This window comes from Brachypodium distachyon, chromosome 5 (genome assembly GCF_000005505.3).
Source record: "Brachypodium distachyon strain Bd21 chromosome 5, Brachypodium_distachyon_v3.0, whole genome shotgun sequence".
In the NCBI taxonomy this organism is placed as follows: Eukaryota; Viridiplantae; Streptophyta; class Magnoliopsida; order Poales; family Poaceae; genus Brachypodium; species Brachypodium distachyon.
Window position 1 is genome coordinate 10,935,879 of NC_016135.3, and position 58,942 is coordinate 10,994,820.

Below are 58,942 nucleotides of genomic sequence, written 5' to 3' on the forward strand. Positions count from 1 at the left end.
TTTTCACCGTCTCGTAGAAGATCCACAAGTCCCGAGTGCAGGCACGATTCACGACGCTTTTGTTAGTCCAGTTCTGTCCCGTTCGTCCGCAACCATACGTGGATTCAGGCTCTACGTGGCTGGCCGAATGGTAGACACGCTCGTGTCAACAAAGATTTTACCAGGTGCACTCCCATTGCATCTCATTTTAAACTGTATCCTTTTGGATTTAGTGCTAAGAATTGTATTTAAATTAAGATATCATATTTCTTTCTTCATTAAATATGATGTCACGAAAGATTTTACTCTCCATGTCACTAGTAGAGCATGAGAGGAGGTCTCCAAACGTCCAGCGCTCCGACGTGTGGGCTCTTTAAATTTGAAGAGATACGTTGCTGTTTAGAAGCATCTATGTCTGGATCTCTTTGCGTGGTGCCTAAATTGTTGGAGTTCGATTAGATGGTTGCCAAACTTTTGTCATGCTTATGTGTCTTTTGGCACTCTGTAGTTATTTTTCTTTCTAATGTCTGGCTAACTTGCTGGCAAACGAAACGTAGGTCAAAACTGAACACACACTGCGAGCTTAACTAATCAAGATCGGTTGCGCTGTGCGCTAAGGACATGTACACTAGCGTTGGTTCAGTTGTCTGTAATGAGATGTTATAGGTAGTTTTGATGTTTTGATGACGTGGAGCAAAAAAAAATTAGGAGAAAGAAAGATTGTCCGTAAAATTGTAGATTGTCCGTAGAATTCTTACAGACTACTTAATTACATGTGGTAATTTTGCTGTTGTATGGATGGCGTCTGTAATCTATACTCAGATATAATTATTGCTACAAATAGACATGTTACAGACATTGTTATATAGGTTGTCTAAAGTATTGTTTTGTATGACATGAATTGATGTTATAGACACCATCTGTCTAAACTAATGTAGATGCCCTAAAAGAGAAGAATACAGACTGACAAGCAGGTTGTTGTTACCAAAGTCCTGATCCATAGGATTTTGGTGATATGGGTGGGTAAGAGAGAAATCAAGAAATACACATGTGGATCTGACTGGAAACAAATATTTTTTTTAAAAATCACGCAATTCGACTCTTCTATCTACAAGTAAGCTTGCATGCAAAATTGAAATAATTTGAGTTAGACTGTGTAAATAAGACAGGTTTCATGCTAATAACTTTGCTTTTAGAAACCGTTAAAAAATTCATCACACAAAAACACTTATTTAGAAGGGAAATTTACAAACATGTAAAAGGTTTAATTATGTACTCCCCCAATCCATAATAAACGTCGATGATTTAGTACAAAATTGTAATAAATCAGGGTTACTTGTTATGGATCAGAGCTGGCATTTCATAAAAATCTGAATCTTTTTTTACGATCAAATGTAAATTTTCATGCAAAATGGAACAGTTTTGGAACCTAAGGTAAAAAAAAAATATGGCCGCCTATGGAATAGCGGCATATCCAATGAAAACTATCTTAACGGCGCAAGCTCCATTGAAAAAGGTTAAGAAAAATCTCAAAAAAATCATATTAGAAAAGTGATGTTTTATATATGTGTAAATTTTCAAGTGCGAACTCAATTGTGATTAGTAGGAGCGAAAAAACAAAACAATTCAGCATGAATAGTGGTCTTCACTATGTGGCACTATTGATTATTTTTGACTTAAAATTTTGCACGTTTGTAGATCATCACACCTTCAACGTATGACATTTTTATAAATTTGTTTGAAATTTGTAAATATAGTTTTTATGCAGTTTTTCATCGTAAATGGATTTTCTAGGATACGCCTACTCCTAGAATTTGAATTTACTACAGTTTCATGGTTGTGCGCAGACTACTGCTCCCTCCCCAGTCCCTAAGATTTACCATCAGGCGTAATCGGTTTTGCAGGAGAACAATTGCATCTAAAATTACGCATGTTCTTTGATAAGGGTGAACCGAATAAACAAATCTAGATCTCCCTGCAATAAGAGGTATGCATCCGAGGGCCGACGCGTCTACAGAGCATTTCAAAAGAGTAATTTGGGCCTGGGCCTGGGCCGGGGCCCGCGCGTAATAATAAGTTAACCAAAGACACCGCTCGTCCCTGCTAATTTCCAAAATTTACGTGCTTAAATACCCAGCTCTCCCCGCCTGTTATGTTCAGTCGATCACTAGTCACCTGATCACCTCGCCCTTGCCTTATTAGCTATCTCTCCTACTCTTTAGTCTTTACACACGAGACCAGAACCCGAATCCTGCCAATCCGATCCTTCGCATTGCTTGAAGCTAGCGTCCGCGGAGATATGGGATCGGAGGCAGACGCCGCGGAGATGGCCGCCCCCCTCCTCGCCGGCGCCCCGGCGGCGGTGGCGGCGGAGGCTGTGCCGCCGTGGCGGGACCAGCTGACGGTGCGGGGCATAGTAGTGAGCGCTGTCCTAGGGGTGCTCTTCTGCCTCATCACGCACAAGCTCAGCCTCACGGCAGGGATCGTCCCCTCACTCAATGTCGCCGCCGGGCTGCTCGGTTACTTCCTCGTGCGGACCTGGACGGCGGCGCTCGAGGGGTTCGGCATCGTCTCCAAGCCCTTCACCAAGCAGGAGAACACCGTCATCCAGACCTGCGTCGTCGCTTGCTATGGCCTCGCCGTCAGTGGTATGTGCCTATTTGGGGGAAGTTGAGTTGAGGTCGCTTGTTTAGGTGAAGATGCGATTCCGGCGTGCAATTCCGGGTTGCATTTGAGTATTTACCAGTAAAATACATACCGCTGTGTGGAATTATGATGCTCTTGTGTGCTTAATTCATTTCGTGTGTTGGATTTAGGTGGAACTGTGTGCTAGGGATTTGAGAAAGGCTTGATTCTATTTCCTGATTTTGGGGTATTATGGAAGTTGTTAGTAGGCTGAAATTATGATTACCCTGTGGGGGATATAGATGTGAACCTTGCAGCATATGTATCTGATTTTAGTGTTGCATTGGGATATACGTGTGAACCTTACACCTCTCTCACTGAACTCACATTATCAACTAATATTTCTGTTGACGCAGGGGGCTTTGGAACGTACATGCTTGCAATGGATCAGAAAACATACGAGCTTATCGGGATCGATTATCCTGGTAACAGATCGGTGGATGTTAAGAATCCTTCATTGGGTTGGATCGTCGGCTTCATGTTTGTAGCTAGCTTCCTCGGTCTATTTAGTCTTGTTGCACTGCGCAAGGTACTCATCCACATCTTGGAAGTGTGCATCTCTCATGTTTATCTCATTATATCCTTGTTTCTGGACATAGTGTCATAACTTGGAGCCTTGGATAATTCGCTGTCTAATAAGTGCCTATTTAGTAAACCAGTTAATGTCTGTTTTGTTGTTTGACAGGTGATGGTAATTGATTACAAGCTGACCTATCCCAGCGGAACTGCCACAGCTATGTTGATAAATAGCTTCCACACTACTAGCGGTGCTGAACTTGCCGAGTAAGAAACGGGTCATTGTTGCATTTTTAGTTTTGTGAAAACTGAATTAATCTGTTGCAGGGACACCCTTTTTTTCACGAACCTTAGGGATACTCATTATTCAATCCACACTGTATTTTTTTTGTTAAATACTTTTTTCATTAAAGTTCTTTTCTTATCTTCTCACAATCTACGGCATGATAACTTTTTGATGAAATGTAATTTGATGATGGCATACATAATTCGCAATTTGATGACTGGTGGACGTATGGTCCTTTTACTTTTTACATCAGATCATCCAAGATTATCTATGGCTTAACATTTTTTTGTAACATCTTCCATCCATCTAGTTTTAGTTATGTAAAGGTCTCCTAATTGATCTTCTTCTATGTATAAGACATCAAAAGTTGCAGAACAGTTTGTTGAAGTTAATTATTATTTTCTGAATAAAACAATCAAGTGAAGTTACAAATGAGTGAGGACATTCCTTTGTATTGGGGGTTTGGTAGCCTAAGTAAACAAAGTTCAGTGTCATGCATGTGTGTCAGGCCATTCCTTTGTATTTTATCCTTGCGTCATGCAATTTCAGTTATAAGGTTTATTTATCTACTTATCTCGCGATTAGTTTCTATTAAATTGAGCCTAGGAGTTCTGTTATCTTCTCTAATTAACTAGATGCCTTTTATTCTTGCGGAAGGAATGTGCAATGGAACAGGTAAAAACCATGTACAAAGAATGTACCTTCAGATAATTTTTAAAATACTACTTTACCTGCTGGCTGTTTTCAAAAGCTAATATGCAGTACATACAAATTTCCTTCGTTGACAACATATTTGAGTTACTACCATTGTTGAGTTGTGACGCCACTAACTTTTTTTTATGGTTGCAGAAAACAAGTTAGCTGTCTTGGAAAGTATTTGAGCATTAGTTTTGTCTGGAACTGCTTTAAGTGGTTCTTCAGTGGTGTCGGTGATTCTTGTGGCTTTGACCATTTCCCTTCTCTGGGACTTGCAGCATTTAAGAACACGTAAGTTCGCTGCTAACGTGTTTTTGTTATTACTAAGTTCACAAGTTACGCCTAAAAGTAGATTCATTTTAGTTTTGAAGGCGGGCCAAACTTGCCTTTCTTAACCTCTTTAGTAAGGGTGCAAAAAGATTACCCTCTTAGTTCAAACAAATGAACTAGTTTTCCAAAAAACGATGGGATTTTGAATTTTAGCTCATTTGGTTGAACTAAGTCAGGTCGAAGGGTACCCGTTTGCACCTCTACTCTTTAGGCTTATTTGGATAGGCAGGATTTAGATCCAATCTCTTCTGCTGGTTGAGTTATTTTAGTTCAGTTTCTGCCAGTCAGACATGATTGCACCTAATCCTCATCTGCACAAGCCCTTTAGGCTCCATCCTGGGCTTAGACCATGTATCCTGAGTGATCTTTTTGTCATCCTTGAAGCTGGAAAGTCCTATGCATGCCCACCCCAAAACTTACTTGTTCAATCTTTTGTAGGTTTTATTTTGATTTCAGTCCAACCTATATTGGATGCGGTCTTATATGTCCGCATATTGTTAACTGCTCTACACTTCTTGGAGCCATCATATCTTGGGGTTTTCTTTGGCCATATATTTCCACAAAAGCTGGGGACTGGTATCCAGCAGATCTTGGAAGCAACGACTTCAAAGGACTATATGGGTACAAGGTATGGTGATAGAGGATTCTATTTTCTCATGTCAGGAATTATTAGTCAATTTCATATTGCATCTTGTCTATTTCTTATCAATTCACATCATATTCAGATATTCTTTGTCCCAATAGATCAAAGATGTGGATTATTGAATTAACAGTTCACATGGCTAGGCAAAAGGAAACCGCCTTTTCCTCTCCAGACTAAATAAACCGAGTAAATTAGTAGCTGTTAATGTAAACATTGGAGTAACACTGAATAATCTCTTACTGTTATGCATTTCTTCAGTGAACATTGTGATGGTGAGAACCATGATATTGAGTTAAAAGACTGGAGTTGTTAGAAATTGCCTTGCGTCCTTAGCGAGGAACACACAGAAAGCACATCTTGCTCACTTATTTTCTAAGTTATTCTTTGTTCACAAACTGATCGGTCTTTGCATCCGTATGCCTTGATGTAGTTATGTTTAGCAAAACTAAGCTGTGTCTGTACTCTCCCTTCCAGGTTTTTATATCAGTGTCTGTGATACTGGGGGATGGTATTTATAACCTCATCAAGATTATTTATGCTACTATCAAGGAAATCATGAATGCACGATCAAAGCAAGGAAAACTTCCTCTTGTCTGTGTTCTTTATGGTAATGCCATGGTCTGTATACTATTCACCTACCAGGAAATCATATATGGAGTAACATGCATCTGATATTTTTAACCCCTTTTATTATTGCAGATGATGAAGGTTCTAAAGTATCTGCCGAGGAGAAGCTTCTGAATGAGGTATTTGTAAAAGACAGTATCCCTCCCTGGTTGGCAGGATCTGGTTATGTGGGCCTTGCAGCAATATCAACTGCAACTGTGCCAATGATGTTCCCACAGCTGAAGTGGTATCTCGTCCTCTCTGCCTATGTTGTTGCTCCTCTTCTCGCCTTCTGCAACTCGTATGGCACTGGCCTAACAGATTTTAACCTTGCATCCACATATGGAAAGATTGGCATTTTCATTTTTGCCTCATGGGTTGGCCAGAATGGTGGCGTGATCGCCGGCTTGGCAGCTTGTGGTGTTATGATGTCCGTCGTATCCACTGCTGCTGATCTCATGCAAGACTTCAAGACTGGTTACCTGACCCTCTCTTCACCAAGGTCCATGTTTGTGTCACAGCTGATTGGGACCGCCCTTGGCTGCGTCATTGCACCTCTCACCTTTTGGCTTTACTGGACGGCCTTTGATATTGGCAATCCTGATGGCATGTTCAAAGCTCCAACTGCTGTAATTTACCGTGAGATGTCAATCCTGGGTGTCGAAGGATTCTCAGCGCTGCCCCATCACTGCCTAGGAATCTGCTCTTTCTTCTTCGCTGCAGCTATAGCGATCAACCTCACGCGGGATGTCACTCCAAAAGGCGTGTCCAAATTTATTCCTCTGCCAATGGCCATGGCTGTTCCATTCTACATTGGGGCATACTTTGCAATCGACATGTTCGTCGGGACTGTCATCTTGTTCGTCTGGGAGATGGTGAATGGCAAGGAGTCTGAGGACTTTGCAGGCGCCGTCGCTTCTGGTTTGATCTGCGGTGATGGGATCTGGAGCGTCCCTTCCGCAATACTGTCCATTATGAGGATCAACCCACCGATGTGCATGTACTTCAAGCCATCCCTTAACTAAGTCTGAAAGATAGAACTACAATTGTTCAGTTTTATCAATACCACGATAGAACAGAATCACGCTTTGTACATATTTTACACTGGTGAAAATTAAACTGCTGCAGAACGGCAGCAGTTCTGTTCATCTTGTTGATCTCTTGTCTCTGTTGGTGCTGTGTTGCTGATCCTGCAGTGTTTTTCTATTTGATCTATTTTTTGCTCCCTTGAACTTCACACGGCGTGGCTGAATGGAAATGTGTGCTAAAAATAACCTGCAGTTGAACTTGGAGTCAACTGCTTGATGACCTTCAGGAGTATCCTTGAAGAAGTTGCTTAGACATGTAGAGTCAAGTTGGTGATCTGGATTACTAAATACTACTGATTTACTACCCTTCAGATTTACCAAACATTTAGGCTCTAGCATCTCTATCGAAAATGAGAACAAAACAAGCCAAGCAGCAGCACAACTACCCTAATCCGGACAGGGCAGTTCTGCCACGCGGTCATGGCGTGCAGTGGTTCTACGGTTCTGCCACCTAAGAGAGTGCCGTTGGTCTCAGTGCGTGTTTCTTCTACCTTCAAATAGCTCAACCTGGTGGCAGAAATGACCTCTGTCCCTGCTCTCTTCCGTTTCAGGCTCTCAGCTTCATCAGGTGAGGAGATTTTCTAGACTTGAGCTAGGTCCAGCAGGATGCTGCGTTCAGACACCATTGCTTCTTCTTTTAAAGATGTGCTTATCAGCGATCAGCTCTAATTTAATAAACCGACTCCGTCCTTCGATTGAGACTATTTCTAGTGAGGGGTCTAGAGTTTCTTACGGGAGAATGTTAGTCCGTGTACATAGTTCAAAAGGGAAAGAATATTTAAATTTCAAGTTAATGCATATGCTGATGTTTACAAAGATAACTGATAGTAGTTCAAAAGAGCAACACTTCCATGTACCTATTCACTTATTCAGCAAACTGTCAGGAGGCGCCACGGTCATCGTTCGATGTCACGACAAAAGCAACTAAAGATGCAAAGACCGAATACCAATTGCAGAGAACAAATTTTCTTTGGATTAGGCCTGCGCGTACAGTACGGTAAACATTTTATGCTTGCAAGGCAGTGAGCAAGTTTTTAGCAATACTGAAGCTCTACGCGTGCAGCCGGTCCAAAGTACGTCCAAACTCGTCCGGCCGGGTGTGCCGTGTGCACACATCAAACACAGGTGAAGCAACGAATTATCCAAGCAAACAAGCACATGATTTTAATTTTAGTTTTGAACGAGAACAAGCTCATGACCACATGAACGTACGTCCTCAGGTTTTCCCTCGTCATCAGTTGAACAAAGACACAGGTCAGACACGGAGGGCTCCTTTATATATTTAGTCATGTTACCGTTCCTGCTCGATCGGATGCTCGGACGATTCACATTAGCAACAAACCAAATCACATTCGTGGCTGTTATTAGATCCAGCCCCACGAGATATAATACACGCCTCCTAATGATGATCCAAGCTAGAGACGGTCAAACATGTGGTTACATTTACAGCCGTCCCCACAAGATACAATTAACGTCCCCGGTTGGTTGGATGCTTACCTCCGTTCCTATTGAAATGTATGGTATGGTATACAACGCTTAAAATAATGTACTCCCTCCGTTCCTAAATACTTGTCTCGCGGTATGGTATACAACACTTAAAATAATGTACTCCCTCCGTTTCTAAATATTTGTCGTGGTTTTAGTGCAAATTTGCAAATTTACAAAAACACGAGGTAAATAAGTGATATTCACATTTGTTTATTTCAATCTCAATACCTATCAGCGTATTTCTTAACAAATTACCATGCATTCTGGTAAATACGGTAGCACCACGGTTATAGCTGCCATCGGGTACTTTGGTAAAGTATATCAGTATCATGAGCTGCACTGATCTAGCGCATTCCTATAACTTATAATCAAGTGTTAAAAGCTCTAGATTGGCACATGTAGACCAAAACGCACACACTAGTCTCTTAAACTAACCATTCAAAGCCACACATGGTAACTTTTATACAGTACCAATATTGTGGTGACTTCATAAGTTTTTGGATGAAAATTTGTGAAAAAAAGTTGTCACAACATACTCATACGAGATCTAGTTTTAAGCCTCTCATCCAAACCAGGGGTGGAGCTAGAAAGACAAATCATACATTGAGTATGCAGTTTAAGGGATCAATTTTCGCATTATCCAAAGTCATGGGACCATCATTTAGCATGATATTGTACATAATGCATTCGAGAGTGGCTAATATGTGACCGTGGCACGTTCCGTCAGCCCACAGTTTTAGCAATTTAACAAGGTCTATGTATATCTAAGTTGACAAATCAGAACTCTTAAGCCTAAGTTAACGAATCAGAACCGTCGAATTAGTATGTAGATCTTATTTATCTTTCTTTTTTCATTATCCATTTTGAATTTTAATGCACAAATCATATCTCTAACTAAAAGTCAGACAACTTAGATATAGGTACAGTCAAAACCTGTAACAATACTCCAATGTGAGTGATTGCGTCTATATGTACTGTGTTTCTTTAAAAAAAAACCTGTAAACGAACTCGGGCATGCATCCGGTCAAAAGTCGTCTGGGCCGGTCCGCCGGTGTGCACACATCAAACGCGTCAAGCAACGAATTAGCCAAGCAAACAAGCACATGATTTTCATTTTCATTTTGAAAGAGAAGAAGCTAGCAGCACAGGACCAAATGGACGTACGTACTCAGCATTTCCCGGCCGGTACGTCGTCATCAACTGAACAAGAACACATGTCAAGCGCTTGGCGCTCACTTAGTCATTTTATCATTCATGCTTGGATACGCATGCAGAGCGGCTTGCTCGGGCGATTCACATTAGCAACAAACCAAATCACATTCGTGGCTGCCATTAGACCCGGCCCCACGATATATTATAGGGAGTACGCCTACTGATGGTTCAAGGGACTGTCAATATGTGGTTACACTTACAGCCGTCCCCACCAACCAGATACAATTAACGCCCACGGTTGGTTGATTACTTGATTAGCATTGCTGCAAGCTCGCAACAGACGCAAGCGGTAGAAATGTGTGGCCGGCATTAGCCAGAGGGATGGCCCCACGGGACAGGGAGAGGCCGGCTAGCTCCATCCGCATGTTACGGGGACGGAAGTGAAAGCGTACGCCGGCGGTGCGTCCTGGATCGTGACGCAGACCGTAGCAGATCCTCACCCATGAAGCCCGAACACCAGACACGAAGAGCTTGGACGCCCGCTCTATCTCTGCGCCAGGGTCCCAAGGATTCACCAATGCACTCGCCCCGCAGAAGATCCCGGCTCTCCCGAGTCGGAGCATGATTCACGTCGCTTCGCCCTGTCCCGGTCCTTGTAAAGCTCATACAGGTGGGCCCTTTATCCTTTACTGCGGTGGGGTTCAACCGGTGTGTTTAGGCCCCACGTGGCTCCCCTTCCCTGCACGTCTCTCTCGGGTTTTAAACACTTTTTTACTCAGATCGGGATTACAGGCCAATCCAACTCTGCAGAAAATGGAAGAATCCAAATCTGAACTGACTAGTGGGGTCGGATTCGCATTGACCCTGCTGCTTGGGCTCCGCACATGGGTTCTCTCCGGTTACGTCCACCCAAGAACCAGCCCGAGACAGAACCTACTGCCACTATGACCCACATGTCATGGACTGTTCTTATCCAGAAGCACCGCGCCTCTCGGTGTCCGTATCTGAAACCACTTGGTAGTTCAGCTGCAAATACGATTGGCTTTACGAGCTTAAATACACCCCTCTCCCCGCCTCCTCTCTCAGTCCTCACCTCGTCGGCGTCCTCCAACCTCTCACCACACCACACGGAACCAACCAAATCCACAGATCCGAAGAGCGGGAGGCGCCCCCTTGATCACTAGCGGCCGGGGACAAGATGGGGTCAGAGGCGGACGTGGCGGAGATGACCGGGCCCCTCCTCGCCGGCGGCGCCAGCGACGGGGCGCCGGCGGCGGAGGCGGTGCCTCCGTGGCGGGAGCAGCTCACGGTGAGGGGGATCGTGGTGAGCGCTATCCTCGGGGTGCTCTTCTGCCTCATCACGCACAAGCTCAACCTCACCGTCGGGATCATCCCCTCGCTCAACGTCGCCGCGGGGCTGCTCGGCTACTTCCTCGTGCGGACCTGGACGGCGGCGCTCGCCAGGTTCGGCATCGTCTCCAAGCCCTTCACCAAGCAGGAGAACACCGTCATCCAGACCTGCGTCGTCGCCTGCTACGGCCTCGCCTTCAGCGGTAGGTGCCTATGCGTGGGGGGAACCCGGGCTTGCTTGTTCAGGTGGACATGAGATTCTGGCGTGTGAGTTTGGGTTACGATTGGTTTGACCCGTCACTAAAAGCCGTTCTGCTTTGTCAAATTCAAAGGCTCTTTTATGCTAAGTACGTTTCATGTGTTAGGTTTAGGTACAACACCAAAATTGATATGGATTTGCGGAATATCGGATTGTGCCTTAAATAAATTTTATATTTTTAGGAAGTATTTAGTAGGCTGAATTTATGATTAACTTGTGGGTACATAGTTCAGCTCAAATATCTCTTATTTTGATGTTGCATTGGGATTAGGAGAGTTGGTGATGATAGTCTACCCCCCTTTCATCGATTTCACAATATCAATTATTGTTTCTGTTCATGCAGGGGGCTTCGGATCGTATATGCTTGCAATGGATCAGAATACTTATGAGCTAATCGGGGCTGATTATCCTGGTAACAGGGCGGTGGATGTTAAAAATCCCTCACTGAGTTGGATGATCGGGTTCATGTTTGTTGTTAGCTTCCTTGGACTATTTAGTCTTGTTGCACTGCGCAAGGTACCCATCCATATCTTGAAAGCATGTATCTGTTATGTTTATGTGATCATGTTACATTTTTCTTTCTGGTTTCAAATGGAGCAACCTGGCAGCTCTTTGTCTAGTATAAATTCGACGAACTAAGTTATTTTTCGGTGTTTTCTAGGTGATGGTTATTGATTACAAGCTAACCTATCCCAGTGGAACTGCCACAGCCATGTTGATAAATAGTTTCCACACTACTACTGGAGCTGAGCTTGCAGAGTAAGAAGCAGATCAGCATTGCCCCTTACTTTTGTGCAAATTAAATTAGCTATGCATTCCACGGGCAATCATCTTTTCAATCTGGATTGTTTCTTCTGAACGAATACTTTATCCTTCAAATTCCTTTCTTACCTTTTCACAATTATATTATAACATACATTGGACGAATGCAGTCTGATGTTGTCACAAATTTGGCTTTTTCATTATAAAATGCTGCAGAAATGGTCACAATTAGTGACCTGAAAATAAGAGAAAGAATGCTTGCTGTAGACCTATGGTCATTTTACTGTTCATATATGGTCATCTAAGTTTGCCATAGATTTCTTATGGCTATGCCTATTTTTAGTATCTATTAATGAGTAGCATCTGTAACCATTAACGAGTCCTCCTTAACTTATGTAAAGGTCTTAGCTGACCTCTTCTCTAGTAAATACCATTGATAGTTGCCAGATGCCTTGGGTAGTCTAGTGAAGTTGCAAATGAGTTTCCTGCCCATTAGATACCTTTTTATTTTACGGATTATTTTTTAGAAAAGGTTTATTAACCAATGAAGGCATATGGTAGCATTTTATTCTATGCAAAAATAGGAAAAACAAGTCATAAGGTTCTTACTAATCTATTTATCTCGCAATTTTCTATTGAATTGAGATTAGCAATTCTGTTATCTTCTTTAAATATTTAATAGCTTAAAATTCTTGGGAAGGAAGTATGCAATGACACATTTCAGATGATTAGAAAATACACTTTATCTGGTTTTTACTGCTAATCATGCAGGATATACTTGCTAAATCGCAATGAACTTTGCTACCCTTGTACTCATTTTTCAGTTGAGTATTGGTACTAACTTAGTGTTTATGGTTGCAGAAAACAAGTTAACTGTCTTGGAAAGTATTTAAGCATCAGTTTTGTTTGGAACTGCTTTAAGTGGTTCTTCAGTGGTGTTGGGGATTCTTGTGGCTTTGACAATTTCCCTTCTCTGGGACTTGCAGCATTTAAGAACACGTAAGTTGTGCTAGTGTGTGTTTGCTATTACTTCCAAGTAGACAAGTCACAACTAAAGAACGTTACTCCCTCTGATCCTAAATTCTTGACTCAAATATGGATGTATCTATTCATAAAAAGCGTCTAGATACATGTAATATTTCGACAACAATTTAGGATCGGAGGGAGTATTAATTTCCTTATCCTCTTTAGGGTTTATTTGGATAAGCAGGGATTAGACCCACTCCCTTCTGATGGATGGGTGATTAGTTAAGTTTCCCTCCCAATCAGAAGGGATTGGGCCTCTTCATCTTACTCCTTAGAGGGCCCCAACTTGGGCTTTGAAACTTATTGGAGCTACTGATCTTTTAAGCTGGAACATCCTATGCATCATCTCCCAAAACTTACCTGTTTTATCTTCTGTAGGTTTTATTTTGACTTTAGTCCAACTTATATTGGTTGTGGTCTGATATGTCCACATATTGTTAACTGCTCCACACTTCTTGGAGCCATCATATCTTGGGGTTTCCTTTGGCCATATATATCCACAAAAGCTGGGGACTGGTATCCTGCTGATCTTGGAAGCAATGACTTCAAAGGACTCTATGGGTACAAGGTATGCTGATGAAAGATTCTACTCCGTATTTGTTTATGACATGCATTTGTAGTCAATTTCATACTGTATCTTGACTACTTATTTTCAAGAGGTAAATGCACCCGTGGTCCTACTATTATTGAGCTGGTGTCACTTTAGTCCTAAAATTATGAAATTGCACACTTAGGTCCTAATTTTATTTTAAGTGACTCACGCGAGGTCCTAAGCTGGTTTTGGCGCGTCTGACCCGCCTATGTGGCACATTGACCCGGTACACGTCAGCAAGGGGGGCCACAGACCATAACCAATGGCAATGTAATTTACCATAAACCCCCTCACAGAAGTCTCTTATTTCTCCCCTCGTTCTTCTTCGCGAATGGGTTTCTGCTAAATTACTTTGCCATTGGTTAGGGTCTGTGGGCCCCCCGCTGACGTGTATCGGCGTCAACGTGCCACTAGGCGGGTCAAATGCACCAGAATCAGCTTCGGACCTCGCGTGAGCCACGTAAAACAAAATTAGGACCTAAGTGTGCAATTTCATAATTTAAGGACTAAAGTGACACCAGCTCAATAATAGTAGGACCGCGGGTGCATTTATCTCTATTTTCAACCCTCCTATAATGCTTGCCGTCCAATAGATACAAAACCAGATTATGAATCAAAGTCACAAGGCTTGACAAACTAAAGTTGCTTGTTTCCTCTTTTTACTAAATAAACATAATCAATATGTAAGTTTTTGCTGTGAACATGGGAGTGATACTGATAACTCTGTTACTTTACGCATCGCATCAGTGGTCGTTGTGATAGCGAATTTTGAGAACCATGAATAGTTCAAGATTGGAATGTAAATTCTGTTACTTCCTTAACACAGAATATAAAGATGGCCCATCTAGCTCTTCAAATTTCTGAATTATTCTTTGTTCACAGATTGAGCAGTTGCAGCCTTCTGTTTAGCAAAAACTAAGTTCTACTCTGTGCCCCACCTTGCAGGTTTTTATATCTGTATCTGTGATACTGGGGGATGGTATTTATAATCTCATCAAGATCATTTATGCTACTATCAAGGAAATTGTGAATGCACGATCAAAGCAAGGAAGGCTTCCCCTTGTCCAGGTTCAGGATGGTAATGCCATGTTCTTATTGTACTCTGTTCACTTACCAGGAAATCATTTAACATGCATCTGATCTTGTTTCCCTTTTATTCTTGCAGATGATGAAGGTTCTAAGTTATCAGCTGAGGAGAAGTTTCTGAATGAGGTATTTGTGAAAGACAGTATCCCTCCCTGGTTGGCAGGATCTGGTTATGTGGGGCTTGCAGCCATATCAACTGCAACTGTACCAATGATCTTCCCACAGCTGAAGTGGTACCTCGTCCTCTCTGCATACGTAGTGGCTCCTCTACTCGCCTTCTGCAACTCATACGGCACTGGCCTAACAGATTGGAACCTTGCATCGACATACGGAAAGATTGGCCTTTTCATCTTTGCCTCATGGGTTGGTCAGAATGGTGGCGTGCTTGCTGGCCTAGCGGCTTGTGGTGTTATGATGTCCATTGTGTCCACTGCAGCTGATCTGATGCAGGACTTCAAAACCGGTTACCTGACCCTCTCTTCACCAAGGTCCATGTTTGTGTCACAGCTGATTGGGACCGCCCTTGGCTGTGTCATTGCTCCTCTCACGTTTTGGCTTTACTGGACGGCATTTGATATTGGCAATCCTGATGGCATGTTCAAAGCTCCATATGCTGTCATCTTCCGAGAGATGTCAATCCTGGGTGTTGAAGGATTCTCAGCGCTGCCCCAGCACTGCCTAGCAATCTGCTCTTTCTTCTTCTTTGCAGCCATAGCAATTAACCTTCTGCGGGACGTCACTCCAAACAACGTGTCCAAGTTCATCCCTCTGCCGATGGCCATGGCTGTTCCATTCTACATTGGGGCGTACTTTGCGATCGACATGTTTGTTGGGACAGTCATCCTGTTTGTCTGGGAGAGGGTGAACCACAAGGAGTCTGAGGACTTTGCAGGCGCGGTTGCCTCTGGTTTGATCTGCGGCGACGGGATCTGGAGCGTCCCTTCTGCGATATTGTCTATTATGAGGATCGATCCACCGATATGCATGTACTTCAAGCCATCCCTTGCGGGCTGAAAACGGCATGTATATACTGTTCATTTGAATCACCTCGTGTACATATTTTACGCTCGTGTAAATTACACCGCAGCAAAAAAAGCAGCAGCTATGTTAATTCTGTTGATGTCTGAAAGCTGCTGATGCTGCAGTTTTTCCCTTGATCCATGTGCTGCTTGTTTGAACTTTGTCATTGGACGCCACGGCCCGTTGGGAATGACAGTCCTAATTTTCTGACTTGACCTGCTTGTGGCTAGACCTGCTGGCACGGGCTAGAATGGTTGGCTCCATTCGACAACACACTGGCCACTCCTTTTTATCAGTTCGCAGCTCATAACTCTGTAGGTGTTCCCCCCTGTGATTGTTGGCACGCCTAAATTGTCGCATGATGGAAATAGTTACATATAAATTGTCGGAGTACTAAAGTTTTCCCGTTTATGCATACAGGTGAGCATTCAGGATTAGAGATTTGTTAGGCAGAGTAGCTTACAAGTTCGAGATGTCGGCTTCGTAAGAGTTGTGTGCCAAGCTTGCTCCGGTGCACCTTGTGGACCAACACCATGGGGTTGTCCACGTCTAGGTTTTTTCTATGAATTTTTTTATGAATTTTTTTATATTACCAATTCTGACTTTAAGTGTCACCATGAGATTCTTTGCAATTTTAAACTACCTTTCAAAATGGACGCGTCTAGGGAGTGCGTGCGCACTCCATAGTCCTCCACAGTGCTCCTCTGACAACCCATAAAAGGGATTCCTGACGTCACTTCGTATCCTCTATATCTAAGTAGAGACAACCCACTAGCTTATTTCTCTCAACATGCAGCTTATCCACATCAGCCACCAATCATGTCAATGATTTGTGCCACGTCAGCAGCCCCATCATTCCCACGAGGCGCCTCAACTTGCTTGTGTTTCCGATAAAAAAAAAACTTGGGTCCATTCATCCGTTAAACCATCCCAAGAAACAAATGTCATGCGTTCTCTTTCCTCCTCCCCCCCCCCCCCCCCCCTCTCTCTCTTGTTATCCATTAGCACGATCTTGGGTAGTTACTCCGTATTAGAATAAAAATTAACAGAAGCACTAATTAAGGAACAAATGGCCCTCTCTCTTCTGGTAGTAACAATTACCGAGTACTCCGTAGTAGAATAGAAACAGTCGCACTAATCAAGGAACAAATGTCCTGTCGTTTCTATTCCTCCTCCCATTTGCCCTTCTCAATTTCCACTCAATAATAATTGTCCATGATGCTATATACTCCTCATGAGATAGCACGCTGCAGGCCGGTGGAGCACTGGCATGCACAGGCGTCTTCGCCGAGCTTCACGCATGGCGGCCCGTGCTGCAAGGTGCACGGAGGAGGAACTTCAAGCTCCGCGGCTCGCCGTCACGTCCTGGACCTCTTCCTTGCACACCGCCGCGGTGTTCCGACCGCAGGTGCCGTGATGCCCCAGCCGCAGCCCGGCATCGCCTCGCCACACCCGCAGCAAGCGCCGAATGGCGTGCTGCTGCCGTGAGGCCCCTTCCCGCCGCCCATGCCGCCGTTGTAGCGCTACGCGCCACCTCCGCCCCAACAGGCCGCCGCGTACGGGCAGGCGTCCGCTTCCCTAGGCCGCCTACAGGCTACAACATCCAACAGCTAAATGGTGTTACTGAGTCAGCACGTCTGGAAAGCCTCGTGGAAGGGAGAACGTCGTGGAGAGCGCCATTGTTTCTTCTCCTCCTCCCACTCAAGATTACAACAGCCAACAGGCAACAGCTAAGCTCTTCTATTCCTAGAACCGTGGGAATGCAAATGGTGAATGGTGATGCAAGAATTATGAAGGCTTAGCAGATTGGAAGAATGCTTCCCACTGCTAGCTGTGTTACTACTTCTCTGTGGCGAGTTTTGTAAGTTTGCTGAGCTGCCATTGGTGTTTATGTATTCGGAATCAAGCACTGTTCGATCCTCTTTCTGACATACCGTAAGCAAATATTGAAGCCAATGCTTAATTGTTTATTGAAATATTCTTTTGTATACTGCATCTTCATATTGACATCATTTTCTTATCCAGTTAATTTATTCCTATTTAGAATACAAATACACATTGATAGGATATGAATGCTATCTTAATACTGATTCTTTGTAAGTTGAAGTGTATTTGTTTCACATTTCAAAATGTATTTGTTCAGGCATTTGCATACGAGTACAGATAAATTTGATGGTCTTTCTTTTTGCATATGAGTACAGATATTTTGTGCACCTTTTTTCAAGCTAGTAATTAATAGAAAACAATAGTCCCGCATCAACGCACTGGGTATTATGTAGTTTCCAAAACAGCCATACACATCTGCGCGGCCGCGTTGCTGGGCCGTTCACACGTTCGGTAATATGCACCGTGCTACCGCGTTCATACGTTCGTTCGGTCATACGCATCTGCCCGGACGCGTTCACACTTTTCAGGTTACTCTGTGTATGCCACGGTCACAACTATACAGTACAAAAAAAAATCTTAGTAGCAACAAAATTGCCCCTGCTTTTCTTCCTCCGGTGCCTGACGGCATCTCAGCCGCAACAAAATTTACTTCAATCGAAAAGATGAACACGTACAGCTCCAAAAGTTACTACAGTTGGATTTTCATTTCACATATACATGAAGCATAAAAGGCACAGATTGCTGAGCTAAACGCTCATGCAATAAACTACCTGCCGTAGACCAAACCCGCGATTATCTAGAACAAAATTCCATGGGTCTCCTACATCCGTACAAAATACAAAACTCTGCATAACTCAACTACCCGTCCAGCACACCCACCTGGCTTGAAACCTGGCGAACAAGTCAGGTCCCCAAACTTAGTAACGTTGAGATATAGGTTCTGCAGAGAGAGTAACAAAACTTAATTACGATCATTCTAGAACATAATCTAGAGTATCAGGATGTAAAATTCAGAATCTGATGTGTCTCAAATAAGAAGAATTTGAAGAAACAACGGGACAATATAGTTTACGATCTGCCTTTATGTATGAAAAACACTTAGTTGTTGTGCTTTGTAGTTCTTTACAGTTCAAATGGCTAACAATTACTGCACATGACCCAAACTTGAAGTTAACCAAAAAGTTACTTCTAACAATTGGAAGAACTACATCCACCGAAAAGCTTATATGCAGTACATGTAATAAGCAAGGAGCAAGAAAATGCATGTTAGACTTCAGGGAGTTCACCTATAACCACACAAGCAGAGCATGGTGGTTCAATATCACTAGCCATGCTTCAAAAGTTAAAGCACTGAAAAAAAATCAGACTAACTAAAATGTTACATCTGACTAAGAAAACTACATCGTGTGCACACATAATTACTTCTATTGACTACAAAACTACATCCAACGAATCACACTGAAAAAAGTACAACTAATCCTAGTAGCTTGAAAAGCAACTCCACACATCTACTAAAATTTACTTTGTCCAAGTTCACAAGTGGATGTAACTTTTAACGTCACAATTACATCTAAAACAATCAAGCAAGTAACTCTTAACATTAAAACTACATCTACTGAGCTCATGGAAGTAACTACATATGTTAAATTTACATCTACTGAACTCATGAAAGTAACTACATGTGTTGAAACTACATCACACTTACATACTCACCTGAGATCTGCGAAAACTGTGACGCTGATTGAAGCCCTGGTATGAACAAATTGCAAAGGGTATGGGCCGCCGAGATGTGAGATGAACAGCAGAAGGAAGAGGTAGAGATCTTCACCGGCAATCTCACCCTAAATGTAGCGCACATAAAAAATCTACTCTTGCCAGTTGATACATGCAGTCTACCTGCAGCCGGAAACAATTGCCGGCAAGCTCCTCCACACGCCTGCAGCGTCAGTCAGGCAGCAACCGTCGCCCGGATCTGGAACCAAGGAGCAGGGAACCTGCACGACCTGGGAAATAAGCCCATTGTATACGAAACAAAAAACACAGGTACTAAAATTAAGTGATTTTATTTCCATAGAATTAGCAGAAGTGATTTGAGAGGTATATAAATAAACTTACATATGTGGATCAGCATCGGTAATGGTACTTAGGTGCGTATCAGTGGAGAGGCTGCACACGGTGTCATACAATGGAACCTCATTGACTATCGGTTGACCCCAAGCGCCGTCTCCTTGCCGCCCGACCATCACACATCCAGCCACTGCCATTCCAGTCTCCGTTTCCAGCCACCGTGCGCTTATTCTTCTAGTCGTCAATGATTTCTGAGTATCTAGCAATAGCCTTGTCAGGTTTTGGCATAAGAACTGAACAAAAGATCACTTTGACTGGATGCCGGTTCTGGATTGTTCATGCATGGCATACACTAATTTATACATCACACAACAAACATCTGCCTTTACATACACAGAAACAAAATAGCAGTGCCCTTCAAACATAACTCCATTCATCTCCAAAAAGGCAACAAAAAATTATGGGCAAAACTATTACCTTGCATTTTGGGGGAGGAGTAAAGCAAGCACGGCAGAGAAATCCCACACCTAAGGGAGTACAGGCAGGTGGCGGCGAACTGCTGGGCGAGTCAGCCGGCCGGAGACGAGTTGGATGTGGAACCCGGAGGGAGCCGGAGGACGGTGCGGTGGAGATGACCTCGGGGCAGGATGCAGACGAGGGTCAGGGTGGCCGGAGAGGCAAGGTAGGCGACTAGCAGGGGAGGTGTCCGCGAGAGGCGATGGTTGGGCTGCTGGCGCCGCCGGCTGCGGAGTACACAGCAGGGGAGGCGGTGGCGCGTCAAACCCTAGGTTCAGTCGAGGGAGGCGAGAGCCGGTCCAGCGGCAGAGGAGGTCTGGGAGGAAGCGAGGGACGGCACGACGAGCGGTGGGGAAGCAGCAGCGACGGACGAGAGGCGGTGAGAAGCGGGCGCGGCGGCGGCTCCATCGGAGGAGAGCGTGGAGAAGACAGAGACTGAGGATTGGATAAGGAAACGTGTGGAGTTGGTGGTTCCAGGCTATTGCGGTCGTTGGATCAGATCGACGGAGCTGCGATGTGAGCACTGCGGAAGACAAAGAGTGCGCGCGCAGAAATTAGATTGGCGGTTTTAAAATTATTATTTTTTGCTTGGTTCCTTTGTCGAGGTGTTGTTCTCACGAAGGACACCCTTGCGAAAAGAAATAACCGTTCAACATCTGTTTTTTTTAAGTCACGTAACATGCTCGGTGTCGATATTTTTTTGTTACGTTTAATTCATCATCTTCTTCTTGTGTTGCCAATTTGTTTGGTTGTTGGTTTAGGGGGTTTGGACAGATCGCGTAAATCACTTAACCTTGTAGCGTTTGCGTGATATGATGGTCGATTGGAACAACAGAAATGCTTTTTTTTATAAGAATATCATTTTCAATTATTTGTATTTTGTGAACTGAGTCTATCTCAGGTGGTCTGGTTTTTTTTATGGAACCAACCCACCATGTTCAAGTCCTACACTTGACATCGACGATTACATTTACCTGAATTTATTCTTTAATGTCAAGATCTGCAATATGTTTGTTGAGTTCGTACGGTGCTGTTGGCTAAGGCCAGGGTGCGGGACGTGGAGCACCGGATTTGCTACTGGATGGTGGTGACGGTGTCGTGTTTCGGTGGGTTCGTGGATTGTCCTCTTTGACTTGTCGAGCCGTGACTGCTGATCTGTGGTCTCGTCCTTTGGTGATGGCAATATGTTTGTCGAGCTGCGACTGCTGATCGGTGGTCTCGTCCTTTGGCGATGGCAATATGTTTGTGACGTTCCAGTAAAAAATAAATATGTTTGTTACGTTAGTTGGGGGCAAAGCTCTGTAAGGAACAGGTGCTACACATGGCGGTGACGTGATGGTGGTATATGCAGCTCTAACGACAAGTCCGCGCTCTCCGATGGAAACACTTGATCTCAGATCAGATAATGTCTACACGAGCCTGCATCGTGTCCTTGTTAAAAGGTGGTGGCTTGAAGCTTGGCTTTGGGATCAAATCCCTGTGTTCGATCTAAGGTCGGATTCGTCAGGCACACGTGTGGTGTTCCTTCTTGAAGACTTTTCCGAGAAGTTGTGTTTCTTTTCGTTTGCTTTGGTCCATAACATGCGAGTAGCGGCAGTTTTGGGGGAATCACTGTTTTCTTTTTTGGGTTAATTTTGTCCGGATTTGCTGTCTGGGTTTGTGTGACTTTAATAATAGATGTATGCGCCCATCAGCAGATGCAGAGGCCGGTCCTTTTTAGAAAAAATATAGACTGAAAAAATTGTGCACCTAAACAGACTGAAGATCGGGCCTTTTTTTATAAAAAAATACAGACTGAAAAATTATGCACGTAACAGACTGAAAACATATATAGAGACTAGAAATTTTTCCGCCGCGAAGTAGCTGTTCGGTTTAGGCAAGTAAATTTTTTGGCCTGAGTAACCGTTAGCATTGGGCCGGCCACGCAGCATTGGCGGGTCCCTAGGATTTGAAGTTGGAAGGCGGGGGCCATATAAGAGGGTTGCGTCGCATGTACGCACGACGGGCGGGGTATATCAGGAGGCCCACGGATCCCGACCCATCAACCGATCTAGCGATTCAGCGAACCGCGAACAGCAATCGATCTAGCGATCCGGCGAACCCGCAGATTACGGCGAGTTGTTCGTTGTTTCTTTCTTTGGCCTTTGCATTACCATTTCTTTGTTTTGTCTCGTTTCTTCACCTCTTTTTTGGGCAGACCGATGAGTGAGACGATCGCCGCAGCCCTGCCGCTGCCTAGCCCCGGGTCTGCGTCAAGATGCCTCGCGCGCACGCCTCCTCCAGCTGCGTACCTGTCCCAGGTAAGTTTTGGTTCCCACAGTTTGCACATGTTGGATTGGGAATGGGGTGGGAAGAAACCTGGTCTTGCCTCATCCAGCAATAGCTGGATCGAGGACAAAAAAAAAACTCCTGGTGACGGTGCATCGTCGGAAAAGATTCCGAGGAGGGCTTCTTCCAGTAACAGTTGGACAACGGATAAGACTGGCCTCTCAACTGGGAGTGAGAGCATGAGTGGCATGGGCAAGAGACCAGCGGAAAGCGACCCGTCGGTAGACCGTTCTGAGAAGAAAGCAAAGCCTTTGATTAAGATGGAGGCGCCGGAGAGGAAGCTGTTTTCAGGCTCAACCTTTATCGTGTCACCGGACCCATTCTTCCTCAAGGGGCGCTAGAATTAATAGTTCATTTTTGGCCCGAAAAACTTTTAGTATTGGATCGGGCCACGCATAACAGACATTGGTGTGGCTTCCCAATGTTTGAACTGGAATGAACATACCCATATACGTGATCGCCGAGAAGTTTGCGTCGTACATAAGCACGGTGGGCTGTATCAGAAGGCCTAGTGAAGGAGGGATGCTGTCCCGTGCGATTCACCGACCGATCTATTTCTTTCTGCGAGCGATCCAGCGATCCAGTGAATCCTCAGATTCCGGGGATTTTTTTTGTTTTTTCTTAGGCTTCACATTAGTGTTTTTTTGTTGTCTCGTTTCTTCCGTTTACTTTTTTTCGAGTTTTTTTGGCAGAGCGATAACTGACCCGATCGTCACAGCCTTGCTGCCGCCGCTATCCAATCCCGAGTCTACGGCAAGTTGCCTCGCCCTCATGCCTCCTCCATCTGCGCATATGTGTTTTTGGTCCCCATAGTTTTTCTTTGCACATGTGGGATTGATAATAAGAAGTTAAGAAATCCAGGCGCGTGAGGACAAAAAAGATTTCGGCGGCGCATCGTCGGAAAATATCCTGGGGAGGTCTTAATTCTCCGAGTGAGAATTGGACGAGAGATAATACTGGTCGCTCAACGGGGAGGCAGGCGAGTTTGAACGGCATAGGCAGCATCAACGAGAGACCAGCGGTCCAGTTTTAGAATAAAGAAATCGGCAAATGTTTAATTGACACGGACATGTCGGAGGGGAAGATTGTAGAGATTTCGGCAGGGACCCTGACACCCAATAGTGAGTACCAATGCACACATACCGGAATATCACACTTACTGGAAGGGAACTTAAAGCTATATTCAAATCTCACAATTTTGGTACAATGCTCTTAGTAGCTATACTATAACTACGAAACCATACTATTCAATCATGATAACTCACTACTCTTCTCATGGTTGTACTCTATTTCTTGGTGGTGTTGTGGTATACTCATGGAAGGAGAGAGCACCCTTATTTATAAGATTACAATACCTTTGGATTAATGCCAAGTGGTAGTATATTAGTTCTAGAGAATTCTGAAGGTTACCTTAGGATTTTCCATGGTAAATATCATCACCCTTCATGCAACCTGTCAAGGCTTTTAGAATATTCCAATCTTCTCAAACATTCAGTAGAAAACTCCTTGCAAATATCTTACTTCTCTAATTATCCAGAGTATTCTAGAAACTTCTCAAGTATTCTAGGAACGAACTAGACAAACCCAATAGGTAAAAAGTGAGGTATTTAACAAGGACAAGATGAACAAAATGAGAAACGTCATGGGGTAGGTAGAAATTGAGGGGAGAGGATGGAGAAGACGGGGTTGTCTATTTGGCGGATGACCGCCAGGACCAACTCTGGCGGACGAACTCCGACATCCCATTTTTGGGCTGTCGGATTATTTTTTTCCATTTTTGCAACTTTTTATTTTTGGCTTGCTGCCTTTTTATTTTTATTTTTTGAACCTTTTATTTTCTGAACTTCTACTTTTTATTCGAAGGTTGTAATTTTCAACATTTTTTAACTTTTCATTTTTATATTCTATATTTTGAACTTTTAATTTGCAAGAATAAAAACTTACCTCCTGAATAGACACCCAGTGAGCACGACAGTGATCTGATGATGATGGGGCTGACATCTCGAACTTGTAAGCTACTCTGCCTAACAAATCTCTAATCCTGAGTGCTCACCTGTATGCATAAATGGGAAAACTTTAGTACTCCGACAATTTATATGTAACTATTTCCATCATGCGACAATTTAGGCGTGTGATGCTAGTTCGAGAACAACCAACAATCACAGGGGGAACACCTACAGAGTTATGAGCTGCGAACTGATAATAAGGAGTGGCCATTGTGTTGTCGAATGGAGCCAACCATTCTAGCCCGTGCCAGCAAGTCTAGCCACAAGCAGGTCAAGTCAGAAACTTAGGACTGTCATTCCCAACGGGCGTGCCGTCCAATGACAAAGTTCAAACAAGCAGCACATGGATCAAGGGAAAAACTGCAGCATCAGCAGCTTTCAGACATCAACAGAATTAACATAGCTGCTGCTTTTTTTGCTGTAGTGTAATTTACACGAGCGTAAAATATGTACACAAGGTGATTCAAATGAACAGTATACTGTTACGACTCAACCCCCTGCCACCACCAGCCCAGGCCCAAGACGCACGGGACGACTCCGACGGCCCAACCCACGTCTGGCATATGAAGAATGGGCCCAGTAGCTGTGCCGGCTAGTGGTTAAATAGCATCAGAGAGTTGTGTAGAGGGTTATCGATTATGTATTGGCTGAACCTGGCTCTTCTCCCAGATCCCTTTTCTCTCTAGTTCCTGATCCCCTTCTCCTCAAACTATTGTATCGAATTGAGATCTGTGTTGGTATCGAGTGAGGAACATCAAGGAGCGTAACAATCTGGTATCAGAGCCATCTCGATCTCCAGTCTGGCCGGTCGATTTCCTTCAATCATCCAAACCCGCCGAGGAAAGGCAGCATCGATGGGTGACCAAACTCACCAGCTGGCGGATCTCACCGCTGCGATCTCGACGATGGTGGGTAAGATGGACGAGATGCACCTGATCGTGGTGGATCTGAAGGGGTGGAAGCCGGAGATGGAGAGCACTGTGGAGGAGCTCCGCCAGGAGGTGGGGGAGCTGCGCGTGCGCATCACCGACATCTCACGTCCGCCGCCGTCGTTGCCCTCTACGGCGGTCAAGCTCACGGATCTGCCGCCACTCATCCATCCTCCACCAGCCTCAACCCCCTTCTATGCACCGGACGGCACGCTAATCGTCCCGGGACCTGGGTCACGGGCCATCTGGCCACGGCGAGCACCAACGTCCTCGGGGGTTCGCTCCGGGTGGGTTCCACACCCCGGAAGGACCTCCGGCCAAGGGTACGTACGATTTTCCTTACTTTGTGGGGGAAGGGCATGAATCAGGCTGTAAGCATTGGGGTGGTGCTCATTTTCATACTCCCAGGGTGAATTTTCCTCCATTTGAGGGTGAGAATCCACGGGCCAGGCGCCTGAAGAGTGAGGCATACTTCAAGGTGTGACACCTGGGTGAGTTGTGCGGCTATGGCGTTTGGGGGTGGGGCGCTTGCGTAGCTGCAGTCCACGGATAGTCATCTGTGCTATCCGGTGTGGGAAGCATTCGCTGATGCTGTGTGTGCTCAATTTGGTCGGGCCGAGTTCCAGCGCCATCTGCGTGAGTTCAATCGTCTCAAGCAGACTGGCTCGGTGGCCGAGTTTACTGAGCGATTCAATGATCTACGTCACAATCTCTTGGCACACCATAATTCTTGGGATCTTGTATATTTTGTTATTCAATTCATTGACGGTCTCTCTCGTGAGATTCGTTATGCAGTTATTTTACATCGCCCCCAAGATTTGGAAACTTCCGTGTCTCTCGCTTGTTTACAGGAGGATATTTTGGACACCTTGCGGAGGGAGGACAAGCGAGTGGCACCTTCTTACAATAGCCGTCCTATCCCTCGGACGGCACTGCCGCTGCCACCGCCACCTCCACGCACGCCACCTCCCCCAGGACCACACCCTCAGGATCGGCATGGAACGGATGCTGCGCATGCGGCGTCTTTTGAGGATAAGTACATGGCCCTTCGCAATTACCGGCGTGCGAAGGGACTCTGCTTCACTTGCGGTGAGCGGTACAGATGTGATCACCACTGCGGCCCCACTGTTCAGCTTCATGTGGTGGAGGAACTTCTCCAATTCTTGCATCCACCCGTGGACGAGTCTCTCCCTCCTGAATAGACACCCAGTGAGCACGACAGTGATCTGATGATGATCTCTTGGGAGGTCGTGGATGGTGTGGAGTTAGCCCAAACCATGCGCATCCGATCGTGGTCGGGTGCAGCAGTGGGAGGTGCTCATTTTGATCGACTCCGGCAGCTCCCATAGCTTTGTCAGCGATGTGGTCGCCCGTAACTTACATGGCGCAACTCGTACGGCGTCTCCTCTCAAGGTCCGAGTGGCTAATGGTGGTATCATGCTCTGTGACTGGGAGTTCCCCGCCTGTGAATGGTTGACACATGGTGAGTCCTTCATCAGTAACCTGAAGGTACTTCCCCTAGGGTCCTATGATGTCATATTAGGCATGGATTGGCTTGCTTGTTTCAGCCCCATGCAGGTGGACTGGGCGTTGAAGTGGATGTAATTCTAGAAGGACGGACACCCAGTGAAACTCTATGGCGTACGTCCTGATATCTCTCGTTGCAAGATGCTATCAGGCGACCAGCTGCAGTCCCTTTTGCAGCGTTCGGGCGTGGTACGCCTGGTGCAGCTCTGCGCTGTTGACAGTGAACTGCCGTCGGAGTCTCTGCCCCCGTCATTTCAATCGTTGTTGGAGGAATTTGCTGCCCTATTTACGGAACCGGTTGCCTTACCTCCAGCTCATCCGTTCAACCATGCTATTCCTCTAATGCCTGGTGCAAAGCCCGTGAATCTGAGGCCTTACCGTCATAATCCAGCACAAAATGATGAAGTGGAACGTCAGGTGGCAGTAATGTTGCAGCAAGGGGTTATCCGCCACAGCGCCAGTCCATTTTCCTCACCTGTTCTCTTAGTACAGATGAAGGACTTGACGTGGCGCTTTTGCGTTGACTACCAGCACCTTAATGCCATCACTGTGAAGAACCGCTACCCATTATCAATGATCGACGAGTTGCTTGACGAGCTTGCTGGAGCTCGCGTATTCACTAGCTTGGTCTCTGTGCCGGGTACCATTAGATTCGGATGCGCCCCGAAGATGAACACAAGACAGCCTTCAAGACTCATCACGGCCATTTTGAGTTTCGCGTCATGTCCTATGGGCTTACAGGTGCGCCGGCTACTTTCCAGGGGCTTATAAACACTATCCTCGCCCCCTTGCTGCGTTGCGGTGTTTTGGTCTTTATTGACGACATATTGGTGTACGGACGCACCCTGGAAGAGCACAATCACTTACTCCGTCAGGTGTTCCAAATTCTTGAGGCGCATCAGCTGAAAATCAAGAAAAGCAAGTGTTCGTTTGCTAGACCTACTCTTCTGTACTTGGGGCACGAGATCATCGGTGCTGGCATTCAGACTGACAGCAAGAACATCGCGACGGTGCAGAAGTGGCCAATTCCTGTTAATGTGAAGGAAGTGCGTGGATTCCTTAGGATCGCGGGTTACTATAGAAAGTTCGTGAAAGGGTTTGGTCTCATCAGCCGTCCGCTCACAGATCCGCTCAAAAAGAACACCGTGTTCCGTTGGACTGAGTTAGAGCAGTCCGCCTTTGATACACTCAAGGCTGCACTGGTCTCTGCCCCTGTCCTCGCCCTCCCGGATTTCGCCAAGGAGTTCGTAGTGGAGACGGACGCTTCTGACAAAGGTATCGGCGCGGTGCTTATGCAGGATCAACATCGCATTGCCTTTTTGAGCAAGTCTTTGGGCCCTCACTCTCAAGCACTATCGACTTATGAGAAGGAAGGGTTGGCCATACTTCTTGCCGTGGATCACTAGCGCTCATACCTTCAACATGCTGAGTTTGTCATTCGGACGGATCAGCGCAGCCTCATTCATTTGGAGGGGCATCGGCTTACGACGCCATGGCAGCAGAGGGTGATAACCAAGCTCTTGGGGCTTCAGTACCGTATCATCTACAAGAAGGGCCCTGACAACCGGACCGCGGACGCTCTGTCACGTCGGTGGGCGGAAGGAGAGCTCTCTGCTGTCTCTATGGGTCTCCCTCTCTGGCTTGAGGATGTACAGAAAGGCTACCGGGATGATGCCCAGGCCAAGAAGCTTCTGGCCCATTTGGCGTGGGTTTACCCTTCGGGATGGGATCATCTACCTCCACAGCCGTGTGTGGGTGGGCTGTAACACGAGCCTGCAATAGCAAATCCTGCGGGCCTTGCATGATGGGGCCATTGGCGGCCATTCCGGATACAACGTGACTTACAAACGTGTGCGTCAACTCTTTGCGTGGCCAGGCCTTAAGAAGCAGGTCCGGACTTTTGTGGAAGCCTGCCAAGTGTGCAAGCAAGCCAAGCCCGAGCGCGTGCGCTACCCAGGGCTCCTAGAGCCCCTGCTAGTCCCTGATCAAGCATCTGCAGCGCGCCAAAATAACGGAAGGCAAGCAAATGGTGGCTCTCTTACGACAACATCTGCAGCGCGCTAATCAGTGCATGAAGGCCACCGCTGATGCCCATCGTTCTGATCGCACATTCTCAGTGGGTGATTGGGTCTTCTTGAAGCTCCAGCCTCATGTGCAACGCTCGGTGGTAATATGCTCCAACCCAAAGCTTGCCTTCCGTTATTTCGGTCCGTTTCAGGTCCAACGTGTGGGCGCCGTCTCCTACAAGCTCCTGCTACCTGAGTCCAGCTCCATCCATCAGGTGCTGCATGTTTCCCAACTCCGCAGTGCGCTGCTGCCAGCAACCTTTGCGTTACGGGCGCTTCCGGCCGACCCTAGCCCGTCTCCCATGCCCGAAGTTGTCCTGGAGCATCGCCTGTACCAACGGGGTGGCTCTTCTCGCCAGCAGGTCCTCGTTCGCTGGACAGGGCAATCTGATGACCTGGCTACTTGGGAAGACAAGGACGAGCTTCGCCACCACTTCCCGCAAGCACCGGCTTGGGGACAAGCTGCCTCTCAAGGAGGGAGGAGTGTTACGACTCGACCCCCTGCCACCAGCAGCCCAGGCCCAAGACGCACAGGACGACTCCGACGGCCCAACCCGCTTCTGGCATCTGAAGAATGGGCCCAGTAGCTGTGCCGGCTAGTGGTTAAATAGCATCAGAGAGTTGTGTAGAGCGTTATCGATTATGTATTGGCTGAACCTGGCTCTTCTCCTGGATCCCTTTTCTCTCTGGTTCCTGATCCCCTTCTCCTCAAACTATTGTATCGAATTGAGATATGTGTTGGTATCGAGTGAGGAACATCAAGGAACATAACAATCTGGTATCAGAGCCATCACGATCTCCAGTCTGGCCGGTCGATTTCCTCATAGCACGTACAACGCGGTTCCAGGATCAGATTCTCGTCCGTTAGACTCTAATCCTTGCCGATCCGGAGATTTTGGCTGGCGTTGGCGCAAAAGGAGACGACGGGCGCTTCAGTTCTTTTCTCATACAAATCTATCGCGACCAGCAGATTTTTAGTACCCCTAAATTAGCACCTTCTGTTGGAGATCTAGACGCTACTCTCTATGTTTTACAATAACTGTTTTTATTTGTCTACTTAAACGCTACCTAAACGCATGTGCTGTACATGCTTTTAGTGGAAAGACCGTACTCCACCTTTGAATTTCATGTCAAAGGATACCAGATTGTTTCTCTGTTTTCCAATTTTTCTTAGGTCCGTCCAAGAATAACACCGGTGACAAATTAGTCGGAGTAGAGTTTACCTATTGTTCTGTAACAACGATTCACTAAATCGGGACTCCGCGGGTCCTCACCTCAGCTGCCAGTTAGTTACTCTCTCAGTTTTACAAAAGTTGGCATGATTTTGAATTAGACCTAGTTTTAAGCCTGAGCCCTGCCAGTTGACTTAATCAGTTGAGCATACAAATCACTTTGCTGAATAACTACTCATAAATTCGTAAAAATGAGAACAATACCCGGCAGAGAAATCGAAACCCCTCGCGCCACGGCGCCATACGCCCCGCGCCTCGCTGGAGACCTCGTCGCCGCCGGCGCCATCACCTCACCGCTCCTCCCAACCAGTCCTACTCCTACACGCGTTCCCCCATGGCGGGAGCAGCTCATGCTCCGGGGCGTCGCCGTCGCGGCGGCGCTGGGGTCGCTGCTGTGCGTGGTGATCCACCGCCTCAACCTCACCGTCGGGGTCATCCCGGCCCTCAACGTCGCCTCCGGCCTCCTCGCCTTCTTCCTCACCACGGTGTGGCGGGCCGCCGCCGAGTGGCTAGGGTTCGGCCGCGGGAGGCCCTTCACCAGGCAGGAGAACACCGTCATCCAGACCTGCGCCATCGCGTGCGGCAGCCTCGCGTTCAGCGGTACGCGGCTCACTGCCCTGCTCCGCATCAGGATCTCTCACTCCGGCAGCTTTTTCTAGTGTTAATTGGAACATTTCGATTTCTAGAGTATTCAGTTTAGAATATCCATTGTTGGTAGGGTGCTCGGCTTCCTATATCTTTGCGATGGACAGGAAGACGTATGAGCTTCTAGGACCTGAATATCCGGGTAACAGAGTGGAAGACGTTAGGAATCCTTCTATCGGTTGGATCATCAGTTTCCTCTTCCTCGTTGCTCTCCTGGGGCCATTTGGTATTGTCATGCTACGAAAGGTATCTATTCTTTTCTGTAAATATTGTAAAAATGGATGTTGCCGGTGCTGGCATATTATGTTCAGATCCCTGGGCTGCCTTTAATTAGTCTCTACTCAGTTTCCTTGACACTTGTCATCTTGTTTTCTTGCCATATTTAGTTATTCTGGATTACTTTTGTGTGGTTGCACGTGTTTGTAGAATGTGCGGTTGTGGTTTTGTTTCTGAAGTGAAGTGGTGCAGGTATTGGTGATTGATTACAAGCTTGCATTTCCTGGTGGAACAGCTACAGCTTTGATGATTAATAGCTTGCATGGAGAAACAGAATCTGATCTTGCAGGGTAAGGCAATTAGTACTTCCCTAAGTGTTGAGAACAAGGACATGGTGTGTTTGTATGATCCATGATTACAAGTATTTCAACAGTACTGTAGACAAAAAAAAAATCTATACTGGATACTAAATAATGGGAATATGTATGGGTTATGGCTTTCTCTTGTTTTAGAAACACATGCTCGCAGCCACACACACATACAAACAACTCGTACTAAATACTGGATACGTGGAGCTTGAAAATTCTTGAGTCCACCGCATGCTTATGTAACCTACCATTGATAGATTATTTCACCATTGGTGTGTTTCTGTAACCTATCATTGATAGGTTTGTGGGCACCGGGCAGGGGTACAACCGCCTTCCCTAATCATCCAAGCAACTGCTCGGTTAAGTGGTTCCTATGTGCGGCTTATGATGCGTGGTTGCAAATCTCTCCACACTGTGATCGATACAAAATCACGTGTACTTGTATCTGCTGTCATTATATATGGCTATGGATACCTGTTAAACTCTAAAGAAAACCACATACAAGTGGGGCCTCAAGTCACTAGAAACACACGAGTGATGAAATTAATTCATCTCAGCAAACTGTTACGCCAAAAGGACGGATGTGCAGTAACCTGGTGTTTATTGAGAGTATACACATGCATGTCAGACTCCCACCTCATTTTGCATAAAATTTAGCCATTTATCGAGCAGATTCAGTGCTAATCCCCATGGACACTTTTATTCAATTTGGTTGTTTTCGCATGATAAGACCTGGGTGTGTAGACAGCATTCATGGCATAGACACAGACCATATCATAGAAAAGGCTACTGCTAATTTGGTACTACACATTTTAGCCAATGCTTGTTGTATGCAGTTGGCAGTTTAATTCCATAATATTTTCCCAGCACAATTTGTTTTACCTTTTTTATTATACTGTTTTGCAGAAAGAAAGTTCATTGCCTTGTAAAATACATGAGCTTTAGTTTCGGCTGGAGCTTCTTTAAGTGGTTCTTTAGTGGTGTTGGTGACTCCTGTGGTTTTGACAATTTCCCAATATTTGGATTTCAAGCTTTCAAAAATACGTAAGTTCTGATCCCCTCCCCCTATTATGCACGCATTCAACAAATTGATTGCCATCATTGTGGAGTGATTATTAGCGACGAACTATGGATGATGATTATCACTTATTATTGCTGAATCTTGGACACACCATTTACTTACACATGTAGGAGTATTTTGTAATCTATAATTGTGGATTAGGTTTTGCTTGAACTGTGATTTTCGAGATATACCTATTTAAGTTTGAATATAAGATCTCATGACATAATGTACGGTCAAGATAAGGACGTCTCATTTGTCTGAAGATATCTTTATCACATTCTGGCAGGTTTTATTTCAACTTCAATCCCAGTTATGTTGGGTATGGTCTTATTTCTCCCCATATCGTTAACTGCTCAGTGTTTCTTGGGTCAGTCGTTTCTTGGGGTCTTCTTTGGCCATTTATCAGTAGGCAAGCTGGTGATTGGTATCCAGAAAACCTTACTAGCAGTGACTTCAGAGGACTATATGGTTATAAGGTACAATCTATTATTCTGTATGCTTTATACTCCCTCCTTTTCACAAAGGTTGGCGTATTTGGTTTCGTTAAGACAAGGGTTTAACCAATGATAACTCTATTAATACGTGTTTTTTCATATATCAAATATATGTCAATAGATTTGTCTTTAAATGTTCTTGCTAGTAATCATGGTTTCATATCATATAAGTTACATGTTAATTGTTGATCAAAGACTTGTCTTAACGAAACCAAATACGCCAACCTTTGTGAAAAGGAGAGAGCATTCATCAAGTTGATGACAACTTTCTTTTTGTTTGCAATTGCGTGAACTGAATCTCCAATTATCTGTAAATTCATTGAAAGCAGCACTTTTCAAGAATCCTCGTTGCGAACAACTGTCCCGCTTTCTGTAGTTGGTGCCATTAAAGAAGCTGGCTGCATGTCGTTTAATTTGTAATAGGACATTATGTAAATGCCATGTTTGATTTTCTTTATATAGGACACTATTTAAATGGCCAGGTTTGATTTTCGTTATAATGATGTGTATGGTACACACTGCAGGTTTTCTTGGCTATCTCTATCATACTTGGAGATGGCCTCTACAACTTGGTTCGAATCTTTTTTGTCATTGCAAGGGAAATATGGTATGTGCAGCCAAAACGAAGTAATCATCCTGTTCAAGCTCTTCAAGGTAACGTCAGTAGTTCATGGTTTTCTATTTTACCATGTTTTGTGGGTTGAATCTGGTGCTAAAGAGCATTGGTTGTACAATATCTAGGTCGTTGCTTCTTCACATATTCATAATGTGCTTGTAGTCAATGTTGCGTGAGTTATTTGCTTTCAGCATATCACCTTCCTGAATCATCTGTTCAACCTTTGACCCGCTTGTGCCTTGGTATTTTTCAGATAACAAGGGCTCTAAACAATTAATGGATGAGAAGCTTCAAACAGAGATATTCCTTAATGATAGCATACCCACATGGTTTGCTGTTTCTGGTTACATTGTACTTGCAGCAATATCCGCCGCGGCTGTGCCCATCATATTTCCCCAGCTGAAGTGGTATCTTGTCCTTGCCTGCTACTTCCTTGCTCCTGTCATTGCATTCTGCAACTCATACGGGATGGGCCTTACGAACATGAACCTCGCGCCTACCTACGGAAAGATTGCCCTCTTCATATTTGCCTCGCTCGTCGGAAGCAGCAATGGTGGTGTCATTGCTGGCCTTGCAGCATCCGGTATAATCATGTCCATAGCCTGCTCTGCGGCGGATCTGATGCAGGACTTCAAGTGCGGCTACCTCACACTTTCCTCACCGAAGTCAATGTTTGTCTCCCAGCTGACCGGAGTCGCACTCGGATGTGTTATTGCTCCACTCACGATGTGGCTCTTTTGGACGGCCTTTGACATTGGCAACCCTGAGGGTGAGTACAAGGCCCCGTTTGCCATCATCTTCAGGGAGATGGCCATTCTCGGGGTCGAAGGCTTTGCTGCGCTGCCCAAGCACTGCCTCAAGATCTGCTGTGCGTTCTTCTTTGCTGCATTGGCCGTCAATCTCCTGAGGGACGTGACGCCCGCCCGTGTGTCGAGGTTTATCCCCATACCAATGGCAATGGCGCTGCCTTTCTATATCGGTGCATTCTTCGGCGTTGACATGTTTATCGGTACGGTGATCTTGTTCGTGTGGCAGAAGATCGACAGGAGGGATGCTGACGAGTATGCGGTGCCAGTGGCGTCCGGGCTGATCTGTGGGGATGGGATATGGAGCATTCCATCTGCTGTTCTATCCATCCTAAGAATTAACCCGCCACTCTGCATGTCCTTCAGGCCGTCTTCTGCTTCCAGGTGACAAGATGGATCCAAGGTTCGCTCTAGCCTCTAGGCCATGGGTTTGTGCCACTGAGTGATGAATCTGTGTAATTGCATACATACAACGTAGATATGTGTTGTGTATCCAGTATTCATATGTGTACAATTTTACCAAAAAAGAAACAGAAAGATAAGCCACTGGAGCCATTGCCCCTGATGAACTGCATGAAACACTGCGTTACACATCCCTTGTCTTTTCTCTTTATTGCTTTCAGACCTTCTCTGTTTCACTAGTTTCATTATGCCAAAAATACCCCTTGTGGATATTTAGTCAGGCTAGGCAATGACCGCTAATAATTCCCTATTTCATTGCAATGTGCTTGCATATGCTTTGTTAATAGTTTTCCCTGATTTGGCATGTATGGCAGTGTATTAAGCTAAAAAAAATAACGAATACTATCAAAATTACAGAAAAATCACACCGTATTACAACACATTTCAAACATAAATAAGACTCATTTTTAAACCTTCTATATATTGTGTAAAAATTTCTTTGAATTACTGGAGGTAGAGAAGTGAATCCTGGAGTTTTCTTTTTGATTTGAACATATCTGAATTACTCACACAAGTTATTCATGGTTGTTGAGAAGTAGTTTTTCTTGCTTAAATTTTGAATAAACGTCTAAACTAACACAGAAATTTGAAATTTCCCAAATCCCTCAATAAAGTAGCAGGAAATAATTTACGGACACGGGATTTTGCAGATTTTACATGGTTGGGATCGAACGGTATTCAGGCCGCAGGAGACGGTGGGTTTCGGGCAATTCTTTGTCTCGTAGGGAAAGGGTAACCATGCGAATATTTTTATTCCCTTCGGTGACACGGTTTGCCTGTTTGATTCAAAGGAACGAGCAAAGAAAAACACGCCAAAAAAAAAATCTTATTAATACCATCTATATTTCTAAACATGAGATGTTCTATCTTTGGTGTAAGTGAAACTTGACCATGTTTATAAAAGAATATACTCCTTCCGTCCAATATTGCTTGTCGAAATATTGCAGCATGTAGACATTTTTTATGCATAGATACATTTGGACAAATTTGAGACAACTAATATGAGACGGGGGGAGTATTTTACTTTCTCCATCCAACAAAGAATGTCTCAACTTTGACTAAATTTGAATGCATCTATACACTAAGTCATGTCTATATACATCCAAATTTTGACAAACATGAGACATCTTTTGTTGGACAGAGGGAGTAATATCTACAATATCAATACTCCCTCCATTCCTTGAAAGACGGCGTATTAGCTTTCGTTAAGATGAAGTTTTGACCACAAATACTATGTTAAGATGTGGCATGCATTTAGTACCGTTAGACTTGTTATCAAAAGTACTTGTTGTTTCATATCTTACAAGTCACATATTAATAGAATAATTCTTAGACAAAGTCTTATCTTAATGAAAACTAATATGCCCTGTTTAAAGGAACAAGGGAGTAAGTGTACTACGAAGGTAAATATCATGATGAATTTTGTAGAATTAATTTAGAATCGATGTTGGTACATCTTTTTATAAATTTGATCAAGCTTTAAACTTTTGGACTTAGGACAAAGGTAACACATCTTATAATAGAAACAAACTGAGTAGTTTGAAAAGAAGAATATTGGTTTTCTATAACCAAATAGAAACTTCTTTTTAATTCTTTGTATGAACAACGGCAAGTTGATATTTAGTTACACTTTAACATTACAGCTTTAATATTTATTTGAGATTTAACCTTATTAACTTTTTTAGGGAAACTACGGCGTGCATAAGCCAAACTGTACCATTTTAGTTAAATAAAAGAATCAGAATACAATGAGTACAACGACATCATTTGTCAAAAGAAACACGACAATAAAAAGCCTATAGTTGATCCGTCGAGCCCATCCATGACATTATAACATCGATACAGTCGAAGGGAGCATGCAGCCGAGGCCGCACCGCTGAGACGAACACCCCACGTGTCTTTGTCGCAGTTCGTCTCAGTGGCACACACAGATGAACTGAGACGAACTGCGACAAGTACGTGCCGCTGATGTAGTTGAATGGTGAACCGAGAGCTTAAAGTTCGATAAAATTCCCGTGACATAATACAACCGTAACATACCGGCCCCCAAGAAGACCACTGTATTGTAAATCTGCATGGATAGCTCAATATCCTTCATTCGGCGGAACACGGAAACGACGCCCACGGGGTCAGAGGTGGCGCACTGCGCAGGGGACCTTCAGCGTAGACGCCATGGTTGGCGAGCACTCGCAGGAGCTGCTGCTCGATCTCGCAGGTCCTCGCGGCGGCCGGGTGGCGGCAGAAATCGTCGAGAGTGAGCAGAGTTGGGCAGGGCGCCGGCAAGCCGGAGCTGAAGAAGAACATCGTGAGCAGTTCCCGCGGCGTGGATGGCGGCTGAGAGCTCCGTCGGCGTGGTGACCTCTTCTCCGCCGGCGGCGCCGCCGAGTGTCTCGGATGCAGCGGACGGTGTGGAGAGCTTCGGGACGAGCGCATGGCATACGGCGGCACTTCCGGCTGGATATATCAGGCGACGGCGGCGGCGGCCGCCCCTCCACCTCACCCTCACCCCTTTTCTCTGTTGGAAGAAGTACATATTTCACCCTCAAAACGTCACCATATAGCCGGATAACCCCCGAACTGCAAAACCAGTTATTTAGACCTTGAATTTCGCGATACCATTTAAATCACACCCCTTACCGGTTTTGGTGCTGACGTGACACATTTGTGACGGTTTAGAGGCTGAGTAGTCAAAGTTGGCTCTTGTTCTGCGAGCTCGCGCTGGCTCTCCCCGACCATGCCCGCATCTACGACGACGGCGTCTACCGTCTTAACCAGAATTCTCAAAACCGCCCCATCTTCTTCTCCTCCCACACAACACAACCCATTCTCCTCCTCCAATTCCCCACTCGATTCCCCATCTCCGGCGACCTTGAACCCGTCCGGGAAGCAAGCACGTCCTCAGCCGTAAGCTCCTCGAGTCTCCGGTCTGCCCTTCTCTTTCTCTCCTTGTTTTCTTGGTCCCAAACAGACTCCAGCGAGAGCCCTGACCTAACCCTTTCCCTCTCGTGTTGCCTCATGCCCAGCCAACGCCATGGCCGCACGCTCGAAAGCTTCCAAGAAGGCTCCTGGGGACAACAAGGATGCCACCCCCGCGCCCCCCTCGCGCCTCCGCGTCATGCGCCCGGATGTCGAGGAGGTTCTCAGGAGCCCTCGCCGTGGCGCCGACAGCAGCAACACAAGGAAGGGGGCGGCGACGAGGCGGAGGATGACGGCAGCCCTCTCGCGCGCTACGACCGCGCTTTCCAGCACGAGGCGAGTTCGCGCCGCTGGAGATGGTGTGGTGCAAGGTGCGGAGCCACCCTTGGTGGCCCACGCAGGTGTTCGATGCCGCGGACGCTTCGGAGCTCGCGCTGCAGCACGCCAAGGCAGGCGCCCCTCTCGTCGCCTACTTCTGGGACAAGACCTTCGCTTGGAGCGACGCCTTCGCGTGGCTCCCGTTCCGTGCAAACTTCGCCCACCTGTCCGGCCAGAGCACCATCTTCAACTTCGTGTGCCACGTCATTGGTCAAATAAGAGCCAACTTTACCTACTCGGCCTCTAAACCGTTCCAAATGTGCCACGTCAGCCCCAAAACCACTAAGGGGTGTGATTTAAATGGTATTGTGAAATTCAGTGGTCTAAACAATCGGTTTTGCAGTTTGGTGGGTTATTCGGCTATAGGGTCACATTTGAGGATGAAATATGTACTTCTTTTCTTTTTTCTCCGTTTGTCCGACCACCCGAGGCCCGTAAACATATCCGCGCGTAACGGGCTTCAACCGGACGGAAAGGAATACTAAAACGGCCACCCAAGCACATTATTGTTCCACGGTCGGATTTTTTTCCAGGGCCGACTAATACCCCGGTATTGGACCCCAAAAAGGGCTTCCAAGCGGGGCCTGAGTGTCTTTTTCTTTTCCTGCAAATCAACGGGAAATCAACCGGATTGCCGCTCGTAGATGCAGTTCGCAACCTCATGTTGCCAAATCGATCCAAACCGGAGTTCCACGACGTTGCAGGTGGCCACCTGTTTTGTCCAGAAGCTCACAGATTCCCCTGCTCCACGGAACCGCGCCACGCGTCGGGCCACCTGCTACGTGTCATGCATGCTCCGACGTTTCTGCTTCATGCACTACCTCAAGCTCTCACGGTTTCAAGGCAGGCATACGCTCGCACTGGACGTACTGCGTAGGAGCAAATTAAGCCCCCGATCGAGGAAGAAAGAGCAGGATAGGGAGATAGGGATAGGAAAATCTGTCGAGGTTCCGCCATGGAGATGCTGAGCATGCTGAAGGTCGGGTACACGGTGCTACGCAGCGAGACGCCGGCCACGGACCTCGTCAACACCTTCATGGACTGGGCGGCGCGCCGGTCGCTCCTCCTCCTGGCGCTCTTCATGCCCCCTTACTACGCCTACAAGCTCGCCTCCGCCGCCGCCGCCACCGCCTCGCCCGAGGACGTCGCCGGCAAGGTCGTGCTCGTCACCGGTGCCTCCTCCGGCATCGGCGAGGTACATATATATATTCGTCTCTTTCCTCGAAACAAATACTCTCTCCGTTTGTTTCATAAAGATTGACTGACGCGGATTTGAACTAGAACGTACTTGTGAACACTGGCCTGATCCTGCGAGCTAATCTAACTGATTCCGGCATGGCCGGGTGCCATATTGACATGCGTGTACGTGCAGCAAATAGCGTACCAGTACGCGAAGAAGGGGGCGAGGCTGGCCCTGGTGGCGAGGAGAGAGGGAAGCCTGAGGGACGTGGCAGCCAGGGCCACAGATCTGGGATCGCCCGACGTGCTCGTCCTTCCCGGGGACGTTGCCCGGCCGGAGGATTGCAAGGCGTTCGTCGAGGCCACCGTCGAGCGCTTCGGCCGACGTATGTGGTTTCGATCCATAAATCGCTCTTGTCTAGTAGTATTATGCTTGGTTGGGTCTTCAACTTGGTTTTTATTTGCAGTGGATCATCTTGTCAACAACGCCGGGTTGGCCAACGTGTGCTGGTTCCAGGACGTGCCGGATGTCGCCGATTTCAAGCAAGTCCTGGTACTGTCCGGACCCTTCTTTCCTCCCCCCACAACTTGATTAATCTGACTGCTACTCATCTTAACACTCTGTTTCTTCTTCTCACGGAACATTTTAACACCCTGTATCTCTGTTTCTTGTGCTCCTTTGATACTGGAGTAGTTGCTCAATTTGAAATGCAATTCTGCATAATTATGATTATGTTATCATCGCCGTTGGCATCATCAATCTAGTGGTAGCTACGGCCTCCGGTGATAGCTTCTTGTCTGATATGTTGGTGCTCCAGGACGTGAACTTCTGGGGCACGGTGCATCCAACCCACTGCGCCCTTCCTCACCTGAAGAGGAGCCGCGGGAAGATCTTCGTCAACTCCTCCGCCGCGGCGATGCTGGCAATGCCAAGAATGAGCTTCTACAATGTATGTTCACTGAATCTTCTCCCATCTCTGCCGCGCCTGCACAGCACGATGAATGAACTTAAGATACGAACGTGTGTCCCGTAATTGCAGGCCAGCAAGGCTGCTGTGCTCAACTTCGCCGAGACACTGCGGATGGAACTGGGCAACGAGGTCGGCGTCACCGTGGCGACTCCGGGGTGGATCGAGTCGGAGATGACCAAGGGGAAGCACCTCTCCAAGGACGGGACAGTGGAAGTCGACCAAGACACCAGGGATGTAAGTTCCATTGCACACACCACCAATTTGGTTTCATTGATTCTGTCAAAGTTCGATCTGTGTGATGTTCTCCTCTGATTTCTGATGCACGGACGCGCGGCGCAGACTCAGGTTGGGCTGTTCCCGGTGGTGCGCGCCGAGCGGTGCGCGGAGGCGATCGTGGACGCCGTCTGCCGCGGCAGACGCAGCGTCACGGTGCCGGCGTGGTACCGGGCGCTGTTCCTCTGGCGGGCGTTCGCGCCGGAGGTCGGGGACTTATTCCAGCGGGTGTTCTACCGCCGGAGCTCCGGGGACGAGGGCAGCCAGATGAGGACGAGGAGGGTCCTGGAGCTCACCGGCGCCAAGGCCCTGCTGCAGCCGCCGTCGCTGCACACCTCGGAGATCAAACGGGACTAGTAGAGACGTCGTGATGCTGCAGTGTTGATGTGTTGTGCCGTAACGGGAAAAAGAAGCATCAGATGCCCAAATGTACTTGTCTTGGAGTTAGCAGTGATGAATGAGGCATTGCTGTTGTGTAAAAATATACCAGTACCAGTCCGTACTAGTGCATGTTCGAAGGAATACACAATGACACGACGGAATCAACAAATCCATCAACGGGAAAGTCCCAGACTCCCAGTATCACGGTCACCATAGCTTTAAACAGGGGCGCTATAGTGGTTCTTCATCGTTTGTTCTGAACGGTGAAACACAAACCAGATTCGACATCCATACTTTCTCGTCTTAATCGTTCGTTTTGAATCACGAACACAAAACAGATTCGATTCGACGCCTGGACAATCTTTAACTAAGAACCAGATGGCTTACAGGAGAACGCAGCCGTTCGAGATGCTCTAATTCGAGGAAAACCGTCGTTCCATTGTAGCGGCTCACTGCGTATAGCTGCCGGGATCGATGCGTCAACATGTAAAATCAGTGCGGCATTACATGTTTAACCAAGTCGAAAACACCACACGCTGATGTACGTGTGCGCATCAGCGTACATGGCCTGTGCACCGGCACGTACGCGCTGCCGTGGCGATCCGCATGTTCTCTCCTCTATCCACGTGAGTCCCGCACCGCTAAACGCGCCACATATACGCTACGCTTCCACGCTGGGCGCAGTCCGTGGCACGCTGCACTGCAAGTCTGCAACAATATGCTAGCGTGGATGCTGATGGGCAAGCTCGCCGGAGCGGCGCTGCAGGTCGCGCTTGCTGCCCCGCTCGTGCTCTTCCTCCCGGCCTACTACGTCTACAAGCTCACCACCTCCTTGCTCCGCTCCCTCTTCCCCGAGGACGTCGCCGGCAAGGTCGTCCTCATCACGGGCGCCTCATCCGGCATAGGCGAGGTCTGTATGATCTTCAGAAATTTGTTATTTGGTTCCAGAATTTGTTGTTATCTTGAGAAATTTTATGGACTTGTGGGTGTAGCACCTGGCTTATGAGTACGCGAAGAGAGGCGCCAACCTGGCGCTAGTGGCGAGAAGGGAGGCGAGCCTCCGGAAGGTCGCCGACAACGCGCTGGCGCTTGGCTCGCCTGTCGTCCTCGTCTTGCCCGCCGATGTCTCCAAGCCCGACGAGTGCCGGAAGTTCATCGACGACACGGTGACCTACTTCGGAAGATGTAAGTCCAAGCTGAAAACGACATGTGCTGTACGTGCACCAACTAAATGTTTCCTGATGCACTTGCTGCACTTGATTTGCAGTGGACCACCTGGTGAACAACGCGTCGATTTGGCAGGTCTGCAAGTTCGAAGAAGTTGAGGACGTGAATTACTTCAGAGAACTCATGGTAACAACAACTACTCGTACAAACAGTTCTCAGTTCATAACAGAAATTCAGGCTAAAAAATCAGTTAAAATTCATTTTCTCTTGGTATCTTGATTAACGAAAATGCCGCCCTGTTTCTTGCACGCAGGACATCAACTTCTGGGGCCATGTGTACCCGACTCGCCATGCCATCCCTCACCTGAAGAGAACCCATGGCCGGATCGTCGGCGTCACCTCCAACTCCTCCTACATATTCATAGGGAGGAATACCTTTTACAACGTCTGAACTCTGAATCCCTTTCTCAGTCCACACATAAACACCATCTGAAATCCTGATTTAAATAGACACAGCCCTACAGTGTTGCTAATACAAACTGAATGGTGTTTGCACGCAGGCTAGCAAAGCAGCGGCGCTGAATTTCTACGACACGCTCCGGATGGAGCTGGCCGGAGAGATCCGCATAACAGAGGTCGTCCCAGGGGTGATCGAGTCGGAGATCACAAAGGGGAAGATGCTCACCAAGGAGGGAGAGATGAAGGTTAACCAAGACGAAAGAGATGTATGGACATCCTGCACACCTTATCATCCTGATGACATTTGTCAAATTTCATCTTGATGTAGAGTAGCTGACTACATGACTGTGATTCACAGGCGATCCTCGGGCCAACGCCGGCGGAGAGTGTGGGCAATTTCGCAAAGACGGTCGTGAGAGATGTGTGTCGGGGGGCGAGGTACGTGTTCGAGCCACGGTGGTACATGGCGGTGTACATGTTCCGGTTGTGCTTCCCGGAGATCCTGGCATGGAACTCGAGGCTATTGGCCGTGAAGACGCTTGGCCCTGCGACCACCGACACACTGGGGAAGCAGATCCTCGACGTGCCAGGGGTGCGCTGGTTCACCCAGCCGGGGTCGCTCCGGTCGCCAGAGATCAGGGCCAGGTGAATGGGTGTGGCTGGACAAGCCCGTTGTGCACTGGGTCCGCCTGGGACGGTAGCTTTGTCGAACTGAACCGTTCGTTGTTTGAGTAACTAGTAGCCGCGCAAACATCTTTTATCATCTTTATAATTATCACAAAAACAAATCATATTTTACTGTTCTTTCTGTGTAGTTTGTACTCAATAATAATGAGTGTATGCATGACTAAAGTTCAGTTCGACATATTCTTGATGGGGTGGTCCATGAGCTTATTGACTTCGAAAAAGCCTATGATAAAATAAAGTGGCATTTTTTCTTACAGACCTTGAGTCCGTGTTCTTGGATTGGATTGAGAGCTTCGTGATGTGGGAGGAGTGGTGGCTATCAGGGTAAATGATGACATTGGTAATTATTCTCAAACTCGAAAAGGTCATCAGGGGGACCCACTCTCTCCTATTTTCTTTAACATTGTGGCTGATATGTTAGCTATAATGATTGAGAGAGCTCGTGAGGATGATCTAATTGGTAGAATAGTGCCCCATCTTGTCGATGGTGGCTTATCTATTCTACAATATGTTGACGATACAATCCTTTTTATGGAGCGCAATCTGGATAAAGCCTGAAATCTCAAACTTGTGCTTTATATGTTTGAGCAATTGTCGGGTTTAAAAATTAATTTTCATAAAAGTGAACTCTTTTGCTTTGGTGAGGCCAAGGCCTCTTGGACTCTGCTACGCAATATTCAAAGTTGTTTGGTTGTGAGATGGGGTCTTTGGCTATTCGATACCTCGGTATCCCTATTCATTATAAGAAATTGCAAAATTCTGAATGGAAGGGAGTTGAAGAGCGATTCGAGAAGAGACTCGCGAGTTGGATGGGTAAGCACCTCTCTAGGGGGGGGGGGGGGCGTCTAGTGCTCATCAACTCCGTTGAGATTTCACGTGGAGTTCTCAAGAGGCTTGATTATTTTCGGTACAGGTTCTTTTGGCAGAATGATAGTCAACAAAAGAAATATAGACTCGCAAAATGGAGTATTCTTTGCAGGCTAAAAGACCATTCTGCCAAAAATATTTTCGGTACAGGTTTGGGTATTCAGGATCTTGATTCCAAAAATATTCCAAAAATACCCAAACTTGATTATTTTCGGTACAGGTTTGGGTATCCAGGATCTTTATTCCAAAAATATCGCGCTTCTTAGCAAATGGTTATTTAAATATCTGGCAGGAGCTGACACGCAACAAATATATTGGCTCGCAGGCTCTTGCTCAGGTCGAATGGAAATCGTCGAATGGGAGCGGTCTTTTTTCCATTTTGGAGGATTCTTGGCTTGGGGGGGTCTTTTTTCCATTTTGGAAGATTCTTGGCTTGGGGGGCAGCCCCTCCGTGACCAATATCTCTCCTTATTTCGTATTGTTCGGAATAAGCATGATACTTTGGAACAGGTTCTCGCTTCCTTCCCACCCAATGTGTCCTTCAGGCGTAGCCTTGTTGGACCTAAACTGGTGGCCTGGACCCAATGTTAATTTGTCCACGGGACGGGATAAGTTTCGCTGGAACCTTCGCCCTAGTGCTTTGTTTTCGGTCAAGTCAATGTATCAGGCTTTGGTAAACTCCGATATACCGAATTCTAACGTTGGGATTTGGAAGTTAAAGGTTCCTCTCAGAATAAAAATATTCATTTGGTTATTGCGGTGCGGGGTCACTCTAACTAAAGACAACCTGCTAAAGCGGAATTGGAAGGGTAGTTCAAAGTGCAGTTTTTGTCATGAGGATGAGACTATTGTACACCTCTTTTTGCTGGTGTCATGTCTCTCGATCTGTATGGTCAATAGTCCAGATAGTTTCTAATCTTTTCCCCCCTCGTGATGTTTCTCATATGTTTGGGTCTTGGTTACGTGGGGTTAATAATAGATTAAGAGCACTTATTTTGGTTGGGGCTGCAGCTTTATGTTGGGCAATTTGACTGCAGAAATGATCATGTTTTTAATTGCAAGAAATAACTTCTCCTATGCGGGTGTTATATTCATGCACACTTTGGCTCCGTACTTGGTCTACGCTACTCAAGCCAGCGGATCGCCAACTCGCTTTGATGGCGTGCAGCAAGCTAGAGCGAGTGGTCAGGGACATTTTCAGCCATCATGGGTGGCAGTCTAGTCGCCGGATTGAGTGTGCATAGAGTCGTTATATTTCTTTTGATGTAATAAGTTTGTGGTGTGGTACTTTGGCTGTGTGCGTCTCGGCACAGAGGCCAGAGGTGTGATATTCTTTGGTTGTGTCGCTCGATATAACGTTGAGATCAATATAAGCTTCCATTTTCGAAAAAAAACTAAAGTTCAGTCATGGGTTCTTTTGTCATTTGTATGTGGTATTAGAATATGCGGAATTTAAACTAGGCTTGTGGCAGTCATGGGTGCTTTTGTCATTTGTAGGTGGTATTAGAATATGCGGAATTTAAACTGGCCTATGGGGGGAAGAAACCCGGTATCGTTGAAAAAAGAAAGCTTTACGAGGGGATTTTTTTAATCCTCCAGCCTGAAATTCGCTCCTAATGGAAGTCGAACCCAGTACCAAAGGGGTGTTACTAAAGTCTCTAGTCATTATGGTAGAAGCTCATTCGCCATATCATTATGCATATTATGTTGATCCAACATGTTAAATTCCCGCGGTATCATAATATGTGAGTATGATTAGAGTATAGATCATTCAGACATTTTATAAGTACAAAGAACTATTTCAGCCTATCAATCTATGGTTCGCTTTATCACTGTAACTAGGTGATACCCCGCGCGTTGCTGCGGAATTTAATACCAAATTATTTGTAAAAATGAATACCAGAAGCATGATAATTTTGTGAGAAAATACTGTGTGCTAAAAAATATTTATAAATGCGTTTGTTATGAATAGAGAAAACATGCTAAAAGTGTATACATGAATATCAAACAGTATTTGAGTCAAAACTCTATGAGCTGCATTTGCGTCCCTCAAGTCTCCACCTTATGCCCATGTTCTGGTTCCTTGGGTATTGGCTGACAAATGCTCCGCCTTTTTGTTTAAACTCAGCCATATCTTTCAAAATTGTGACATCAATTCTTGAACTTAAAAATAAACCAAGGACCCGATCAAGCAAGACTACGTTAGTTGGGATATCTCCATTTTTGGCAAAACCTACAATGCCGAGAGAAATTTATTGTGAAAAGTAAGATCCAGAGATCACTCATAATTGGAGTTTCTAAAAGAAAATGTTTTTTTTGAGTAAATGATGTTTCTGGCCGGATCAATTTTGTGCAGACTACCATCTGATTAACATAATCAAACAAAACACAAAAGAGTGAAGTGTCCATCGATCTTCATTACTTCCATCACATACCTAATGAGTTATCTGCGCATACTTAATTGAAGCAAATTAGGACTATAATTCTGCACGGAGACAATATGAGGAAGCAGAAAAAAAAACCTAAAGAGCCAGCTGCTGCCATGAGAAATATGAAAATGAAACGGATCTTAGCATCACCAATTCACTATGCTTTGTTCTGCAATAAAAACTTCACAATGGAGAAACCAGAGAGGAAGAAATGTGGAGTGAGGGAAACCTCGATGCATATTCTTATATCAAAACGATCATGTAGAAAGTGTCAATTTCCGCTAAAAACTGTTTACTTACATGCATAAAAATTTTGTAAACATGTACTCCCTCCGATCCGAAATTCTTGTCGTTGTTTTAGTGTAAATTTGAACTAAAACAACGACAACAATTTAGGATCGGAGGTAGTAGCAAGAAAGCAAGGCTATTTAGCAAAACCAGCCGAACAGCTCAAAGGAAAAATTAGGGAGGCCTCCAGTTTAATCCAATGAAAGATTTGCATTGCTTTCAAATATTAGGCGGGAGCAATCTATAGCAGTGCCATCACTCGTGGGAATTTCAGTAAACACATACCAGGATCAGATGCTCTGTTCATGATTCAGGAGATTGCTTTTCTTTGAGCGAATTTCATCCCATCCTTGTTTTGAACACTACCATATTGCAAGGCCGCCACCTTGTTAGAACCAACAAAGAGAAGATAAGCGGACCCCAATAGGATTAGTAGTCCATGAGGGTGATACATCTTATCTGCAACGCATCAAAAGAAACCACTGCTAAAGGAGATGACTTGACACAACTCAAGAAAAGAGGGGCAATGAGAACTCAAGAAAAGAGGGGCAGTGAGATTTGAGGAGGTGCCAGTGCAGAGGATAGATCTCTCTTGTGGCGTCTACGGCAAAACGGAGCTGCCAAAGATGAAATAGAAAGAGGAGATCACAACTGCAGGTCTTGGGAACCCTCTGCTTTGTGCCACTGAACAGTGAATATTAGGCTGTCAAAAAATTTATTACCCTATCTAATACGCACAGAGACAAATAAAAGGTAACCAATTAAATTCAGAGATGGGAGCTAGATGCAAGCAGCTCATCTAAAAAACAATCCGAAGAAGCCAGCGACTCGCACTGGTTTGTAGCCCACCTAGGGGGAAAAGAAATCTAAACGGAAACGAAGTTACCGCGATCTGAATTCCCGCAAAAAACATGTAGGCGATCTGAAGGGCATCGTCTTGGGCGCCTGGAGTACATTCGCCGGCATTCTCCACTTCTCCAGCCACGCGCATGCTGTGCTGCTCCCTCCCAGCATCGCTCCACACTGCAGTCGCCGCTTCCTCCCTGCCACAACCCAGCCGACGTCTCCTCCCTAGGATAGCGCATGTGGGATTGCTCGAGGTGACTCCGCCACCGCGCGTGGTGGCACCCGACCCCTCCTCTCCACCTCTTATCTTCGTGATCCTCGCCAGCTCGCCCTCGCCGCATCCGCCACTGAGGTTGCTCCCGCTGCCGCACTGCCACCCCTCTGCTTGTGTCCTCCCGAGGCGCGTTGTCCGCCTTGTGTCATCCGTGATCTGCCGCCTCCCTCACCGCCTGGTCTGAGCAAGCAGGAGATCTTTGTGGTAGGAGACATTTTGGATGGGAGGTGTATTGGTGGTATTAGGAAATAATAAGGCGCAATGCTGACCGCTAGGCTACAAGGCAATTACCCGAAGAGAAAACACCACGAGCATTAACGGGAGAAATTAAGGTGCAGGTTGTATTACAGATCTAATTGATCGCAGCCTCGCAGGGGCATGGGAGCGACGCATGGGAGGCGAAGCAGCAGTTTGCCAGGGATGGGGATCGAGAATTTTCCCCCTGCACAGGTGGGCTGCGAGCTGGCGCGGCAGGCTGGGCCGTGACCCGCGAGAACAGGAGCGCCCAAGCGCATGAGCAGAAACATTAGGAGAAAAAATGGGATGACGTGGCCTCAGGACATAGAAGATAATGCTGGGGTGGCAGGTTGCTGATGTGGATAGGCTGCATGTGCAGCTTGCTAAATTAACTGCACTTAGTGGGCTTCAACTTTATAGAGTTTATAGATAGCATCTCCACAACGGGACCCCATATGGCATCCGACGAAAGGCCTGGAGGGGCGCCGACACAAGCAATCAATTTGGGGTGGAGCCAGCACCCAGCCCCATCCTCTAAATGGCGTCCGCCAAATAGAATTCAAACAAACAAAATACAAATAGTTTTGGCGCCACTTCACTGGCCGCGCCGCAAATCGCCTCAAATTGTCGCAAACTAAAAGTCTCGATGAACTGCATATCATAGATTCACTCGGACGGATCATCCTCCACAGGGGTAGAAGGCACTTCCGAGCTCGCCAGTGGTGTTGAGGTTGCCTGTGTTGGTGTGTCGGGCGCCGATGGTGCAGTCGAGGTCGCCGATGGTGATGTTGGTGTCACTGGCGCTCTCATTTCTGACAAGATGAGCTCGCGTTGCCCATCGTAGCACGCCTTCACCTCATCGTCCATGTCTCTTGTGTTGCACATCAAAAGCACCAAGTCTTCCCGCCATGACATTCGTCTTGAGGATCTTGAGCTTTAAGTCTTGCTTCTTGATCACCATCACGCACCTTGAGGCCGCGACCTCTTCCCTCTCTGCGGCGGCGGTCATGCACTTCTCAATGCATGAGTACAGGCGCTCCGTGGCCGGTACGGCTCCCCTCGCTACCTTGGCCTTCTTGTGGCCGATGGGGCGGCTCTCCGATGCTGCCGCTTTTGGGTCATAGGAGGCTTCCTTGCACTTGGTTAGAGCATTCCGCGTCTCCGTCCAGTTGTCACACATGTCACTTCTTGCAAATACATGAATGAACTTGAACTCGATGTCGTTGTTGTCCTCTCTGTAGGCGGTGAACATGGTGACCACCTACAATAAGACGCAGGCAAATGCCACAATTGCCACACAATGAACACAAATGTAAAAAGGACGCCGGCTTATTTGATCGACGACCTTGGTGCCACTCTTGGGGTGCCAAAGGACCTCTTCTTGAATGCCATGCCATTTGTTGCACGCTTGTTGGATCATGCCCCAACGATGTGACATGCCCGACTCAATGCGATCATGGATCAACATCTTGAACTCAGGATCCATAAGCTTGCGCTATCCTATGCCGTCTTCACCCCTTTCAATATGTGTTGGCGTTTTGATTCACGCGGATGAAGGGATCCATGATCACCACCTTCGAAGCTTCGGTGAAGCACTTGTCCTCTTTGGAACTCCACTTGGGTCCTCAGCCTCCTCCTCCGGCCTTCTTCTTTGCCTCGGCCGCCTTCTTCTTCCCCTTCGGATCAGCCACGGTGAGCTCGTCGGTCTCCTCTCCCCATTCCTCACCAGCCTCATCTCCGGCATAGTGAAAGGGCATTTCGATCCCTAATGAGTTTTGGTGTTAATGACAACATAATATGTGGACTAACCGTATGCTAAGCGTTTTCAGAAATTATATAAAATCAAGGAAAGCGGTTCGTTGCCCTCAAAATGGAAAGAAGCGTAGAAGGATTTACGGCTTTTTATTTATATTGAGTCGTAGAAAAATCCGTACTATAAATAGGGAGTCCATTTGGGAAGGCTTGGGTGAATCAATTTCACTACACACAACCACCAAATTGCACCCACCAAATAGCCTCAATCCCACCGGTGAAGATTAGCTAAAACCTATTTGTGAACCAAAGGGTTCTGCCTGTTTTCTGTCCAGGGCGGCAGTACCGGTCAGCCCAGGCCGATAGTACCGGTCGCGGTAGTACCACCCCGATACCGGACCAGTGCTATGGGGTAGCAAAACGCTACCGACATATAGCGGTACTGGCACGGTACCGACATATAGCGGTACTGACACGGTACCGGTGCTGCACTACCGCTGGCGGTAGTACCGCTTGGTCTGGCGGTAGTACCGCTGTGTGCAGAAATTGCACATAATGGGCAGAAATCGGGGACCCCTATAAAAGGGGGTCTTCGTCCCCAACGGTTCTAAGCCCGACATTTCTAAGTGTTCTTCACCTCCATAAGCTTCAAATCTCGAGATCTCTCTCCCTAGTGCATCCCCCAAGCCAATACTTTGAGGAAGGGTTGAGAAGAGCTCGATCTAGGGTTTCACCAAATCAAAAGTTGATTCCCCTCATTTTCCTTGGTGGATTTTGTTACTCTTAGGATTTTGGGATCTCTAGCCAGAAGGTGTCTCTTCAAGGCCTCCAACCTTGTGAGGAGGTGCTTGAGGATTTGGAAAGGAGCCTCCAATTTAGTTGTGAATTTGTACCCTTCTCCTTGTTTGTAAAGGTTCGGCGTTCGCCTTCAAGGAAGCCATTAGTGGAGCTCACCTCGCCTTTGTGGTGTTGTGAGAGGAGAATAGAGTGAGCCTTTGTGGCGTCTCTACCTTTGTGGTAGATCACTCCTCCAAACAGAGACGTACACCTCCCCAAAAGGTGGAACTCCGGAGTAAATCTTCGTCTCCCGTGTGGTATCATTCTTGCCCCTTTACTTACTTGTTTTACTTCATTGTCTATCCTTTGCTTTGGCTATTGCACTTCATACTAGGGTTGCATTCCCTTTAGAGAATCTAGTAAACCCTAGGATTAAGTGTTTGTATCTTTCAAGAAAAGAAAAGAAAACGTAAAATTTGTTAGTCGCCTATTCACCCCTCCCTTTAGCCGACCATACCGATCTTTCACATAGGCCTCGGCTTCCTCTTGAGTGTACGTGAAGTCGCCGTGTTGGGAGCCATCGTTTATCATGTCGGCCATGATGGACTGACCTAGGGACATTCTGCCGAACAGGTTTGGGGCGAAATGGCTACTGCTACCGGGGAACTGCTGGAAGCTTGCTGTTGGCGGAACCCTGGCGCAGGAAAGAGGTCCACGACGCATAGCCAGTGTCGTCGCACGGGGCTCCGACACCGGGGGTGCGCGGGCACCCCCTTTTCAGGTTCGACAGTGGGCTACGGGGATCGCTCCGGTGATCGCCGGCGAGACCAATGCGAAGTGCAAAACACACCAAGAACGCTACTCAGGGGCATATGCACACGCTTTTTACCCAGGTTTGGGCCTACTTGCGGTGTAAAACCCTACGTCCTGCTTGTCTGATCTTGTATTACCGAAGAATCAGCTGTTTACAGGGTTGCCGAGGGGAAGCCCCGGGGTGATCTCTTTTTGGCTAAGTATTCCTTTCTACTTTGGGCTACCGTCGGTGTTGCACTAGGCTGATCGGAACCGAACGAACCCAAAAACTCAACCAAAAAAGAAGAACCCTTTGACCGTTGGTGGGGGTACTCCTTTTATAGCCAAGGGGATACCACAGGTGCCACGGTGCATGGTTTACAAGTGGCGAGCCAGGAGCTAGGGCAACTCCTCCTCGGTACGCTGGTATGCATGCATGAGTGCCAACTCCGCCGCTAGGGGTCAAGAGCCTAACAAGTAGGATTGGACAGCCACTGTTTGCCTGACTAGACGGGTAACTCCCCCCCCCCCCCCCTTGTCGGCTCATTAAATGCGCCGTGCGCTTCACTCCTTGCTCTAGCAAGTCTGCACACTGGGCACCTGGCACGCGCCCACGTGGCGCCGCTGCTCTACTCGCCCGGCCCCGCCCTCACGGCGGGAACCTGCGCCCGGAAGCCTCTCCTCCCGGCAAGTGACTTCCCGGGAGTTGCCCAGACGGGAATATTCCCCGAAGCCCCGCTAGCCCTTTCGGGCTGGTGGTTTGCCGAGCAGCCTGTTCGCTGCCGCTCGGGGTGAGACCCTCCCGGGAACTCAGCGATGCGACCCACGCGTCGCGCAACGGTGGTACCCTGGGTGCCACTGGTGCAACAGTAGCCCCCGGGCATGGGCCGGCAACACCTGTTCCCGGATGAGCTTTTCCCTAGTCGGTTGCCGGGCTACGCACCAGCCGACGCATGGGTCCCGACTCGCCTCGAGCCCGTGTCTCTTCGCTGTCCCACGTACCCTGCCGTTACGGACAGAGTAGTGGGTGCGTGATTTCCGCCGTAACCTCCCCCTTAAACAGGGAAGTTAAGGCCACTCTTCGCATTACCCCTTTTGATTAGGAATTATCCCCGTGCATCCGTAGGGTGCGGAACCGGCCGTTACCAAACGGCCAGGTGCTATAAAGTTTTTAATGCTGCTCCAAGGGGAGAACACTTTGCCCCCACAGCCTTCGTCTTCCAACTTCTTCGCATCTTGCGCCCAAGTACTCTTGCTAGCTTCTGCCTCCATTCCCCATGGCGCCTCCCACCACCAGGAAGGGAAAAGACGGGAAGGCTCCCAGGAAGGCGGCGGCCGGCAAGAGCGAGTCCGCTGCCAAAGCCGCCGCCGACAAAGACCAGAAGAAGCGGGCGATGAGGGCCCAGCTCACCTTCTACCGGCCTGGCTACAACGGCGAGGCGCTGGCCAAGATCCAGCACGCCATCGCCTCCCGATTCAACGAGCACGGGGAGATCCAGATCCTCCCCGCGGGCGCCGACCACCAGGAAAACGACTTCCGGGTGTTCGAGCGCTTCCTCCTCACCGGGCTGGTGCCGCCATTCTCTCTGTTCCTCCACGCGCTGATGGAGTCATACCAGCTGCGCGCGCAGCTCCACGTCACTCTACCTCGTTGCCATCTTCCAATTCCTCTGCGAGGCATTCGTCGGGGTGATGCCGTCGGTGGCGCTCTTCCGCCACTACTTCTACCCTCAGATCGACAATGCGAACGCAATGTCGTCGGGGGTGGTGTTCCGCGCCCGCGACCGGATGAAGTCCGAGTTCATTGCCCGGTCGGAGAAGAAGATCGAGAAGGAGTGGCGCGGGGATTGTGCTAGGTCCGCGTAGAAGACCCCGAGGAGTTCATCCTCCCGCCCACCGAGTTGCCGCAACCCCACGCCGGCTGGCGGGACCGGTACCACCGTGACGCCGATCTCCTCCCCGTCGTGGAGAAGATCAAAGCTTTGCGGCTGGCGGGGCTTACTGACGTCGATGTGGCGCGCACCTTCGTCACCCGGCGCGTCGTGCCGCTCTTGCTGCGCTACCGGCCCGCGTGGATGTACACGGGTCCCGGGGACAGGACACGCCTCCATCGCAAGGGCGTGGACCTGGAATCCCTCCAAGTGTGGGTGAGGGGGATCTCCGGCGAGGACCTTCCCGCAACGGGGTTCCCGCCGGGAGTCATCTCCCTCCACGCCGGCGTTGCGGGGCTCAACAACATCGTCGCCTCCTTCCTGCCCTGCAACGAGTGGGGATTAATGAACGATACCCCCACTCGGACCCCGCGCGCTCCTCCGCCGGCACCTTGCGGGAAGCAGGTGCTTGAGGAGAGCAGGGGCGAGTCGGAGATCACCTGGCCCTCCCTCCTGTCTTTGGACGAAGAGGCGGGCCTGCCTGCCACTTCCCAAGCAATCGTCCTCGTGGACGACGATGATGAGGACAGCGATGTCGCGCCCCTGATCGTGCCAAGATCAAGGGCGTACGCAGCGGCCGCGGCTACTTCCACGGCGGCTGCGGCGGCGTCCGCCCCAGCGGTGGCAACCAGCTCTGCGGCGGCAGCTGCTCTAGGGGCGTCCACCGGCACCTCGGCGGTGACCACACCCGTTGCGGTCGCCGGAGCTACGGCGGTGACCACCTCGGCAGCGACCGCCAGCGACCCAGCGGCGGCTACCTCAGCAGCAGCGGCCGGGGCCGCAGCGGCAGCCACTCCGGGGGCAGCCCCCGGCGTCGCGGCGGGCTCGTCGTCGGTTCTCGCGGCGCCCCGGGCCGTGGCGACCCCACGGGCACCCACGGCGCCGCCCGCTCGGGGGGTCTTCCGGGGCTTCGCACTCCGGCACAACCCCCCGAGGACCGATTCGCTGGCGAGCGCCCGCAAGAGGGGGAGGGGCGACTCCCCGCCCGCCACGCCGAGCAAAAGGGCGCGCGGCGGCGCCGACCCGACCGGTGCAAGGGCTAGCTCCAACGGAGGTGGCGCCGACGACAGGTACAGCTCCTTCCTTCCTCCTTTGCTGTATTTCCAATTGTCAGTTAATCACACAACCGCACGTTCTCTTTGCGCAGGTGGCACTTCGCCCACGGCAAGCCTCTCGGAAGCTCCTACCGGGACGGAAGAGGAGGGGGAGGCTCCCCCCGCAAGTCCAATGGCCTCGCACGGTAACCGCCCTGAGCTCCCTTGTCCGCCTCCAGCTACTCTTTCGCTTGCCGTTTCTCACACTTCTTGCTGCTACAGGCCCAAGCGCACCTGCACCGGGAGCGGGCGCTACCGTGGTTGATCTCAACTCCGACGTCGAGGTCACGGGGGCAGCGGAGGAGCCGGCAGCGGCCCCCGCACCAAGCCCTGCTGCGCCGGCCACGGCGGCAGCGGTGACCACCGCCGCTGCCGGGACAGCGCCCGGCGACGCGCCAGCAGTCGTGGACGTAGCTGGCGCGGATTCTTCTGCCGCCCAGCAGGGGACGGCCCCTGCCGGGGGCGCGGCAGCCTCACCAGACCCGCAATCCTCGGGCGCGGCGAAGGGGAGGTTGTCGGGGAAGGGCGACAGGACGCTCCGGCACAAGCGGACGACCCCCCGCCCAGCTCTACTGTGGCGGCGAGGGCTTCGTCGTCGGCGGCCGCCTCCTTCAACACCGACCTCGGCACCCTTGCCGGGGTGGCTTGGAATCCCATCACCTGGGATCCGTCTTCGAGCGAGGGCACCGGTTCCTGGACGCCGTCAAGGACCAGCAACTGGCCTTCGTCACCTCTTTCAATGAGGTGAGGGAGCACCACTCAATCGCGAAGAGCCAGCTGTGCGAGCTGCGGGAAGCCATGGAGAAGGAGCGGCAAGAGCTTTCCCGGCTGCGGGAGGAGACGCGCCTCGCCAGAGAAGAGGCACGCCTTGCCTGGGAAGCCCTGGAGGACGCCGACGTACCGGTCGTTTCGGAAGCGGAGCTCTACCAGCGGCTGGAGGCTCAGCGCGCCGAACTCCAGGGGGTGCTGGACTCACTAGTGGCGTCTCAAGCGGAAACTCAGAAGGAGCACGCCAAGGCACTCGCCGCTGCCCAGGCCTGGCTCGACGAGAAGAGCGATCTGATCGCCAACTACCACGGTGAGATCCAGGGCCTGCGCATCAAGCTGGAGGTGCAAGTCAAGGCCACCAAGGGCGCGGTGGAAGTGGCGGCCCGGCATGAGATCCAGCTCGGCTCTGCCAAGGACAGAGCGGCCCGGCTCGAGACCGAGATGGCCACTGCCCGGGAGGGGCTCGCCAAGGCCGGAAGGACATCGCGGCCAAGGCCGCGGAGCTCGCAACGCTGTAGGGCCACTTCCGCAAGGCCAAGAAGGCAGCACACCATGCCCGGCTCCACCACGGCACGCTGATCGGGCAGCGGCACCTGGAGACCGAGAAGCTGCTCAAGATTGCCCAGGCGCTGCGCGACTTGTTGCCCAGGTTCGAGTTGCAGGCCGCGGCGATGGACGGCAGGGACGTCTCAACGCTGAAGATCCCCTTCTTCTCCGACCTGGTGGGGAAACTCGGGGCACTCGACGTCTAGATCGCCCAGTACGGCGCCAACGAGGTTGCCAGCTGCGCCCGGGAGGTTGCCGGAACGATCCTCCCGAGGATATACCTCCGGGACCCGGAGTGTCCCTTCGAGGTGCTGCTGGACGCCTGATCGGACAGTGAGGACGAGCCCACCCACACTCAAGCGATGCATGGGTTCGTCGACGAGGTGGTCGAGCGGATGCAGCGGAAGCCGGACCCCGAGCCGTCCCCGGAGCCCCCGGCGGAAGACGCCGGCAACTAGTTGCCGCCGCCTCCTGCCGGCCCTCGTTGTTTCCTGGTTTACCTTCTTTTGTTTTTGCCCTGCAAGTGTGGCGCTTTGCGCTGTTTGAACAGTCACATTTCCATTAGTTCGTGTAATCATTCGCCACTTAGTTAATCAAGCTCTTTAATTTTGCTTAATTCTTGTTCCTTGTTCCCGGGGCTGCCTTGCAGGGTGGTTCCCTTAGCCTTTGCGTGTTGTGCTTTGTGTTGCCGGGGACTCGCGCGCCTCACCCTTGACCAGACCAGGGACCCGGAACGGACCCACAGTGCTGACCTGGGGTCAAGCGGTGGCGGCGAGCCACTCCACTTGCGGGGTAACTACTCCAAGCCATGCCCTCCCGGGACGGACCCGGGAGCCACACGGGGAGCGCACTCCCCCCGCAAGCGTCCTTCTAACACCCCGGCCCCGCGCAGGTTCTGGGGCCACAGTTGGCGAGGTAGCGTTCAATTACGTTCAGTTCTTAGAGAGTTTGTCGTTCAGGTTCAAGCACTTAGCTTTTCGTTTGGTCTCACGCTCGAAGCGTTTGCCGGAGGTGCACTCCTAGTTCGTTGCCCTTTTAAATGCCTGCTAGAGGGGTGCGGCGGGAACGCCGCGGCAGGATCGCCGCCGGCGTCAAGCGCCGATGACGATGCCACCGCCGCGTCGCCACGGCAATCCTTGCCTTTTGGGGAGCCCATTCCGAGGGATGCAGCAGGGACGTCGTGACTTCCTCGCCACCACCGCCGAACGCGGGCGGCGAGGATGCCACGGCGTCCCCGCAGCAGCCCTCGCTGCTTGGGAGAAAAACTGCCTGAGGGCCGCAGCAGGGACACTGTGGTGGGCCGGAGCGAACGGCGTACGCTGGCACCGGCGCCATCACAGCGTCCTTGCGACGACCCTCGCCTATGGAGGCGCCCTTTAGAGGGATGTGGCAGGGAAACTATGGCAGTGCACCTGTCGGCGCTGAGCGCGGATGGCATGCACCACCGTAGTGTCTCCGTGGCAACCCTCGCTCCTTGCGGAGATACCCTTTGGAAGGATGCGACAGGAGCACTGTGGCAGTGCACTCGTCAGCGCCGAGCGCTGATGGAATGCACCACCACAGTGCCTCCGCGGCAGCCCTCGCTCCGGAGCCGCTCACTAGAGGAGGTGCGGCAAGGACACGGTGGCAGTGCACCCGCCGGCGCTGAGCGCTGGTGGGATGCACCACCACCGTATCTCCGCGGCACCCCTCGGAGCGAACTCGATGGAGGGATGCGGCAAGGGCGCGATGGCAGTGCACCCGTCGGCGCTGAGCGCTGATGGGATGCACCACCATCGCCGTGCACCGTCCACGAGCATTACAGTGCGCCAGATTCCAGCTTTGCCCTGCACGTTAGATTCTTACCAAACCCGAGGTGCTGCAATTTTTTTCGAAATTCACGAAAACACAAGGTAGTATGGACGATCTCCTGCCTCCCAGCCCCCGGGCACGGAAGGGTCGATGCCAAACTTGGATGTGAGCACTTTACTTTCTAGACGCAGCGACTGCATGATGCGTGTTGTGGGAAGCCCGGGAACCGCATGTCCTGTGATGAACGTTGCGGGAAGCCCGGCAACTGCATGTCCCGTGCAGGAGTAATCCGGCAACATGTTAATGTTTTCGAGGCTCCACCAGCCCCCTGCTCACACCCAAGTATGGAAAGGCACTTTCGTGCACCCAGAGCAGGAGATAGAAGAAGGGGAAACACGCAAATAAACGAAGGAGACTGAGAATTCAGGGAAAAGCACTTATCTTTATTCACAATAACCAGTGGTTTACACACGGGGGTTGCCCGGCTACACTAGTTCGAGAGGTATGCATCGGCGGCATCACCTAAGGGTCGAGCTCCGCCGCTTCACGAGTAGAACTTGCACAAGTGCTCAATATTCCAACTATTTTGCACCGGCAAACCTTCTTTGGTTTCCAGCCGGACAACCCCTGGTCTGGTCACCTGTACTACCCGGAAGGGGCCCTCCCATTTCGGAGTCAATGTGTTCCCGGCCTTCGTTCCTTGTATCCGCCGCAGGACAAGGACTCCGTTCTCAAGCTCCCGGGGACGGACTCGTTTGTTGTGATCACGAGGGAGTCCCTGCTGGTAGGGCGCCGCTCGCACAGCAGCCCGACATCGAAGCTCTTCGATGAAGTTCAGATCGTCAACCTTTTGCTCGTGTTGGCCGGTGTTGTCGTACGCGCGTACTCGGGGAGATCCGTGCTTGAGCCCGAGGGGCAGCACCGCTTCTGCCCCGTAGACAAAGGGGAAAGGGGTTTCACCCGTTGCCCAACTGGGTGTGGTCCTGATTGACCACAACACGGCGGGCTGGAGTTCTTCAACCCAGTGTTTCCCGTGGCCTTTGAGCTTGTCAAAGGTTCTCGTTTTGAGCCCCTGCAGCAATTCTGCGTTGGCTCGCTTCGCCTGCCCGTTCCTCCTTGGGTGAGCAACGGACGCGAAGTGCAACTTGGTGCCCATGCCTTCGCAGTAGGCTTGGAACACCGCGCTCGTGAATTGCGTGCCGTTGTCGGTGATGATGCCGTTAGGCACACCAAACCGGCACACAATGTTCTTGAAAAACTTGATGGCCGCCTGGGCGGTCACCTTCCGCACTGGTTCCACTTCCACCCACCTGGAGAACTTGTCGATGGCCACGAATAAATACTCGT

General features: G+C 48.5%; 5 protein-coding genes and 1 long non-coding RNA gene across 8 annotated transcripts; 5 read left to right on the forward strand and 1 right to left on the reverse strand.

Annotated features, from left to right (window-relative positions):
- Positions 1 to 2,137: 2,137 nt before the first annotated feature.
- LOC100839874 (probable metal-nicotianamine transporter YSL6) lies at positions 2,138 to 6,896 on the forward strand. The gene is made up of 7 exons (XM_003579577.3): positions 2,138 to 2,627; positions 3,021 to 3,193; positions 3,350 to 3,447; positions 4,316 to 4,453; positions 4,931 to 5,120; positions 5,610 to 5,742; positions 5,835 to 6,896. Exons 1-7 carry the CDS (start codon positions 2,279 to 2,281, stop codon positions 6,764 to 6,766), a joined length of 2,013 nt encoding a protein of 670 aa, XP_003579625.1. The 5' UTR covers positions 2,138 to 2,278; the 3' UTR covers positions 6,767 to 6,896.
- Positions 6,897 to 10,534: 3,638 nt separating this feature from the next.
- LOC100840173 (probable metal-nicotianamine transporter YSL6) lies at positions 10,535 to 15,774 on the forward strand. The gene is made up of 7 exons (XM_003579578.4): positions 10,535 to 11,022; positions 11,422 to 11,594; positions 11,740 to 11,837; positions 12,702 to 12,839; positions 13,245 to 13,434; positions 14,404 to 14,536; positions 14,624 to 15,774. The coding sequence occupies exons 1-7, from the start codon at positions 10,668 to 10,670 to the stop codon at positions 15,556 to 15,558; spliced, it is 2,022 nt and encodes a 673-aa protein (XP_003579626.1). The 5' UTR covers positions 10,535 to 10,667; the 3' UTR covers positions 15,559 to 15,774.
- Positions 15,775 to 18,035: 2,261 nt separating this feature from the next.
- Positions 18,036 to 20,541, reverse strand: LOC100841290. 2 transcript variants are annotated; one of them, XR_732969.3, is made up of 4 exons: positions 19,996 to 20,541; positions 19,567 to 19,777; positions 19,165 to 19,445; positions 18,036 to 18,391 (listed from the first exon to the last, which is right to left on the reverse strand). It is a non-coding gene; the product is annotated as an uncharacterized LOC100841290 (long non-coding RNA). The 2 variants fall into 2 exon arrangements; XR_732968.2 differs by having other exon boundaries at positions 19,567 to 19,769; positions 19,996 to 20,540.
- Positions 20,542 to 29,832: 9,291 nt separating this feature from the next.
- Positions 29,833 to 34,923, forward strand: LOC100828262 (probable metal-nicotianamine transporter YSL5). Of its 2 annotated transcripts, none has more exons than XM_024455976.1 (7): positions 29,833 to 30,722; positions 30,841 to 31,013; positions 31,236 to 31,333; positions 32,258 to 32,395; positions 32,701 to 32,890; positions 33,433 to 33,562; positions 33,778 to 34,923. In XM_024455976.1, exons 1-7 carry the CDS (start codon positions 30,314 to 30,316, stop codon positions 34,716 to 34,718), a joined length of 2,079 nt encoding a protein of 692 aa, XP_024311744.1. In that variant the 5' UTR covers positions 29,833 to 30,313; the 3' UTR covers positions 34,719 to 34,923. The 2 variants fall into 2 exon arrangements, with proteins under 2 accessions (XP_024311744.1, XP_024311745.1); XM_024455977.1 differs by having other exon boundaries at positions 30,310 to 30,722; positions 30,809 to 31,013.
- Positions 34,924 to 38,949: 4,026 nt separating this feature from the next.
- Positions 38,950 to 41,063, forward strand: LOC100828565 (11-beta-hydroxysteroid dehydrogenase 1B). The gene is made up of 6 exons (XM_003581102.3): positions 38,950 to 39,281; positions 39,459 to 39,651; positions 39,733 to 39,818; positions 40,084 to 40,215; positions 40,306 to 40,470; positions 40,576 to 41,063. The coding sequence occupies exons 1-6, from the start codon at positions 39,042 to 39,044 to the stop codon at positions 40,864 to 40,866; spliced, it is 1,107 nt and encodes a 368-aa protein (XP_003581150.1). The 5' UTR covers positions 38,950 to 39,041; the 3' UTR covers positions 40,867 to 41,063.
- Positions 41,064 to 41,583: 520 nt separating this feature from the next.
- On the forward strand, positions 41,584 to 43,359 carry LOC100841594 (11-beta-hydroxysteroid dehydrogenase 1B). Its single transcript, XM_003579583.4, has 6 exons — positions 41,584 to 41,800; positions 41,883 to 42,075; positions 42,158 to 42,243; positions 42,371 to 42,502; positions 42,618 to 42,782; positions 42,875 to 43,359. Exons 1-6 carry the CDS (start codon positions 41,609 to 41,611, stop codon positions 43,163 to 43,165), a joined length of 1,059 nt encoding a protein of 352 aa, XP_003579631.2. The 5' UTR covers positions 41,584 to 41,608; the 3' UTR covers positions 43,166 to 43,359.
- The last annotated feature ends 15,583 nt before the right edge of the window (positions 43,360 to 58,942 follow it).

Excerpts from the sequence above, each read along its gene's own strand:
- LOC100839874 (XM_003579577.3), top strand. The coding sequence starts at position 2,279 with ATGGGATCGGAGGCAGACGCCGCGGAGATGGCCGCCCCCCTCCTCGCC. Across the intron at positions 3,448-4,315 it reads AGCGGTGCTGAACTTGCCGA|AAAACAAGTTAGCTGTCTTG; the intron begins GTAAGAAACGGG and ends TTATGGTTGCAG. Across the intron at positions 5,121-5,609 it reads AAGGACTATATGGGTACAAG|GTTTTTATATCAGTGTCTGT; the intron begins GTATGGTGATAG and ends TCTCCCTTCCAG.
- LOC100840173 (XM_003579578.4), top strand. The coding sequence starts at position 10,668 with ATGGGGTCAGAGGCGGACGTGGCGGAGATGACCGGGCCCCTCCTCGCC. Across the intron at positions 11,023-11,421 it reads CTACGGCCTCGCCTTCAGCG|GGGGCTTCGGATCGTATATG; the intron begins GTAGGTGCCTAT and ends CTGTTCATGCAG. Across the intron at positions 11,595-11,739 it reads GTCTTGTTGCACTGCGCAAG|GTGATGGTTATTGATTACAA; the intron begins GTACCCATCCAT and ends GGTGTTTTCTAG.
- LOC100828262 (XM_024455976.1), top strand. The coding sequence starts at position 30,314 with ATGAGAACAATACCCGGCAGAGAAATCGAAACCCCTCGCGCCACGGCG. Across the intron at positions 31,014-31,235 it reads GTATTGTCATGCTACGAAAG|GTATTGGTGATTGATTACAA; the intron begins GTATCTATTCTT and ends GAAGTGGTGCAG. Across the intron at positions 33,563-33,777 it reads TCCTGTTCAAGCTCTTCAAG|ATAACAAGGGCTCTAAACAA; the intron begins GTAACGTCAGTA and ends GGTATTTTTCAG.
- LOC100828565 (XM_003581102.3), top strand. The coding sequence starts at position 39,042 with ATGGAGATGCTGAGCATGCTGAAGGTCGGGTACACGGTGCTACGCAGC. Across the intron at positions 39,282-39,458 it reads CCTCCTCCGGCATCGGCGAG|CAAATAGCGTACCAGTACGC; the intron begins GTACATATATAT and ends GTGTACGTGCAG. Across the intron at positions 39,819-40,083 it reads CCGATTTCAAGCAAGTCCTG|GACGTGAACTTCTGGGGCAC; the intron begins GTACTGTCCGGA and ends TTGGTGCTCCAG.
- LOC100841594 (XM_003579583.4), top strand. The coding sequence starts at position 41,609 with ATGCTAGCGTGGATGCTGATGGGCAAGCTCGCCGGAGCGGCGCTGCAG. Across the intron at positions 42,244-42,370 it reads ATTACTTCAGAGAACTCATG|GACATCAACTTCTGGGGCCA; the intron begins GTAACAACAACT and ends TCTTGCACGCAG. Across the intron at positions 42,783-42,874 it reads TTAACCAAGACGAAAGAGAT|GCGATCCTCGGGCCAACGCC; the intron begins GTATGGACATCC and ends TGTGATTCACAG.